At 40.9% G+C, this 60948-nt stretch overlaps 2 protein-coding genes and 1 pseudogene across 3 annotated transcripts; 2 read left to right on the forward strand and 1 right to left on the reverse strand.

Moving 5' to 3' along the window:
* Positions 1–5032: 5032 nt before the first annotated feature.
* Positions 5033–20818, forward strand: IER3IP1 (immediate early response 3 interacting protein 1). Its single transcript, XM_045790021.2, has 3 exons — positions 5033–5251; positions 18254–18355; positions 19625–20818. Exons 1-3 carry the CDS (start codon positions 5161–5163, stop codon positions 19678–19680), a joined length of 249 nt encoding a protein of 82 aa, XP_045645977.1. The 5' UTR covers positions 5033–5160; the 3' UTR covers positions 19681–20818.
* Positions 20819–24561: 3743 nt separating this feature from the next.
* On the forward strand, positions 24562–58761 carry HDHD2 (haloacid dehalogenase like hydrolase domain containing 2). Of its 2 annotated transcripts, XM_087869839.1 has the most exons (7): positions 24562–24717; positions 30886–30996; positions 34603–34811; positions 39933–40017; positions 51523–51739; positions 53962–54025; positions 57916–58761. In XM_087869839.1, the coding sequence occupies exons 2-7, from the start codon at positions 30896–30898 to the stop codon at positions 58017–58019; spliced, it is 780 nt and encodes a 259-aa protein (XP_087725965.1). In that variant the 5' UTR covers positions 24562–24717; positions 30886–30895; the 3' UTR covers positions 58020–58761. The 2 variants fall into 2 exon arrangements, with proteins under 2 accessions (XP_087725965.1, XP_045645976.1); XM_045790020.2 differs by lacking the exon at positions 24562–24717 and having other exon boundaries at positions 30899–31033.
* Positions 31741–32537, reverse strand: LOC123787509 (GTP-binding nuclear protein Ran pseudogene; annotated as a pseudogene).
* Positions 58762–60948: the final 2187 nt, after the last annotated feature.

Here is a 60948-nt window from a genome sequence, read left to right on the forward strand (position 1 = left end):
GAGATTTAAAAATAAGAATGGAAAGAGAGCAGCCAGCACAATTATTGTAGACTTATTCTAAGATCTGACTTGCAAGCATTTTTTTCTTTACCACATACCTGATATCTTCCATTGAGTGAGTGAAAAGTCTTAGTTCGTTTCAATAGTGACTATTGTCTTCAATCAAATGTTTTCATTTTGTTACAGATGATTCAGGTATTGTGCATAATATCTAAGTCCAGTCAGGACCATGTGAATACAATCAGCAAAATTCAGAATGTGGGAAGTTCTATGGGACAAATGACCCAGTTCTCTTAACAAATAAATTACTTTCCTTACTTAACTTTGAAAGAGTACTTGGGCTGCTCTGGGGAGAATAAACTGAGGGCAAGCAAAAACCATGGAGACTGGTTAGGAGCTACTGTGTTAGTCTATGCAAGAGATGATGGTGGCCAAAACCAGGTTTTTGGTGGTAGAGAAGATGAGAAGTAGTCAGATTTGGATATATATTGAAGTTAAAGTCAAAAGAATTTGCTGATAGGTTGTATATAGGGTGTGAGACAAAGAGACAGAGTGAAGGACAACCCAAGGATTTTTCCTTGAACCACTGGAAGGATGGCGTTGCCATGAACTGAAATGGACGACTGTAAGAGAAGTGGGTTTCAGAGGGAAATTAGGAATTCAGTTTAGGGCAAGGTAAGTTTGAGATGTCTATCGGACCCTCAAGTGATTGTCAGCTGGAAATATCAGCCAGGAGTCCATGAGAGAGTTCTGGGTAGGAGATATAAATTTAGAAGTCTTCAGAGTATACAAGTGTTGTCAAGCTGTTGGAATAACCAAGGGAGTGACTGTGAGTAGAAATCTGTTGCTTCAAAAATATTGTGGAGCAGACCATCCCAAAATTTAGTGACTTAAAAACAATAATCATCTGTTCTCATGGATCTGTACTTGGATAAGAGTTTGCTGACCTAGGTTGGGCTTGAGTGGGGTTATTTGGTTCTGCTTCAAGTATCTCTCATCCTTCTAGAACCAGTGGACTGGTTCAGGCATGGTTGTTGTTTGTGTCCCGTTCTCCGCGGCCCCCTCCCCCCGCCCCACTCCCCATGGCGATGTCAGAGGCACAAGAAAGAAACATATAAGGCCTTTTGAGGTCTAGGCTCAGAGCTGGCCCAGCCTTACTTCCTTCTTATTCTATTGGCCAGAGCAAGTCATATAACTGAACCCAAAGTCAAGGATCAGCCAAACTAAAAGGCAAAGGCGCTGGTACATGGAAGGGTAAAAATTGAGTTCAATAATGCAATTTCTCCTAAGTCCAAGGACGGAGTCCAACCTGGAGCACTTACCTTTAAAAGGTAACTTTGAATTCTATATCTACCCTGCCCTCCACAACTAATCAGGGGCCAAACATAAAGATTACCCTGGACATCATCTTAACCATTGCTCCCCCTTGCCTAAAGGAACTTTCCTGAAGGCATTCATTCTTTGATTTTTGTCAAAGAAAACATTCATTTTGTCAATGAAAACATTCACTCCATAGTACCAGTTACAAAGAAAGTCTGTGGCAAGATGGTCCAAGATGCCAAAGTGTGCCATCTAACAGTCTGAAGACAAAACCCAAAACTTGAAGCAAATGATAAGGAGGCATTTGTATGTAAAATTGAAAAGTGCTCAACAGTAGCATCTGATAAGATATCTAACAGGAATGCATGAAAACGTACCACACAGACATCAGAAGCTTAGCACCATGTAGCAAGTTCTTTTTTTTTTTTTTTTTTTTTTAAGATTTTATTTATTTATTTGACAGAGAGAGAGACAGCCAGCGAGAGAGGGAACACAAGCAGGGGGAGTGGGAGAGGAAGAAGCAGGCTCCCAGGGGAGCAGGGAGCCAGATTCGGGGCTCGATCACAGACCACGCCCTGAGCCGAAGGTAGATGCTTAAGGACTGAGCCACCCAGGCCCCCCAGCAAGTTCTAATTTTAAATAGGCTATACCCAGTTGGGTTTTTGTGGTTTTTTTCTAGCTACTAAGATGCAGAATATGCATTTTACCCATTTCTTTGTTTGGGGAAAGATTTTTTTTCTAAACTGAGACAACGGTTTAATAAATACATTTTTAAAATTCTAGGCTTTTAAATGTCTTAAAAGTAAGGACATCCGAGGAACAATTCTTTTAAAAAATATAATCTGCTTTTATCAGCTTAGTCTACAAGCCTGGATTTTTGAAAAATAGTGGATCTGATAATGTGGTACTAGTACTCGTACATTATCTTATATTTTAAGCTGCTTTTGCTAGATCTAGAGATTTTGGGGGCTGAAGGAGCCTTAGAGATCATAATCACCTAATTTTATAGATGAAGTTACAGAGGCCCAGAGAGGTTAACCTGATTCTTTTGAAAATAAAAGAACTGAATCATGTGAGTTGTGACCCAGGGGCGAGTGACACAAAGAAGTAACTGTGAGAAGCTTAACCTCACTTTCTCTGCATCTATCCCCAGAATCTCCAGGCACCCCCTCCACTACCCCCCTCTTCAGTAAATATACAAGCTAGTAAAAACTGTGATTCACTGGCTCAACCAAAGCTTCCAGACAAGGCCCCCTGGGTACCCTCTCGCCTCTCCCAGCCCAGGATAGAAATCCTGGATTGATCACCGTCCACTTACAGGAACAACCTTCCTTCTCTACCACCAGTGTCTAGGGTTTTGTGGACCTTGAGACCTTGAGATTTGTTGGTATCTTGTTGTTTCTTTTATTTCCTTTACTTTCTCTTCCTGTGTCTCTCCCTACCTAATTTGCATTTAGGGCCGATTTTGGAGGTAGTGTTTATGTGTGTCTGTGGGAAATAATACATCTCTTCTTCCCTGTAGATACTAACTAGTTGGCCTATTTAAGCTTAATTTCTTCCTGGGAGATTAACTAATTATTCTTTCTTTTTCTTTTTCTTTCTTTTCTTTTTCTTTTTTTCTTTTTGGCTAGTGTCTCTTCCAGTAGCAGCAACAGCAGCAAACACATGGGCCTCCAAAGTCTTTTTTGGGACTAATGTACTGCTTTTCTATTTTCTATTTTAGGGGATCATGAGAAGTTCAGAAGGTGATTAATTTGCATAATTGGCCTCAAACAGTATCTAAAATTCAACATAATCAGGCTCAACTTCTTACTGCTGTTGTCAAAGATAAACAAAGCTAATTACCAGTTACAATGGTAAGGAAAGATTTTAATGTAATATACTATTGCAATAGGCAAGAAGGTCAAATGCAAACTGACCTCGATTTCAATTTGTACAGAGGTGACTGGGCATTTTAAAAGGAAAAGAAAGGGAGGTGAACAGGGGCTCAGTAGAGATAGAGAGGTGAAAAATTACAGATGGGTGGTCAGTGTAGATGTTGACTGGCCAGTTGTGACTGTTAGCTGACAATTATCAAAGTTAGGTTTTTACCCTCCCACAGACACTGGGAAACAGAGGCCCTATTCTTCCTGATGATTACATTTTGAAGGAATGTCTTTCAGGTCAGAAAGACACTCCTGAATTATAGGAGATACATATACATCTCAAAAGGACAGGGGAAGGATTCACAATTGCAGGCCCTTTTTAATAAATGTTCTAAGAAAGGGTGGTCAGGGGCCTATTTTCAGGTTGGCTAGAACAAACAGTAAATTCTTTTGGCGGCATTGAGCTTTCTCAGGCAGACACTTTAAGGGGGCCTGGGGTCATCCTAGGGATGCGGCCTTGAGCTGTTAGAAACTACTTTACTCTTTGTTTAAGTTATTTAACGCAGGGCTAGGAGAGTGGATGAAATCATTTGTGTTGAGAATCTGTAGTTTGTTTTTTTTTTTAAGATTTTATTTGTGTATTCGACAGAGATAGAGACAGCCAGCGAGAGAGGGAACACAAGCAGGGGGAGTGGGATAGGAAGAAGCAGGCTCACAGCAGAGGAGCCTGATGTGGGGCTCTATCCCACAACGCCGGGATCACGCCCTGAGCCAAAGGCAGACGCTTAACCGCTGTGCCACCCAGGCGCCCCGAGAATCTGTAGTTTTTATGTGCTGAGGTTGAGGTCTAGTCCATAAGTGGGCTTAGAGGGGCCTGGCTAGTTTGATCAAGGAGAGAATGTTTTTCACTGAGTAATTTTAGTACATGTCATTTTACTTTAGTTTTTTAAAAAACTTATTTGCCAAAGCCTCTGTTTCTTTATCTGTAAAATAGGAATATTAACATCACATGCAGGCTCTCAGGAGCATTTAGTACAGTGCTGTCCAATAGAAATACTATACAAGCCTCACATGTCATTATCTATGTCCTCGTAGCCACAGTTAAAAAGAAAAGTAGAAGTAAACAGTAAAAGTTAAATTTATTTTTTTTTAAAGATTTTATTTATTTATTCGACAGAGATAGAGACAGCCAGCGAGAGAGGGAACACAGCAGGGGGAGTGGGAGAGGAAGAAGCAGGCTCCTAGCGGAGGAGCCTGATGTGGGGCTCGATCCCAGAACGCTGGGATCACGCCCTGAGCCGAAGGCAGACGCTTAACCGCTGTGCCACCCAGGCGCCCCAAAAGTTAAATTTAAAAAAAATTTTTTATTATGAGAGAGTGAGAGAGCACAAATAGGGGGAGCAGCAGAGGGAGAGGGAGAAGCAGGCTCCCCGCTGAGCAGGGAGCCAGACTCCGGGCTGATCTCAGGACCCGGGGATCACGACCCCAGCTGGAGGCAGACGCTTAACAGACTGAGCCACCCAGGTGCCCCTACAGTAAAAGTTATGTTAAGAATTCATTTGTTTACCTAATATATTTTGAATATATCTCAACATGTAATCAACATTCCAACATCTAATCAAAATTTAAAAATTAATGGGAGAGTCTACGTTTTTTTCGTCCTAAGTCTTTGAAATCCGGTGGGTACAGTGTTTCACACTTTACAGCACCTCACCTGCGATCACCCACATTTCCGGCTCTCAGCAGCCACACGCGCCTGGTTACTACCCTGGAGGACACAGGTCGAGACAGCTGATCACACGCGCCTAGTGACGTAAGCGCGGGGCGGGTCCTGGCCAGATAGGGGCGGAGTTTCTGGGAGAGCGCGTTTGGAGCCTCCCCGGCTCCCGTAGGAGAGCGCCGGCCTTGGCGGCGCCACGTCCCCTGCGGCGGCGGGAGAAAGATCAGTTGGGCCTCGGGGCGGCTCCGGGCGGCCATGGCCTTTACGTTGTATTCGCTGCTCCAGGCGGCCTTGCTCTGCGTCAATGCCATCGCCGTGCTACACGAAGAGCGCTTCCTCAAGAATAGTGAGTGGGACCGCGGGGCCGGGCTGAGGGGGCGGTGGCGGAGTCCCCGGGGTGCGGAGCCGAGGCGGGCCGCGGGAGGGGACACCCTGGGTCGCGACCGACGGGAGGCCGAAGGTTCGACTCCTGCGGCCCTTCCTTGGAGGGAGGAAGCCGAGACACTTCCCGTCTCACCGAGTTTGAGCTTAACAGCGGGGCGAAGATTGTATAACAGATGTCTGCTGTGTGCCGGACCCCGGGAGTTGGGATGGGAAGGGGTACAGAGAAGAGCCAGGGACGCCTCTGCCTGCGATTAGTTTAGGTTTAGTAATTTAATTTACTCCCCTGGGATCGCTTTTAATGGTCGGAAACCTGGGGTCCGAGGTTTTAGTTACGGAGGGAGGGGCGTGGCTCATTTTGGAGCCTGGGTGATTAGAAGAATGAACTGATGGAGGGCCATAGAGGTTCCTGGTCTTTGAGGCTAGGAGGAAAGGGAAGGTGTTCGGATTATCATGGCATCCAGACACCCTCGTTCTAAGAAAAGTTTATTCAGCACAGTTTATTGGATGTCTACAGTGTGCCAGGCCAGAATCTAAGAATACCAAGATGAAGACACAATTATGCTTGTCATACCACACAATACGGCGATTTCCATGCCATCCTGGGCGGGCCACTTCTTGCTGTATGAGGCAAAAGTGAGACAGGATACTGCACGATGTGCATCATTTGTGGGCAAGTATACCTAGTGCACAAAATATATCATCACTGGTCTGTAAGTACACCAGGTATGTCTGTGTGAGTCACTGAAGCCCAAACCCACGAGCAAGATTGATTCATTTCATTTATTCCTTCAGATATATTGAGCACAAATTATGAGCCTAGCCCATATAATTAGGAGCTGAGGTTACAGCAGTCACTTGCCCTTCTAATGGAAGTTAAGTAAAAAATGAACAAGTAACAATGACAAGTATGCAGAATATTATGAAAGAGAAGCTCAGGGAAACACTAACTTGTGAATCTTTGAAAGCTTTGTGGAGGAAGTGTGTCGAACCCAAAATCTAATAAGTGAATTAGGTGAAGGGTTGGGAGGGTGAGGAGTAAGAGCTCTTGTGAAAACTGGGGCAGGTGAAAACGAGGTTTTAAGGTTTTAAGCAGAGCCCTGACATGACCAGATTTGTATTATTTGCAAGAGCCTTACTGCAGTGTGGAGAACAAATTGGAAGGGCAGAGTAGTGGGTGTGGGAAGCGCCATTCCGAACAGGGCAAGTAGAAATGGTGGGTAGCACATCAGTTGAGTGGGTACAATAATAACAACAACTAACACTTAACACCACGTACCAGGATCTGTATCAAGTGTTTTACATATATAACTTGTATGACCCTCACAACAACCCTATGAGGTAAGTATTGTTTTCATCCCCACTTTACAGATGGGAAACCAGAAGTGCAAAAGAGGGTAGGTAACTTTTCTGTGATCACACAGCTAGGAGTGGCAGAGCTAGGATTCACCTTAGGCATTCTGTCTTAAAAGTCCATCTCCTCACGACTAAACTATACGGAAAAGTAGGAGATATGTGGGGGTTGAATTGTGCCCTCCCCAAAAGATACACTGAAGTCCTAACCCTTGGTGCCTGTGTAGGTGACCTTATTTGGAAATAGGGTCTTTTCAGGTATAATCAAGTCAAGATAAGGTCACACTGGATTAGGATGGCCCTAGATCCAATGAGGTGTCCATATAAGGGGAGAGAGATTCAGAAACATGGGGGAAGAAGGCCAAATGACAACAGAGGCAGAGATTGGTGTGATGCAGCAAGAAGCCAAAGAATGCCAGGGATTGCCAGTAACTACCAGAAGCATCGAGAGGCATGGATGAGATCTTCAGAGCCCCCAAAAGGAACCAACCCTGTTAACACTTTGATTTTGGACTTCTGGTCTCCGGAACCATGAGAAAATAAATTTCTGCTAAGCCATCCAGTTTGTGGCATTTTGTTAAGGTATAGTCCTAGGAGACTAATACAATCAGAAGATATTTTAAAGATAGAAGGCAGAATTTTACTGTTTGGACATTGAGAATGAGGGCGAGGAAAAAGTCAGAGATCTCTAGGTTTTCTGGCTTAGCAACTGAGTGAAGCATAGTACCTTTACCAAGTTAGTACTGGAGGAAAAATGAGGGCAGCGGTGGTGTGTAAGAAGGTGAAGAGATAGTGAAATAAGTTTTGGACATGGTGAGTTTGAGATTTCTGTGAGATATGCAAGTGGAGGTGTGGGATAGTCAGTTCGAGTTAAGTCCATAGAACAGAAGCAAGAGCCACAGTGGAGATTGAATTTGAGTTTGTCAACCACAGACGATAAATGAAGCCATGTAAAGAGATGAAATTGCTCAGAGAAAGAATACAGTACAAAGAGAATTGGTGACCAGGATAGTCCCAGAATCTCTTCCAATATGTAATGTTTAGGTAGAGCTGGAAGAACTGACAGGAGAAATTGATGAGTGAGCAAAACGAGAAATGGGAAAATCTAGACAGTGGAGTCTCACAGAAGTCAAGGAGTGTGTGAAGAAGGAGACATGGTACAACAGGGGAATGTTCAGGAAAATCAGATAAGGACAGAAAAATGGCCTAAGGATTCAGGGTAATAGAAGTCACTGGTGATTTTACACAAGCAGTTACAACTGTGGATGAAATCCAAATTGGAATGTGTTGAGAAGTGAGGGGAAAGTGATAAAACGGAGACCACCGTAACAAATACAGTGATAATGAAAAGTCTGCAATACCGTGAGAATTAACAAAATGTGACAGACACACAAGGTGAGCTGCTGGAAAAATGGCACCAATAGACTTGCTTGACACAGGATTGCCATAAACCTTCAGTTTGTGAGGAACACACTATCTTGCAAGTAGCAATAAAGGGGAGCAATTTAACAAGGTATGCCTGTATAACATTGTGTCATTGTGTAACTTTGAAGTGTACAATAATCATTCAATACACGTATATACTGCAAAATGCTTACCACAGTTAGTGTTCTTCACCTCACATAATTATAATTTGGTTGTGGTTGTGGTGATAAGAACATTTAAAATTTACTCTCAATGCAACTTCCAGGTATACAGTACAGTATTGTTAACTATAGTCACCATGCTGTACATTAGATCCCTGGAACTTACTCATTTTCTAACTGAAAGGTAGTACCTTTTGACCAGGAATTTCCCATTTCCCTCACCACTCAAACCCTGGCAACGTCCATACTATCTGTTTCCAAGAGTTCGATGTTTTCAGATTCCACATATAAGGGAGATAATATATTTGTCTGGCTTATTTCACTTACTGTAATACCCTCAAGATTTACTCATGTTGTCACAAATGGCAGGTTTCTCTTCTTTTTTATGGCTGAATAATATTCCATTTAATATATACACATTTTCTTTTTCCATCCATCTGTCAGTGCATACTAAGACTGTTTTCATGTCTTGGCTATTGTGAATAATGCTGCAATGAACATAGGAGTGCAAATATCTCTTCAAGATAGTGATTTCATCTCTTGGAGAAATACTCAGAAGTGGGATTCCTGGATCATACGGTAGTGCTATTTTTAATATATTTTTATTTAATTTTTTTTAAAAGATTTTATTTATTTATTTGACAGAGAGAGAGACAGCCAGTGAAAGAGGGAACACAAGCAGAGGGAGTGGGAGAGGAAGAAGCAGGCTCCCAGCAGAAGAGCCTGATGTGGGGCTCGATACCAGAACGCTGGGATCACGCCCTGAGCCGAAGGCAGACACCTAATGACTGAGCCACCCAGGCGCCCCGTATATTTTTATTTTTAAAAGATTTATGTATTTGAGAGAAAGAGAATACCTATGAGTGGGGGGAGGGGTAGAGGAAGAGGGAGAAAGAGAATCTCAAGCAGACTCCCCACTGAGCAGGGAGCCAGTATGGGGTGTGATTTCACGACCCTGAGATCACAACCTGAGCCAAAACCAAGAGTTGGATGTTAACCAACCGAGCCACCAAGGATCCCTGATAGTTCTATTTGTAATTTTTTGAGGAACCTCCATACTGTTCTTCATAGTGGCTGTACCAATTTACATTTTCATCAACCATGCACAAGGGGTCCCTTTTTCCACATACTTTTATTTATTACTGCAGCTTTATATATAGTTTGAAATCAGGGAGCATGGTGCCTCCAGCTTTCCTCCTCTTTCTCTAGATTGCTTTGGCTACTTGAAATCTATTGTGGTAACACACAGTTGCTGCCACTTCTGTTTAGCGTTGTGCTGGATATTCTAGCCAGGGCAGTTAGATGAAAAAAAAAGAAGTAGGAGACATCCAGATAGTGAGGTTGAAAAAGTAAAACTATCCCTTGCTTGCAGATGACATAATCCTGTGTACAGAAAATCCTGTGGGGTCACTAAAAACTATTAGAATGAATAAATGAGTTCAGTAATGTTGCAGTATACAGTGTCAGGAGCAGAAGTCAGTTTTTTTCTATACATGAACAATGAACAATTGAAAATGAATATAAATAATAAAATAGGGATAAATTTAACAGAAGAGGTGCAAGTCTTGTACTATGAAAAATATAAGGCATTGTTGAGTGGAATTAAAGAATAAAGATATTCTTAAAGATAATTAAAATAAAGACATCATGTTCATGAATCAGAAGACTTAATATCATTAGGATGACAGTACTTAATATTACTGATTTACAGATTTAATTCAGTCTATCAAAATCCCACTTGGCTTTTTACAGAAACTGACAAGTTGCTCCTAAAGGAAATGGGCTCAGATTTGGCAAAACGGTCTTGAAAGAGAATACAATGCCCAAACCTTACTCCAGACCTGCATTTAAATTTTCCAGAAGTGAAGTTCAGCAGTGTCTTCTTCAAAATTTCTGCAGGTGACTTAGTTTTGTGCCCCTAAATGAAAATCACTACTACAAATTGTTGGAATGGCCCAGAAATGTTAATACTTTCCCCCTTAGAACTTTGTCTTCATTTCTTTTTCCAGAAGTAGTACAGATATTTTATTTGAACATGTGTTTTGAATATGGTCGCAGAACTAAGGGAAAATACCACATTGGCTTGTCTAAGTGGATAAGCTGTTGTTTTAAAATATCTAAGGGGCACCTGGCTGGCTCAGTTGGGAGAACATGCCACTCTTGATTTCAGGGTCCTGAGTTCAAGCCCCACATTGGGCATGGAGCCAACTTAAAAAAAAAATCTCCCTTTATTCAGGGCCGTCTGGTTGACTCAGTCAGAGAACTATGCGACTCTTGATCTTGAGTTCAGGCCCCATGTTGGGTTTAGCAATTACTACAAAAAATAAAAAGTGAAATATCTAACTATGTTTTAAAATAGAATTTTAAAATATTTTAAGTATTTTTTAAATATTGTTTATGTAAGCTCTTAACTCTTGCCTAGATTTTTCTAGTAACCTCCTCACTGGTCACCCTCCCTCCAGTTTTGTTTCTTTTTGTTTTACCTTCCATTAGAAGCTGAACATGTTCTTCAGTGATTTGAAATTCTCGAGTTCTTTAATATTCATAGCCTCCAATATAAAAGTCAGACTCCCTCGTGTGACTTTCAAGCTCGCCATAGTGTATCCCTTCTTCTCTGTCCTTCACTTTCTTTAACCCTTCCCCAGTATTTACCCTGTACGCCATTCTTACCATGGTGCTCTTCTTCGCTACTGAGCCTTTACGCATACTTTCTCTGCCTTCAGTGACCTTGACTTACCTCAAACTCTTCTTTAAGGCCTACCTCTGCCATATGCCTTTCCCAGAAACCATCACTGGCCTATTCCATGGGTTGTGACACCACTGCAGTTTCCTTTTTGGTTTTCTCCAGTAGACTGATGACAAGAATTCTCTCATTTTTATCATTCCATCAGTCAATGAGTATTTTCTAAATAACTGAATAATGTTATCATTATCATATTCTTGCAATTCCTGATTTGAGAACTGTATGTTTATACAAATAGTTTAGCCAGTATTTTGACTGTAATGCAGAGAAGGTGTTTCTTCTAGTGTTCCACAATGATGCAAATTCTTTTTTGTACAAGAAACACACACATGGTGAATTTTAATACCTGCCAAAGTTATTCTTACTAGTTTTTGTTTATGATGCCCGGTATGGATCCATTTGACAAGTAGTATGTCCAGTAGCATTTATGAGTGTTACAAAAGAAACATTTCATACCTGAAACAGTGTATGAACCAGCTCTGGCTGCCATAACAAAATATTATAGACTGGGTAGCTTAAACAACATAAATTGATTTTTCTCTCAGTTCTGGAGGCTGGAAGTCTAAGATCTGGTCAAGTTCTGGTGAGGGCTATCTTCCTGGCTTGCAGATGGCTGTCTTCTCACTGTGTCCTCACATGGCTAGGTGGAAGGAGGCGGGGAGGGAATCAAGATCTCTCTCTTCCTCTTTTTTGTAAGGCCACAGTCCTATCAGTCCCCTTCCCTTAAGACCCATTTAACTGTAATTACCTCCTTAAGACCCCGTCTCCACATGGGCTTCAACATAGGAATTTGGGGGAACACAATTCAATCCATAGCAAATAGTTAAAATATTACAAGGTAATACTGATCCAGGGTTTAAATGACTGCTCCAGAGCCAATGCAACATTAGAGTTTAGAGTAGTAAGAGCTGTATGAGCCCAAGTAATGGAGGGAGAATTCCTAATGGAGGTAGATGTTAAACAGTAAATCAGGTGTGCATAAATATAGAGAAATGAGCAAGGCATTCTACAGGCCTTGTATGATAGTCATGGTATGAGCATGGCAGTTTATAAAACATTGAGAAAACCTTATAGACACGTAAGTTTCTCTGTAAATATATATTCCTAAAAAGCGTTTGTTGAATTTCATCCCAGATTAAATAGAAACTGTTACGTTGAGCTGGAAATTAATTACATTGATCCAAGAGAGATTAGTCCAAGTATACCAGATCACTTACTTCATTGATCTTTCTGATCAAAGTAATTTTTTAAAACTTATGTTAGCAGAATTCTTTATCCTAGAGTTTATTGGATGCTTTCACATCTGTGATAGCATTTGCTTCTTGTGCAAACTTGGTGATACTGACAAAGTGAAGCACATTTGTCTCTTTTGCACATATGGAAACAGGGTCAGCCAGCCCTCAAAACTCTACTTTTAATATTAATACTAATGCTAACTGTACTAATACTTTTCTAATAGTTTTCTTCAGAATGTGTCTGGCTGAGGGCTGTTGGCTGGATGGATTGCCATTTTGTGTATGACTTTTTGAAGTCTGGGCAGCAGAAGAACATTTTTGGCGTTTGCAATAAGTAACTTTTTATATTTAACTCTCTTCCTGAAATTATGGCAGCAACCAGTGCTGGCTGGTCTTACCATTTTTTCTTTTCTAGGCCCTCTAGCTATGGAAGTGTCAAGAGAGCTGCAGAATTAAATCTTTCTCCTTTCAAAAAAAAAAAAAAAAAAGCAAAGCTCTAAATCTTTGGCCAGTTTCCTTAGAAAAACAACGGAGACTTCCTAAGTAGCAGTTGGAGGGAAAACTATTTGTTATAGTAAAAGATAATCCATGGCATCTGGTCCTTTACTTGTCACCTTTGTGTTTGTCCATGGAATATCTAAACAAATGATTTACTCTCTCTGCCCAGAATTTAGTTTTCTTTTCATTCTGGTGGCATGAGAATAGAGACTAGGCTAAAATTAACTGACGACTTAATATTTTTTAAAATAACTTCAGTGCTGGTGCTTAAAATGTGGTACTCCCAATATTGTAGAGTTTTATTCTGTTTTGTCGAAGAGCAGTTATTCTTAAGTATTGGAAAATACATTTTTTTTTTTCTGGCAGTCACTCTTACTATGTAAAAATGTACATTCAAACATTTTTGAAACAGGTCTAAAAGAAAAAAAGATTGTTGGAAATTATGCTTTTTTCACAGAAATTGAGTACATGATCTATAACATACTGAAAACAGGTCCTTTTTACCATCTAAGAGATTGTGGCTGTGGGTGGGAAAACTGGATAATTTTAGCAATGATAAATTCTAAAAAAGCAAGTAAACGAAATGAAACCAACAATACCATTTAAAGCTGGTTTTAAAACAGAATTTTAATTATTGAAAGTGATTCATGGATGAAGCTTTCACTTGTAGACCTGTCCCTGCCCTCAGGGTGTTCATGCCCTGGAGAGGAAAGCCTAATTGCAGAAGAGTTTCTCCAGTGGGTGAGCATCTTTACAGGCTTTCTTTTTAAGTTTCATTTTTCTTTTAATCAAAGCAGTGTAAATGTGCGTGTGGTTGTTAAAGTGAAAAAGCTCTTCTGTTTATAAAGAAAGATAGAAGCTTCCTGCCCCATCCCTCTTCAATCTGAGCCCCATTTCTCCAAAGCAATTACTTTCAACTCTTCCAAGTTTTGAGTCACTGACTTACCGCTGTGGAAGGGTTTAGTATAATTATACCATCAGTAGCGTATTTGTGCTTGTGGGAGCACAAGTATACACACATTTCCCCTCCCCCAGTCTGTCCCATCTCCAACCAATTATTGGCGATATTGGTATTCCATATTTATATACTATTCACTGAGTATTGCTCACAGCTGAACAATAAAAAAATAATGATGCCATTCTTCTACTTGATTTGTGGTTTGGGTATAGAATTCTAGATTGGAACTAATTTTTCTTCAGAGTTTTGAAGACATTGTTCCACTTAATTTTCTCATTTCCAGTATTGACATAAAGAAGTCTGATGCCATTCTGTTTCTGATTCTTTGTACAACCTGAGTTGTCTCTCTGAAAGCCTTTAGGGTGTTCTCTTTGTCTTCAGAGGGCTGAGATTTTTAAAAAATGTGGCAACATGTGGGCCTTTTTTTTTTTTTTTATTGGACTGTTCTTTCAGTGGGTCCTTTTGGCTTAAAGGCTCATGTCCTTTAGTTCTGCAATATTCTCTTAATAATTCTCTTAATATTTCTTTGATATTTCTTCCTGTTTGTTCCTTCTTCTCTCTGAAACTCCAGTTATTTTGACAGATTGATACTCTTCTTTTTCCTTGAGCCTTGTCTGGTAGGTTTCCTCAACTTAATCTGTCAACCACTTGAACGTCTTCTGCTAATATAGCAAGAACAAGAGCTCTGTCTTGATTCCTTAGTGTTCCTTTTGTATGGCATCCTGTTCTTGTTTCATAGGTTCAGTAGCTTTACTCTCTATGGATGTTCATTTTTAAAAATGTTTTCTTCTGGGGTGCTTGGGTGGTTCAGTTGGTAGAGGAGGCAACTCTTGATCTTGAGGTCGTGAGTTTGAGCACCATGTTGGGCATAGAGATTACTTTAAAAAATAAAGAATAAACGAGTCACTTAAAAAAATAGTAAAAATGTTTTCTTCTGCTTCTTGCATTGTCTCTTCCTCAAAGTCTCCTTTTTCTGTTTTTGCTGTGTTTTTCCATGTTAAGGATCGTTTCTTCTTGAGAGTTCATTTTTAAGTATAGGGCACAGAGAGGCTCATTGGAAGCTGTGTGGTTGGGCCTTGTTTACTGGTGGGCCTCACTGGTGCTTAAAGAAGTTTTCTTGTTGAGCGCCCCCAACCAGTGTCAGTTTCTGAAGTCTTTCTTCCTGGGCAGCTGGCCAATTTCCAACTAATTTTCTAACTTCCTGCTTGCAGAATATAAGCATTCTATGATCAAACTTAGAGACAAGCAGAGGATATGGGCAAGAGTCTGACACTTTGGTATGCAGACTTTCATACCCTCCACTCAAAACAGATGACCCCAGGTTCAGAGCTTCTGTGGTTCTCTGCTGAGAGTAAACCTCTTGTCTTTGATATGTGAGAGACACACTCTTCCATCAGTCAAGTCTAGGAAAGGAGATGGGAGGGCAGTGGGGAGCTAACTGCTCTTAATGTAGACCTTCAGTGAGTCTTCCTGTTTTTCATCCCTGTTGCCCACATTGGCACTTTGAGGTTTCTCTCACCTTCCCAGGATTCTCAGTGTCCAAATTTCGATTGACTTCTTTTGCCTAGAGACTTCTCTTTTGTTAACCTATATCCTTTATTGTCATTTTTAGTAGGGTTTCAGGAGAAAGCGAAGATAAAAATGTATCCATTGATGAGGTTCAAGGTTCAGGGCATGCTACCCCAAAATATGACTGACACCTTAGCAGTATTGAGTATCTTAAGCTGAAGGAGTTTGAGAAAATGGCAGAAGCAGGAAGGTCACTCTCACCGTCTACTCCCTTCTCCCCTTGCCCTCTTTTCTTAAAACCAGCGCTTAATATCCCATGTGAAAGGTACTGTCCTTGTATCAGGAGGATGGGAGACATCCTTATCACCAGAGAGGAAGGCTGTAGAAACAAACTTTGTTACTTTCCCACAATTTATTACCCCCCACTCCCAGCTCAAACTCCTTTGTCTTATCAGTTCTTCACAAATGTCTCAAAAGCTTCCTGCTCTAGTCACTTCTTCAGGTCTTCATTCTCTTTTGAAGACTCCCATGTACATGTAAAAAGTTAATAGAATTTGTATGCTTTTTCCTGTTTATCTGTTTTTATCAGTGTAATTTCCTTTTTTTTTTAAGATTTTATTTATTTATTTTGAAAGAGGCAGAGGGAAAGAGATGTGGGGCTCAATCCCACGATCCTGAGATCATGAACTGAACCAAAACCAAGAGTCAGACGCTCAGCCGACTGAGCCCCCCAGGCGCCCCTTATAGTGTAATTTTCAGACCTAGTCAGAGACCCCAGGAGGGTCAGGGTTAACTTTTTCCTCCCTGACCCCATCATGTTGAACCAGAACCACACTGCTTTTCTGTTGTACAGAGCTGTTAAAGAGGTTTCTGTAAGTTTCTTTCCCATAGAAATCTAATGTAGCAGGTTGGAAACTGACACAGCTGATGGTGGGTTGTCATTTTGTGTGTCCTAGATGTCTAGAGATGAGTATGAAATAGTTTTTACCACACTGTAAGTAGGTGAAGGCTGGTGCTACAGTTTGAACTTAGATTACAAAAAGAGGACTGCCATTTGGTGGACAATGCTGATTGAGCTATTGAACAGTGAGACAGATATTTGGAGGAAAGACATGGGGGTAAAACTCGTAATGGAGTAAAAGCAAATGTTGGAGAAGTGGCAGAAGTTTATCTGCTTGCTGGAGAGAGTAGATCCTGAAGTAGGAGGGTGATGTTGCCCAGGCAAGATGCAGGTATATTTTCTAAGTTACTTTTAGCTTGGATAGATGTGTACATTTAATATTGGAGGATTTCTGTTCCCTTCCCCTAAAGCTACAGTGGAATGATCTGTTCATGTTATAACTTCCTGTGTCGTAAAAATTAAGAAATAGGTTCTTTGGAACTGTGATCCTAGAATTTACCTTATTTCACCTTATCCCAGATTAACTCAGTCTACTATTATTCACTTCAACTCCACAAACACCTACTAAGTACTTGCTGTGGGGTGGGGTGTAGGAGAGTGGGAAGGTGAAGCACGACTAAATTTAGTCCCATCTTCCAGGATTTTATAGTCTAATGAGAGAGACTTGAAAACAGCTAACCAAGAGGGAGAACAAAGTCACTACAATCAGGAGGTTATTTGGGGAGCAAAGAGAAGGAAGGTTATGATATGAGAGGCAAGTAGGAAAGGCCCTGACACTGAAGTCAGACCTAGATTCAGAGGCTGCCTTTAACGTGCACTGCAGTTAGTGGGCATTGAGTGTGAATAGGAATACGTGGAAGGGAGTGGTGGGATATAGGGCTGGAATGTCAGTTTCAGGAGTTTGAACTATATTCAGGAGGCGGTGGGAATCATCACATGATTAGTTGGTAGAGAGATCTGGCCCTGTAAGGGAGAAAACTCAAGGGATTAAGACAGCCAGATTCCAGAGGCATCTGTTGAGAAAGTCTTCCGAGACAACAGAGAGGCTGATCATAACCATTGTGATGGTGGCTGTAGTGTGGGAGCACAAAAATGAGTGACACCAGTCAACTGGGATGGCTTGTCAGCACAACCTGAGCTAGGCCTCAAAGGGAGAACGTGAGCCCAAACCCATCAGCTCTTTTGTGAACTTGAGTTTTAGAGTAGTTTTATCCCGCAACAAATCTCGGTGTTGATATGACCAAAAAAGCAAGCCAACCCTTTCTTAACTTTTATTTAAAAGTTGATTAAATGAAGTGTAATCTTGTTTCCTGAGACTTGGTTCTTTCATGTATAAAATAAAGACCATCTTTAAGTTTAAGGGCCAGCACAGCAGGAACTAAGCCCTGTAGTCATCGGAGGTACAAAACAATGTTATATAAGATATGAAAAGTGGGCCTGAAATGCGGACCAGAGAAGGACAGGTTGCAGAAATGAGGACTTGTAGGCCTTCAGCAGAATGTATGGCAGTAAAGAAAGAACTAACAGATAAAGATAAATAATGATGTATAACATCAGGAAAGTGACACAGAAGGTAAAAGACTCTTCCACAGAGAATGAGTAGAGTAGTGGACTAAATTCTGCAGCTAGAATTGAGAAACTAAGAGAGTGATGAAAGGGGAAATGTGCCGCTGCTGGCAGGATAGAGCACTCTCTGAAAGCCTAAGCAAGCCAGGAGCACGTTTGCATTCAAATTTCCCCAAGTAATGTAGATAGTGCATCTCAGCCACATTTTTATACCGCTAATTGTGTTGGATTTTATAAATTCTGAACTGAGCTAATTATCAAGTTTGATAACATGCCTTGGTTTTCAGTTCCGACCTGAAAAAATGTTTTGTTTGAAAAAAAGGAAAAAACCAATCAGGATGTCACAACAATCATCTTCACTGAATTAAATGCCATGGGAATAATTTAGACCATACTTTATTTTATAAAATCAATGTGGAAATGAAATAAGATTGTTGCTGCTATCAAAAGTAAAAAATATACTGTACGATATTTAATCAGTATGGTAACTTTTAAGTCAGATGACCATATTTTATGTCTAACAAAGACTCAAGCTAATCTTTTAGACGATGACGAATGAGGGAGCAAGGCGAGTGCATAATACATTTTAACACAGCTAATCATTTTTATATTATGCAGTTGGCTGGGGAGCAGACCAGGGAATTGGTGGATTCGGAGAGGAGCCAGGAATTAAATCTCAGCTAATGAATCTTATTCGATCTGTAAGAACTGTGATGAGAGGTAAGAAGAAAAACTAGTGAAACACTCTTTTAAGTTTTAATTTTGTGGTTTTTAAGTAGCAGAGCTTCTGTGTGTGAATACTATCGCAACATTTTTGTAGTGAAGTTTTTTCTCTTTAACCTGGCTTTACTGTTTAGAAGTTACTGCTTTTCTTTCTTAGTTTGCCTCTTACTTCCGTCTAAACCACTTGATGCGAACAGAATGCTCAGTGGTATAATCTGTTCACATGTTGCCTCTCAGACTTGAAAGCAGTGTTCTTACTTTTTGGAAATTATGTTGCTTCAAGTAGTAAAGGCATCTAGAGTCCTAGAAGGCTTTGAGAGAAAAATAAAGGTCCCATATCTGCCAGTCTATTGGGTATTATTTTAAAGATTTTATTTGTTAGAGAGAGAGAGCAAAAGCAGGGGAAGTGGCAGGCAGAGGGAGAAGCAGGCTTCTTGCTGAGCAAGGAGCCCGATGCGGAACTCAATCCCAGGACTCTGGGATCATGACCTGAGTCAAAGGCAGACACTTAACCACCTGAGCCACCCAGGCACCCCTTTTGGATATTATTTTAGAGCAACTGGAGAAAGAAGGGTTCAAAAGTTTTTATTTGAAACCCTTAAAATTAGGGTCTCTGTCTTCCTCTTTATATATTAGGATTTTTGATCCCAACTTTGGATAGAATGGTAAATAACTTCACTCTTAATTTAGTAGTGAAACTGTGGAAACTTCTTTGCTCTTTATTTCTACTGTCAAGTGTCGCAGACAGCCGTGTGGGTCTACTTCTGCCGGGCCTGGTGTGCTTTATGTTCCCGGCCCTGCCCTAGCACCATTCACAGATGTCTTGTATTGATCTAGTTGTACCAGTGTGACCCTTACCCCATCACATAAGCCCTCTTTTTTTTTTTTTTTTAAAGATTTTATTTATTTATTTAACAGAGACAGCCAGCGAGAGAGGGAACACAGGCAGGGGAAGTGGGAGAGGAAGAAGCAGGCTCCCAGCGGAGGAGCCTGATGTGGGGCTTGATCCCAGGACTCTGGGATCACGCCCTGAGCCGAAGGCAGACGCTTAACGACTGAGCCACCCAGGCGCCCCCATAAGCCCTCTTTAAAATAAATTTTGGATTTTATGATCCAGTGCATGTTCCTTTGTAACAATGATTTGCAACATGATTATGAATGACATATTGTTTGATATTTTCATCCTTCCTGAATGTTAGTAATTATTACTTAATTTTTTCCTGCTATTTTCTTTATAGTAACAAACTTTTTTTTTTTTCTTTACAGTGCCATTGATAATAATAAACTCAGTTGCCATTGTATTACTTTTATTATTTGGGTGAAGAACAGTGGGGGAAATGGAGACTCAGAAGAAGAGATGCCAGCAGAAGTTATTACTTCGGTCATTATTGGAATATACATGTCTTAGCTGGTCGTCCTTGCACTTGACAAAAATGTAAACCTGACAATAAAACCAGAATCCCTATTTATCTGATTTTTAAAAAAATGTTGCACTTACAGTTTCATTACAAAAAGATTAGGTCATCAGAGGCAGTAACTATGCAGGATCGGAATACATATGATTGCTAATTGTTAATAAAAGTTCATGCCATGGTAAAGATTGTTAAAAGGGTACAGAACTGTCACTTGCGTGTTTTTAGAGATTTTTCTCTCACTTCTCAGGGATAAATTTTTTTTTCAAAGTTTTGAAGTTCCTTGTGACTTAGCTATGATGTGAGAGTGATTATCTTCCTCGATAAAATTTAAAGGGTTTTTTAAAAGTACTACATATAAAATGATAAATCGGTAATTTGGATAATTTTACTTTGAACTCTTTATTTTGTCTATATATCGCTTCGGCTATGACAAATTCAAATTTATAGCAACTATTGAGCAATACTGTCTGACTTCAGGGAGAATTCTAATTTTGTAAGTCAGATAGTCACATGATGATTGTGTTTTTACGTTCTTTTCATGTGTTTTTTATTTTATTAATAGGCCTGAATGATGAGAGCAGACCACTATCTACATATTCCCATTGGTAGAAAAATCTGTGTAGAAAAGTCTATGCCCTTTTTACAATAATGACTTATTTTTTAAAATCAGCCTAATATTAGCCTGCAAGAGCAGTCCGAAACAGTCAAAATTAAACTATGCTATGTAGGAAGACTATTGTGAAACATTTACCTCTCCCCCAGATTATCACGTTTCCATTTTCTGGAGTAGCACATTAAGGGGTATAATTCTTAATTCTTCATTCTGTCTGTCAATAGAGATTTGTGTTAGATAGGTTTTTTGTTTTGTTTTTATATTCTTAGACCATTCCATATTTGCTCATCGCATAATACAGTTTTATGCAGGAAGATTAAAATTATGTAAATAATTTTCCTGGAAATTATCAGTTATAATAGTCTAAAGGGATACAGTGGCATCTTTGTTTATAGGAGAACATTTGTAAATAAAGTTAAATTTCCAAGTCAAGCACTTGTTTTTGTACCTTACCTGTCAGTGTTAACTATTAATCTCATTCCGTGTGTGACACTGGTTATATACTTTCTTTGCTGTAAAATCACTGAGCATAGATTTAATGAAAGTAAACATTACAGTCACTTTTTTTTCTTCAGTGAGTTAACTGAACTGATTACGTCAAGGAGACTCATGAGCAGCTTTTATTCCATGACTTAGGTTATTTCTAAAACTTTGGAGCAGGTACTGAATGCCTATTGGCCATGCCTGAATTAGAGACCACTTGCAGCTGAACCAAAGAGATGTATCAGGGATTCTTAGTTGATTATCTGGCTCATGTGAGTAACTAACATATTTGGCACTTAGAAGCAGTGTTCTTTTGGCCTTAAAAAGATCCGATGCATGAGTCCAAGTTTAAGCCACTGAACAGATTCAATAGATGCAGTTAATTGAGAGCGCTTCCATTTCTCCACAGGCCATACAGAATTTTAAAAGGAAAGAAAAGAGAGACCTTGGCCTTTTGCCATTTTCTTATAAACCTTGACAGCACACCTTCATGCTCATTTAGTGGCAGGATACTATCTGAGGTTGATATTCATATCAAAATATTTCATCTCTGGAGGCCACTTAACACAGTTCTATCTTAAGTGTGCCTGAAGGGAGGTCTGTAAGCTTTCACAGGTTAGCCCTGATTTCCCCAGAGCAGTTGAGATTCAGTAACCATAGTATCTTACTTAGTTGACCGTAACTTCAATGTTTGCTTGCCTGCCCACATCCTCTCCCTTAGCCATTTTCAGTGTTAACAGTTGGTGATCATTCTAGATTGCAAATATCCATGATGTTTATGGTCCTAATGTATGCTGACCCTGTGTCTATATGCCTCTGACCTATCTCAGGAAGGATCTTGGCTCAAGTGTAGATGTTAACCAAATTCATACCCTGATCCTTAGTTAAGAACAGTGGTTTTCAAGTTTTGATTGTTAATGGTAAACCAGATTCCAAAAGGGATAACACAGAACTGTAATGCTCCACTATTTAAAAATCATCTAAGATGAGGGCAGTCCACTTATTTATTTCTAGTTGAAGCAGGGATGGGGCCCAAAGGCCCACTCTTCAACCTCCACCCCACTCTTGTCATCCTTCCTAAGGAGCTTCCACAAAACTCTTAAGTTTTCAAAAACATAGTTAAGAAGTATTTTTAATCCCTACATTAGATACAGTAGGCAATGTGATCTGTGGTCTACCGGTATATACTATCACTTGAGTGTGAATGTACTCATGAAGTGACTTGAGAGAAAGCAATATATTTGAGTAGTAAAAAGAGTGGGGGATAGGATATTTCTAATATGCCAAGCAAAACCTTTTATCATGACTTGAGACAAACTTCCTAAGACCTCAGTTGTTTTCAGTTTCTTCATCTGTAAAACTGGTCAAGAACTATTTCAGAACAGAAATCTGCTCCAGGTGATTTATATATGTATACCTTTTCCAGGTCACTAATCTTTGATTCTAGATGTACCTCAACCAAAGAGATGTTCTCCCAAAGTAAATGTTTTTAGTGAAATAAATTACTTTTTCATTGCCTCATAGTTTCAAAGTTATTACTAATAAATAAAATTTTGATACTAAGTAAAATGGAATTATTTTTTGCTGAAATTTTTCTTGGCCCTGATTGGTCATTAGATGCCAGATTGTGAAAACATTCTGTGCAGGGACTTTAGACACATAGTGGGCACTGTCCAAGGGTATTGATCAAGGTGAGTTTTGCAATCCTGCTGTTTTTGTTTCAGTTCTGATACTCTTTCTTTACTCCTGCTTTGTGTTTTTGTACCATCTTATTCTTTTCCAAATTCAGTCCCTCCTTTTTTCATCAATAACTGAAAAAATTTTTTCATTATTGAAGTATAGTTGACGTACAATGTTGTTACTTTCAGGTGTACAACATAGTGATTTGACGGTTCTATACATTATGCAGTGCTCACCTCCATAAGTATGGTCACCATCTGCTTAGATATCCTTTTCCTTTACTCATCTTGCCTTTGGCAAGCAAAATCATTTGAGGAATGATTAGAGGAGGAAGTCATTAGTTCTGTTCAGTCGTGCCACATAGTGAGTAACACTATCACACTACCAAGCTGCCCAAGCCTAAAACTTAGTAATTATCTTGATGCCTTCCTTTCCCTTACCAATGTAATCTGTCAACAATTTCTCACTGTTTTACCTCCTAAGATCTCTTGAATTTGTCTCGTTTCCCCCACAATTTAGTGCAAGCATCTCTCTTGTAGCCCTGCAGTAGCTTACCCGGTCTTACGTACAATTTGGCCCCTCCCCGATCCATTCTCCATACTGCAGCCAGAGTAAGCATTTAGAAAAATGCAAGTTTCACATTACCCACTTGCTTAAAATCATTCAGTGCTTTTTAGTCTGGTTGCAGCTCTTAGTTCTGACGGGGAAACTAGGAGCAGATTCCTTTTCGTTCAACCAAGTATCCCTCACATAGAAAACAGACTTAACAAATATGAATAAAACAAAAACAACCTCCAGACCGAGTGGGGAGGAAAAGTAGAGGGGTCACTAGTCCAGAGGAAAGTTCTAGCTCACAACATGGCAGACTGCAGCACTGGGCCGAGGGGATATTGGATGGGTTCTGGCAGCACGAGTCCCCAGGCTAGGAGTTTCGTATGTGCAAACCTGAGTGTGTATCCTATTATGTCAGACTGCTCCAGAAAGTTTTTCAATTAGTCGTTTTCATAGAGAATGCAGAGGATGGCCACCTCTGCACTCAAGGAGTTTAACTTACTTGGATTAAAGGTAGCCAATGTAGATCAAAGTAGAGAGTCCCAGTAGGTGCGTGGGAGGGGAGCAGTGAGGGAGATGGTTCCACGTACCTCAAGATAATGCTCCCCTAGGGACGATAGGCAAGGCCTGTGGTTGCTGTCTAAGGAGGCAGGATGGGAGAGTTGACAACCTAACGTTTTGGAATAGCTGATGTAGGAAAAGGGGGACCTCGTTGCCTGAGGTAGTGGTTAACACAGACAGCTACAAGTGCCAGATGTTATTCAAGTAGCAAAGCAGAAAATGACTTCAGAGATCGGTTATTTCACGGAAAGTATCGAGGAGATGACTTCCGAGTTACGCCTCAAGAATGGGCATGAAGTGCAGCAAGGGAGGGTGGCAGCAAAGAAAAGTACTCAATACTTGGTTCACCAATGATGCTGTAGAAGGGGAAATAGCTGCTGAGCAAAGGCAGAGGTTTCGTTTATCCTCCTTCATCTGGGGCTAAGCAGGCCGCGCCCTTGAGGGAGCGGGTCTCAAGAACAACTTTTCCACGTCGAAGGCGCTAAGAAGCAAGACTAGAGGGTATCCGAAACCCGGAGGTAGCCGTGGGCGGATGGGGCGGAGTTGGATGGGGAGAGGCGGGACTTCCGGTGCGGCCGTCGGCCCAGTTTCCGGGGTTCTAGCGGACGCTTGCCTGGCGACCTGGGCTGGCCTCGAGGACGTTGCAGACGGCGGGGCTGTGCTGACTTTCCTGGTTGCGGGGCTTTTGCTGAGGACGGCGTGCGGAGCACGGGTGAGGAGCCGTTCTCGGACGGGCGACCTCCCACCCGTGCGGAGGCTGCATTTCTTTGTGAGAGGGCCCGGTGACACTGGTTGCGTCTCTAGGCCAGCCCCTTCTGGGCCGCGGACCAATCCGCGCGCGCGCTCCGAAAGGACGGTCCCACCCCTCCGGGTGGGGGTGGGTTCCCGCGGCCGCCAGGCCAGCACGCCTGCGCGGACCGGGGCGCCAGCCACTTCTGCCGGGTCCCCGGGGGCGGGGGCCTGTAGGTCTTCCCGGGGCACATCGCGATTCTCGCGTGGTAGACGTTTCTCGGGATCTGCCCTTGGACTCTGTTTCGAAGCTGGTTCCCCTTCCGGTCAGTCTGGCCGGGTCCTGGATTTTGCACTGAGGTAGAGTGCATTGACTAGTCCTGAGGCCCTTTCCAGTCCAGGAGATGGAGGAGATCGCAGTTGTTAGTGCTGAAAGGCCTTTGTTCTTGGAATTCTACCAGTTACTGAGACCGGGATTCATGAATTCAGTTAACTCACAAGCCTATACTGCGCGATCAGTAGTGCAGTGGAAAAGGCAACAACAGCTCCTTTCCTCATAGAGCTTAACAGTTTGGACCGAGTGATAGTAGGGATAATAGGAGCAAGTTAGGAGCTCCTGGCCCAGCCCTGGGCGAAAAGGAGTTGGACTTAGGAATGCCAGAGGAAAAGGATGCTAATGTGAGACCTCTGAACTGCAGGAGTTGGCCAGGGAGAGGGAGGATGGTAGGGGACCGGTGGTAGAAGTCAGGGTACAGAAGTGGTTCCAGACAAAAGTCCAGCGATGAGGAAGGTAGAGTATAGGGGTGGTAGCCTACTGCAGTGCGTGGAACTTTGGTGTGGGAGGAGAGAGTTGGAGAGGTAAACCAGGGCTCTGCACACCATTGTTCATTGTTCAGACTTTATCTTGAGGGCAGTGCAGAGCAACTGGAAGATATTTAATTGGATAGTGACTGAATAATAATGTTATTCATTGAGTGCATACAGTGCTTCCAGACTTTTCTACTGCAAGTACATAGGGAGGAAAAGACAATTGTATTCCCCAGGAGGTCTAGGAGGCATCTTCTGAAAAGCCCCAGCCTCCCAGGAGAAAATTGTTGAAATCTCTCGTTTTAAGTATTTATACAAGATTTGAATGATGTATCAAAGTATATACTTGGTTTGGTATAAGATATTTTCTCAGATCCTCAAGTTATTCTGATGGCTTTAGGACTTCGCATCATGTATATCCTGTGATTTCTGTAGCCCTTGACACATGCATCCCCACATACACAACCCAGCCTTTCTACTTGCAGAACAGTGTTCACAGTACCTGTGTTATTTTCTTTAACTGTCCTGTCAACCATTGGAGGTGGGTGTAATTCTTTCTACTTTAGTAATGAAGAACCTGAGGCTGAGAGGTTAAGAAAATTGCCCATGTTCACACAGCTAGTGAGCTGACCTTCAAACCCAGACACGTGCAACCCCTTAGTTCTTGGGACTTCACTGCACTACTTAGCTTTGGGGAATGGATTTGGGCTGGAAATAAGAAGACTTGAAGCAGAGAAGACATTTAGGGAGTTGTTGAAATAGGCAGGATGAGAGGTGATTTCAAAACCAAGATAGTTTTAGTAATGATGGAGAGAAGCGGGTGGATTCAAAGGAGGTAGAGCTGACATGATTCGGCATTTGACTGCATGGGAGGAAGGAGTGGGAGTGCCTGGTGGCTACCTCTGGATTGCTGGGGCAGCCATTCCCTCAACAGGATTGTAAGGAAAAGAGCAGCTTTGAGGGTAAAGAGGGCTTGTTGGCCTGAGGTGCACTGCAGTATTCAAGGGGAGATGTGCCTCTGAAGCATCTCGAAGAGTTCCTTTTGGCATGAGGGAGAATTTACTTTTCTTCTTTGCACTGAATATGTGCCGTTCATTATCAGTTGTTGATGACTTTCTGAGGTATATCCCCTATAACCTGTGCAAACAATGGGAGATGGGGGGGCATGGACCCAAGATAAACAAAAGACATGGACTACTTCTGAAGCCTTTGCCTGTTTTTTGGAGGTGACACATATATTTTACCTTTATACTTTATCACATATTAACCTATAGTTCAACTAACAAGTATTGCAAACGTACAGACAAGATCTTGGCAGAAGCGGTCAAGGCCAATACTGGGACTAATTGAGGAAGTATGTTTTGAGGTTTGAGTGGGGCATCTCAGTTTTTTTCTTCTAGGCTCAGTCAGTCACTCTCGGATATGTAATGCTCCAGAGAGCATTTTAGAATTGAAAAGGTATGTTCTGTGGAACTGGTGAAAGCAAAAATATAGCCTTTTAAAATGCTTTGGTAACATTAAGCCTATGTGGATGCCTCAATAAGTATTAATATTATCACTATTTATTATGACCGTTTGCTGGCTCTAGTTGTACAGGGTTTTTTTTCTTTTTAACTACAATTCTTTTGTTGTTTATCCAGTCTTGTTTAGATTTTGTTCTTTAATTACCTGCAGAGTTAACATTTTGTATTGAGTACAGATGTCGCCCAAACTTCACTGACGTTTTTAAACTTTGACGTAAAAATGGTGACCTCTCTTATTAGACTTTTTCTGGTGACTTTATATTTTATGATACTATTGCAAGTAATATTTTAAAATTAATTTTCTAATTATTTTTAGTGACATAGAAGTGATAGTGATTTTTAATATTAGTTGCTATACTTTCCTGCTAGTTTAGAATCTTGAATTTTTGTATATACAATCATTACATGTATGAATAACAGTAGTTTTCCCTTTTCCAATCCTTCTAGCTTGTTTTTCTTGCCTGATTGCACTAGCTAGGGTATTTACACTGTTAAATGGACGTGATGATAGTTGCATCCTTGTGTTATTCCTATCTCAAAGGAGATGTTTCCAGTGTATTACTGATAAGTCTGATGTTGGCTATAGGCTTTTGGTAGATAGTCTTTTTTTTTTTTTTTAAGATTTATTTATTTGACAGAGAGACAGCCAACGAGAGAGGGAACACAAGCAGGGGGAGTGGGAGAGGAAGAAGCAGGCTCCCAGAGGAGGAGCCCGAGGTGGGGCTCGATCCGAGAACGCCGGGATCACGCCCTGAGCCGAAGGCAGACGCCCAACGACTGAGCCACCCAGGCGCCCCTGGTAGATAGTCTTTATCAGCTTATGGAAGTTCCCCTCCATTTTTATGTTGCTTAGAGTATTTTGTGTGTATAGATGCTGAATTTTATCAAATGCTTCTTCTGCATGAACTGACATGATCAGATATTATTTTACTTCTTTCATCTGTTAATGTGGTAAATAACAGTGATTGGTTTTCTAATTTAAGCCAACTTGGTATTAGTAGGATAATCCCAATTTGGTCACGATGTTTTTTTATCTATTACCAGATAGGCAGTTATTTTCTTTCAGCACATTGAAAATATTATTCTAATGTGTTTTGGCTGTCATTGTTACTAGTGTGAAGTCAGCTATCAGTCTTTCGTGTCTTTGAAAGTAATGTGTCTTTTCCCTTGGCTGCCTTCAGGATCTTTGGTTTGCTTTCAGTATACAGCGATTTAGATATGGACTTCTTTTTATCTTGCTTGGAATGCATTGGGCTTTCTGAATCTGTACGTTGATAGTTCTTCATGGTTTTTTTACACAGATTTTCAGTCTTGTCTTTTATCTGTTAAACATGTAGTCCTATCCAGTGGATCTGTCTGATAACCACATTATCACAGGAGCCCTTACAGGCCTGCTTTATGCACACTTGTTTCTGTAGGTTCTTCTCCCTTATGGACCTTGTTTCTTTAGGTTACTTGCTCATTATGCTTAGAATTTTATTTGATTTTATTTATGGGATTTCTTCGTTGTTTGGGCTGAAAGTAATATCTTGGGGAAGGTTTGCATTCACTTCAGCTGGGCACCTGCTAGTCAAGGTCATTCTAATTAAAATCTTGAAGGTTCTCTGAGGACTTATCTTCGATAATGTGGGTTTAGTCTGCAGACTGGGTCCAGGGCTGGTTTACGGTTCCACATTCTCTGTGGCACTTTCTTCCTTTTCACTCTTTGGGCCAAGTTTCATAGCAGTTGTTTTTCTTGTAGTCGACTGAGACAGGGTGGCATGGGAGTGCCAGTGATGGTTTATTTCTGGCTCATCCTTACAGTGAAGGCTCTGCTTTTACATTGGGAGGATCTGTCTCCCCAGGTGGGCTCTGAATTTTACTTTTTATTCCCTGAAGTGGCCAAAGAGGTGGGGGACTCAAGGTAACCAGTGTGGGCAGATGCTCTTAGGGCCAAAACAGACTTCAGAATTCCGCTTCTCTCCTGGTTTGTTGCTTTATTCAGATCTAAGAAATCCTTATTTTCTTCCTTGCTCCTTGAAGCTTTATACACACACACACACACACACACACACACATATACACACACCATATACATACATGTACACCCTTGAACAACACGGGTTTGAACTGCACTGGTCCACTTACATGGCGATTTTTTTTTCAATAAATACAGTATAATACTGTAAATGTGTTTTCTCTTCCTTAGGATTTTCTTAATATTTCCTTTCTTTAGCTTACTTTATTATAAAAATACAGCATACAATATGTACAGATACAAAATACATGTTAATCTGCTTATGTTATTGGCAAGACTTCTAGTCAGCAGGTTATTAGTAGTTAAGTTTTGGTGGAGTCAAAAATTATACTTGCATTTCCAGCTGTGCAGAGGTCAGCATTGCTAACCCCTGTGTTGTTCAAGGGTCGTGTGTGTGTGTGTGTGTGTGTGTGTGTGTGTGTATTTTAATTTAGTATTGTTAGGGTTTATTTGGAGAGTTAATTTGGTTACTTAGCCAGCTATATTATTGGATGCCCAAGTCCAAGAATGATTTTTTTTAAAAAGAAGCATACCAGAGTTTATACATTCACAAATATGTATTTACTTTTCAAAGGGGTCGGTATGGGAGATTACAAATTTCTGCCATTGCTCAAGATATGTTTGGAACTCTTTTTTTGGAATTGGTTTCAGAGCTAGTAGCATATTCTTTTAAATTTCTTTATTGGCTACATTTTTCATCCTTTAAAGATGAAACTTGGGCTTACCAAAGGATCCAGCAGTCACACTCCTAGGTATTTACCCAAATAAATTGAAAACATCTGTTAATGCAAAAACCTGTGTATGAATGTTTATAACTGCTTTACTTATGATCACTGAAAACCAGCAGTACCAAGGTAAAATTCAACAGGAGAATGGATAAACTGTGGTATAGCCACATTGTGGGATACTATTCAGTAACAAGAGGAATGAGCTTTCTTGATTCTGGCAAAAACATGGATGGATCTTAAATGCATTTTGCTACGTATTCTATGATTTTATTCATAATGACATTCTGAAAAAGAATTAGGGACAGATTATCAGTGGTTGCTGGGAGTTGGTGGAGGGGAGAGCAGTTGACTACAGAGAAGGTACACAGGGGAATTTATAGGGTGATATCTTTGATACTTGTTTGTATGTCTGGAATATTTTATTATGAAAACAAGAAATAGAAGAAAAAAGTGAATAAGCTTAAAAAAACTAAAAATGGAGTCCCAGCCTCTTCTCTTTAGCTTCCGTACTGTTCTTACCCGCTCTGTTATTTTTAAACCGTACATATGCCTTATACTTCACTGTATAGATGAGGTAGCTCATAATAAGCAAATTTTAAAGGGGAAAATATGCAAAAGGAAAGTTGGAAGTGGTTAAGGTAAGGAGAACAACTCCTAACTAAAATTACTTTATAGCTTGAAATTTCCTTCTCGTTGACTGTAAACACTGGTAGCTCTTTGACCACATATACCATATCAGGCTATCGTGGTGGAGATGGGCAATTAGAACATTTCCTTTTTTTTTTTTTTTAAGATTTAAAAAATTCATTTTATATATTAGAGAGAGAGCACAAGCACAGATGCATGTAAGTGGGGGGAGGGGCAAAGGAAGAGGGGTAGAGAGAGACAATCTCAGGCAGATTCCTCCCTGAGCCTGATGAAGCTCTGGCTCAGGACCCTGAGATCATGACCTGAGCTGAAGTCAAGAGTTGGACACTGAACCGACTGAGCCACCCAGACGCCCCTGAACACTTTCATCATATATAGCAAAAGATGAAAAAGATTTTGCTGGTGATTGAAGGCTTCCATCCACCCATTCTTCAGATACATTTGCTCATATTTAAAATAAATGAATGAATTGTTCCACCAAAGAATTATTTTAAGAAATCTGAAAGTAAATAGTAACTTCTCTTTTAGTACTCCCCTTCCATGGTTTTAATTCAATATATATATTTTTTAAACCCAAATATTATATAAGTTTTATGGGTAAAATTTTGGATTTTGGATTTTTAAAAACACATTTTTTTTTCTCTAAAAGAGAAGCAGCTTAACACTAAGCAGTATTTTTCTGGATCTGAATGATATTTTTGAAGACTTACCAGTTTTTAATTGTCCATTGTTTCCTAAACTGTATTTTTAATTTCATTTGCTCTCTCCTAGGGAATGAAGGATGGCAGCACGCCGTGCATTAAAAGCTGTTTTGGTGGATCTCAGTGGCACACTTCACATTGAAGATGCAGCTGTGCCAGGCGCACAGGAAGCTCTTAAAAGGCAAGCTATTCTCCAGGTTCAGCTGACAAATATGTTTGTAAGTGCCATTTTACCAAGGCAGAGCATTAGCTAAATGGATGGCCCTAAGATGGCATTTTACCAGCTTACCATATATGCAGGAACTGCCTTGGCTTGAGCTAGAAGATGTATGCACTGTGATATCCTCCAGACACTGTTTCCTCAACCTTTATTAGGTTTGGCCTTTCGATCTAGTCTTTTTGTTCTTTGTGTGTGTGTGTGTATCTTTATATACGTCAGTAATGTAAATTTAGGAATGAAGACTTAAAATTCTAAGGTATGGAATAAATAGCATTGGAAAATCACAAATGAATCCTGGAATCATAAAATGAAACACACACATTCACAAAAGCATAGTTTTGCCCACTCCCCCTTCACCCAAAATCTAGCACTGAGTATGCAACTGCTCAAGTAAAGTTTAGTAAGATACTTGAAATTTTATATTTGTTTCTATCAACTAAATTTAATGCTTTTGAAGGTTAGAGACTGTCTTATATATTTTTTTTAATTTGAAATACCACTTTATTCTGATTCTAAATGAAAAGGAATGGGAATGACAGTGACAGACGAGATTTCACCACTGGATATTGTGATGGGATTATAGCAGTCTCCTATCTGAAACTCAGGAGGGCAACAGTCGCATTCCAACACAGCTAAATATGCAGGTCCAAAAAACAAAGGTACTTTTTAAACTACCACATTCACTCCACAGCCCGCTCATCTCCTTCAGCGTCCCAAAGATGAAGCATGTGTTCTGCTCAGCAGTATCGTCAAGTAGCAGACACGCTGCACCATTGACATCACAGGGCAGTTGCCTCTAGAGCTAGACTTCTGATGCTGGGCTCCAGCTGCACCTTCTCTTGGGTCGTCGTCCTCCTCCGGGAGAGCAGTTGTCTGAGCTGCATCTAGGTTGTGCTCATACTGTGCTGCCAGAGCTGGCCCCATGGCAGCCTCTCGTGGGACGGGAGCAGGCATGGTGCCACCCCAACTTAGGGTCTGCAGTTAGTTTCCTAGCAAGCCACGGGAAGGGCTTTTCAAAGTGGTAGTTACTTTTGTCAGAAATGTTGTAGTACTGAAGGTTCCTTCTCTTGGTGGAAAACAATAGATTTTACCTTAATTGTCCTGTCCTCAGCGTCCACTTGGTTGCCACACAGCACAGTGGGGATGTTTTCACACACTCGTACCAGATCTCTGTGCCAGTTAGGCACATCCTTTTGAGTAACCCTTGATGTTACATCAAACATTATGATGGCACCCTGGGCTTAGATGTCACAGCCATCTATCAGCCCACCAAATGTCTCCTGACGAGCCATCCCATACATTGAACTTAATAGGTCCTCTCTTGGTATGGAACACCCAAGGTGATGGACCTCAACACCCAAGGTGGTTACATACTTCTCAGGTTCACCAGGCAGATGACGTTTCACAAATATAGTTTTTCCAGTACTACCTTCACCCGCCAATACAAGTTTGAGCTGGACTTGGGGTTCTCCTTGGGCAGCCATCGTGCTGGTGCTTCCAGAAGCATCTCCTGCCATCTGACTGACCTCTTCTATTTCTGATGTATCAATCACAGTATTTAACGCAAGTCTACATACAAACTGGGGATATGGGGAAAGTTTATTGATTATTCATTAAAGTTTTTTAAAGTGAACTGAATGTGAGTGTTTGCTTCTGAGTTCTGAAAAAAATACTCCTCAATATGACAGAACTAATAATGTTACTTAGTACTTTCATCCTAAAATAATTTAGGAAAGGTTTCAAAAATCAGCAATACTGAGCATGTGGTGCTTATCATTTTCCAACTTTAAACTATTCATAGTATGCTGTTATTCAGAAAATGTAGTGACCAGTGTCACAGATCCAGGTAGTAGAGCAAAAGATTGACACAGACTTCGTACTCTCAAGGAGCTTATTTCCCGTTTGGGGAATCAATAAACATGAGGAGGCTTATATATCTGGTAGGCTTCAGTTGGAATCTATCAGTTTCGTTAGAGTTACGATATTCATTATAGGTGGACAACATGTTTAAAGCCAAAAGAAAATCCGTTGCAGGGTTGGACTTTCTCTTGACACAGTTTCTCTCCTAGGTAGGCATTCTAGGGAAAAGGATGCCTATTGATCAGTCTGTTCTCCTATTGGATAAGAGCTTTTACTGTTTTAACGGTGAGCTTTCTAATCTGGGTCGAAAGAAAGTTCTTTTTATTTCTGGTGAACAGTGGACGACATCTCTAAGTTGGTCAGTAAACTGTGAGCCTGCCAGTCTGGGGAGGCAAGAGTCTACACACTATTCTCTTACTGGCACTGGGGGCTTTCCATCCCAAAGAAATCACTACTCTGTCAATGCTGGTTTGGGTTTTTATGGAAACAAAAGAAACTAAGGGAAGTTGAAGGACTAGTCAGAAGAAAAGTTTTTTTAAAAAATGCTCATTAAAAGTGATGTGGTAATTTCTGTACTTGTTCATTTTTAATTATTTTGATGGTAGTTATGTTAAAGTAATCAGTTTCTTTTGAGAGATAAATCACCAAATTTAATGTGTTTTTCAGAAAAGCTATCACATAGATATTACACAGATAATCATGATTACAGTGAACCATTTAATCATGCAAATGTATTTAATGTTCTTTGGGTGAATACGTAAAAATATTTTTTCTGATTTATTTGCTTGCTTGCTTTAAATTGTGGTTAGTGCTGTTATGTTTTGTGTCCATTCAACACAGGCATAAAATAAAAAGCAACAGGGTATTGATATAAAATTTTAAATTGTGGTTAAATTAAAATTATTTGTAGATTTCGGGTTAAAATACTGTAGGTCTAAGAAAATAATTTCCATATTTAAAGAAAGCTAGACTATCACGAATTCTCTGTCTGGTACCTGATTGCCAGTGTAGGTTCCAGCAGCAGATCACGGAATCAAAACAATCCTGTATGTAGGTGTTCAAGGAGAAAACACGTTAGGTCTGTACAACTGGAATGTTTCTTTGAGCATTCCAGGTAGGTTCTGTTTATTAACATAGTAACGTATGAGGGTTTAGCCAGTCTCTGACTGCGAAGAGGGAATAAACATCCCGAAGTGTCCTCTGTTCTCTTAATGTAGCAGATCAGAGGCTGTACCAGAACATAGATCCGAGTGAGTTCCCATCTGGGCCCTACTGCCCCCAGCTGTGCAAAGCTGAGCAGTCGCTTAACTCCTCCTGGCTTCTGTTGTCCCATCTTTAAGAGAAGCTTGCACTAGTAGACAATCTCTAAGATAACTTTCTCATCATCTGTGAGTACAGTGGTTACTAAGCTTGGTTTTTCAATTCTTTACTAAAACCCTGGGGTAAAACTTATAGAAGGCCCTCAAAAAGGTAGGCATACATGGCTTTAACAATTAGATGTTGCAGCCTTTGGAGATGAAGTGGTCCGCAGGGTGTGGATGATTTGTAAAAATCTGGGTAGGTTACAAAATAAGCTTATTGGCCATAAAAGCATTTACTTGGTGACTTACTCTTCGTTTTCTGACCTTTGGCAAGTGCTAGCAAATTAGGCTGTCTGGGACTGGAGTGTAAAAGCTGCCTATTGACATCTGACTTTGACTTTCCTAGGTTACGCAGTGCTTCTGTCATGGTTAGGTTTGTGACCAATACAACCAAAGAGAGCAAGCAAGACCTGTTGGATAGGTTGAAAAAACTGGAGTTTGATATCTCTGAAGATGAAATATTCACGTCACTGACTGCAGCCAGAAATTTAGTAGAGCAGAAACAGGTTCGACCCATGCTGCTAGTGGACGATCGGGCGCTCCCTGATTTCAAAGGTAGGGGACATTTGGAAAGATACAGAAATTGGTTCTTCATGTTTGCTTATAATCATTCTTAAAACTGGACGCTTACGAGTGTTTTTGTCAGATTTCCTCTTATTATTATTGACGTGGTCAACAGATAGTTTTAATCTAAATTCATGTTTCTCAAACCTGTTTTGACTATACTCCACAATATGCACACATAAGTATAGTAACCCAGTAGATACGTATTTGTGTGTATGTATGTTAAACAATACTTAGTATATGAGATGTATTCTATTTTCTATTTGGTTTACTTTATTGTTTGTTTGAATTTGATGCTGCTTGGAGCCTGCCAGATTAGCTTCACAATCTGCTCATGGATCATGGCCCACAGTTTGCAAAAACACAGGTCAAAATCACTTTGTATATTATAATCTTCAATCCGGGAGCCACTGTATTAACTGATTAAATGAAATAAATTAAGATCTACTTACTTAAAAATAGGTGTTGGAATCTTATATTTTATTTCAGTTTCTGTTAATAGAATTGATCTGATCCCACTTATAAATGATTGATTATGAGGAGTTTATATTTATGATGGGTTTGGCTTTCAAGACTGATAAATAAATCTTAATAATACTGTGAAAAAAAATAGATATCATTCTGTGTATCGTGTGAAGTTTTTGCAATGACCATAAAGTATTTTTAATCAAAATGAAATAAAACTGTTTCTCTTTGGAAAAATTAACAGACTCTGGGAAAATATCCTGGTTTTATGAAGCTTTGCCACATTACCTCTTTTTATAAATGACATTCAGGGTGAAATGACACAATATAGAAAAATGGGTGTAAGTACCTCATTATAAAACCATATGATGGCTTTACAAATAATGATTAGGGAAATTCAGCATGAATATATCGTCAGGCAGAACTTCAAAACTTGTCCCATCAGGAAATAGAACAGTGTATCAAGCAGAATTATTACTTGTAAGAAACAGAAGCCAACTTTGGCTGAATGAAACAGAAAATACATTTATTAAAACCATCTCAGTGCTGACAGGAATATAAAATGGTACACCTCCTATGGAGAGGAATTTGGCAATAGCTAGCAAAATTGCATAGGAAGCAGAACTGCCACTTGTAGGAATCTATCCCTAAGAGATAGTTACAAAAATACACAATGGCATGCAATCAAAGTTGTTCATTATAGCCTTATTTGAAATAACAAAAGATTGGAAACAGCCCGAATGTTCATTGGAAGGCACCGATTGTTTAAACTGTGATATGTCCACAAAACGGAATGCCTTGTAGCTGAACAGTAAGTAAGGGCAAATTCTATCTCCTGATAAGGAGTGGTCTTCATAGGATATATTAAATGAAAAAGGAGGGTGTAGAAAAACTTACATATTTTCTTTGTAAGAAAATGAGAGAGAAATGGATATGTGTTTGTCTTATATTTGCGAAAGGAAGCTAAAGAAGAATAAATGGGAAGCTGGGAAAGTGGTTATCTAAAGGGCGGGGAAGGAAGAAAGGGATTAGGAGACAAGACTTCTCTACGAGTACCTTGTTATATAGGTTCCCTTTGGAACCGTGTAAATATTTTGCATATTTAAAAGATAATTAAAAAGTAAAAAACAAGCTATTCCCTGAAAACCAAAAGAAACAAATAAATTTAATTCTATATCAAGTTGGTGACGTATCCACTCAGAGAAAAGAGTTACTTCAAATGACTTTAAAATACAGTATTGTGATGGTTCATTCATAGTGGGATAAATTCTTAGAATAAAAGCACTGCAGAGGGATGATATGATACTCTATGTGGAAAACTGAAAAGACGCCACCTCAAAATTGCTGGAACTCATACAGGAATTCAGCCAAGTGTCAGAATATTAAATCATTGCTCAGAAATCAGTTGCATTTCTATACACTAACAATGAGACAGAAGAAAGAGAAACTAAGGAGTTGATCCCATTTACAGTTGCACTCAAAACCATAAGATACCTCGGAATAAACCTAACCAAAGAGGCAAAGGATCTGTACTCTGAAAACTATAGAACACTCAGGAAAGGAATTGAGGAAGACACAAAGAAGTGGAAAAATATTCCATGCTTATGGATTGGAAGAACAAATATTGTTAAAATGTCTATGCTACCTAGAGCAATCTACACTTTCAATTCAGTCTCTATCAAATGCCATCAACTTTTTTCACAGAGCTGGAACAAATCCTAAAATTTGTATGGAACTGGAAAAGACCCTGAATAGCCAAAGGAATGTTGAAAAAGAAAGGCAAAGCTGGTGGCATCACAATGCTGGACTTTAAGCTCAATTACAAAGCTGTAATCGTCAGAATGGTAGGCCACTGGCACAAAAACAAACACATAGGTCAATGGAACAGAATAAAGAACCCATAAATGGACTCTCAACTCTGTGGTCAACTGATCTTCGACAAAGCAGGAGAGAATATCCAATGGAAAAAAGTCTCTTCAACAAATGATATTTGTTGGGGGAAAATTGGGCAGCCATATGCAGAAGAATGAAACTAGACCATTTCCTTACACCATACACAAAAATAGACTTGAAATGGATGGAAGACCTAAATGGGAGACAGGAATCCATCCAAATCCTAGAGGAGAACACAGGCAGCAACCTCTGAGATCTTGACCACAGCAACTTCTTGCTAGACACGTCTCCAAAGGCAAGAGAAACAAAGGCAAAAATGAACTATTGGGACTTCATCAAGATAAAAAGCTTTTGCACAGCAAAGGAAACAGTCGACAAAACCAAAAGACAACTGATAGAATGGGAGAAGATACTTACAAATGACCTATCAGATAAAGGGCTAGTATCCAAAATCTATAAAGAATTTACCAAACTCAACACCCAAAGAACAAATAATCCAATCAAGAAATGGACAGAAGACATGAACAGACATTTCTGCAAAGAAGACATCCAAATGGCCAACAGACACATGAAAAAATGCTCAACATCACTCAGCATCTGGGAAATACAAATCAAAACCACGTGAGATACTACCTCACTCCACTCAGAATGGCTAATATTAACAAGTCAGGAAATGACAGATGTTGGCAAGGATGTGGAGAAAGGGGAACCCTCTTAAACTGTTGGTGGGAATGTAAGCTGGTGCAGCCACTCTGGAAAACAGTATGGAGGTTCCTCAAAAAGTTGAAAATAGAGCTACCCTATGACCCAGGAATTGCACTTCTGGGTATTTACCCCAAAGATACAAATGTAGTGATCTGAAGGGGCACCTGCATCCCAATGTTTTTAGCAGCCAATATCCACAATAGCCAAACTATGGAAAGAGCCTAGATGTCCATCAGCAGATGGATGGATAAAGAAGATGTGGTGTGTACACACACACACACACACACACACACACACACACACACAATGGAATATTAGCCATCAAAAAGTGAAATCTTGCCATTTGCAACAATGTGAATGAAACCAGAGGGTATTATGCTAAGCGAAATAAGTCAATCAGAGAAAGACAATTATCCTATGATCTCACTGATATGTGGAATTTAAGAAACAGAACAGAGGATCATAGGGGAGGAGAGGAAAAAATAAAACAAGATGAAACCAGAGAGGGAGACAAACCGTAAGAGACTCTTAATCATAGGAAACAAACCGAGGGTTGCTGGAGGGGAGGGGGGTGGAGGGATGGGGTAACTGGGTGATGGGCATTAAGGAGGGCATGTGATGTAATGAGCACTGGGTATTATATAAGACTGATGAATCATAGACCTGTACCCCTGAAACCAATAATATGTTATGTGTTAATTTAAAAAAAGGAACTGCAAAGAAGTCTTAAACTGCATTCAGTAGTCTTAGTGTTATTAGTAATGTAGTAATTAGTTATTATTTTATATTTATAGGATAAAGCAAAGCAGTAATTACGCTAGTATTGGTAGTACCCACGATTTTATGTGTAAGTGAAAAGAGATACAAGTATAAAAATCAAATAAGCTGTGTATTACTAATTTTGAATTTAAAATGTCATTATCAACTCCCTTGTTCTCTTAAAAAGATACATATTATCTAGATTTTCTACTGCAGAGGCCTAGAAGCAGTGACAACCAATGCTCAATGGTGTACTACCATTTCTGAACTACTCAATACTTGTGGCTACTAGTAAGGAAGAAATTGGAAATCTGGGTATCTGCTTTTTCTATTTCTTCCCCTCGCATTTTGGTGGAATCTATGATGAGAATGCTTCAAGGCAGTCAGTGAGAGAGGCAAATAGAAATTGTTATACAGATAATCTACAGAACCTTTAATTGGACCTTTAATAACTGCAATGTTGAATGTACTTGTTTGGTTATCATATCTGAATTTCTATTATCGGATACCAAAGCCTTAAAATATGCTTTAATTATAGAATAATATTTGCGGAACTGAAAGTGGATTAGGCATTAAGTAGAAGACTCTAGAATCTACAGTGCATTCCTTATTTATCATGAATGTGTTAACCTCAGTCATGTCAATTAGAAAGTCTAATTTCCCTTGCCTCTTAGACTTTTAGTCCCTCATCAGTTGCTATTGATCTGATAGCTCATAGAGAATTCGGGGCTGTTCTTGTTGATTGTAATCAGTAAAGCTTTTAAAAGTTAGAAATTGTCACTTGTTTGAGAACATCCAGTTGCAAGTTTCCGTTGAGATCTTCTAGTTACTAAGTAGTTGTAACACCATGCAAAAGGAATATGCAAAAATCCTAGAAAAATAAAAGTATGAAAAAATACTATTAGGGGCGCCTGGGTGGCTCGGTCGGTTAAGTGTCTCCGTTCAGCCCAGGTCATGATCCCGGGGTCCTGGGATCCAGTCCCACATTGGGCTCCCTGCTCGGTGGGGAGCCTCCTCCTCCCTCTCCCTCTGCCACTTTCCCTGCTTGTGCTTGTGTGTGCTCTCACTCCCTCTCTGTCAAATAAATAAATAAAATCTTAAAAAAAGAAATACTGTTTTCTTTAAGTATTGCTTATACCTCCAAAGTACATTAGGCAGAATAATCTCTTAAATTTCAGATTATGGCTACAGCAAAAATTTGCATTTGATTGACTAAAGCTATTTTATTATAAAATGTATCATTACTATTAATTGCATCTTTCAACAATTACATATTTTTTCCGTTCCCAGGAATACAAACAAGTGATCCTAATGCTGTGGTCATAGGATTGGCACCAGAACATTTTCATTATCAAATTCTGAATCAAGCATTCCGGTAAGTCTACAGCTATTTATTTTTCACCTGATCATATGCTCCTCTCTTCTTCCTGAGTCTCTGTCATGTAGGGTTATAGATACATTTTACTTTCTGGCCACCCGAATTGTACATGAGGATAGATGTCTTCAAGATCACTTCAAGAGCAACATTAAATCATATTTATTACTATCTTGCTTAGTTTTTAAAAAATAATCAATATGTTAAAATGTGATGATCATTGGGGTTTTTCTGGTTTGTAGAATCAATATCCTGGGGCAGAAATTCTTAATAAAGTTGCAGCTCTGAAGCTAGCAATTTTGTAATGGAATCCAAGTCCACCTGCCCAGTGGGCAGCAAAGCCAGTCACGGAGACATCAGGTTTGCAGCAAGGAAAGAGTTTATTCGAGAGGCAGCCAAAGGAAGAGACTGGAGGACAAGCCTCAACATCTGCCGCCTCAACATCTGCCTCCTCAAAGGGAGAGAGAACAAGTGTTTTATAATCAGAGGGGTTGAGATTATGTACATATTAATGAAAAGGGCAGGGAAGCTTATATGACTATTCATGAGAAAAGACGAAGTGTGGTCATTGAGCAAACATAGATGTAACATCCCCTGTTCAATTTGGAGTGGAGATTTAACACCAGAATGAGGCACAGTTCAGCCCCTGACGTCAGAAGGTTATCTTGTGACAAAGAGGTCATGCTCTGAGAGCTGGTATAAATGGAATGGGGTCTGGGACTGGTTATCTCAGGGAAGGAATGCTGGACTTTGCTTGTTCATGGTCTGGAACCGTATCAGATGACCTTGAGTCAGGCTTCTGCAGAGACAGCTGGTGGATATGTTAGTGGGGTCTGAAAAGATGTAATAGCTGATGAGGGGGCAACAGTTCTCTGAAAAACAAGCTTTAAACTTTCTGCTCGTTTTAACTTCATTAATCCCGTGGAGCATTGTTTCAGTTTTATCTTTTATTATCATTCCTGTGGTTCTCCATTGACTGTGCTGTTCTCTGAAGGAAGGTGTATCATCCTGGTTAACACTCCAAAAGCAATAAATGTGATTTCTTCCTCCAGTGATAATCTCGGGAATCGAGAAAGGTTGACATATTCGACCACACTTTCAAAGAAATTATTTGATAAGTGGTAATGGTGGTCTGAACTGGGATGGTAGCCGTAGGGATGAAGGAGCAGATTCAGGCAGTGCTGACATGACTTGATGGATGGTTGGCTTTAGGGGATGAGGAAGACCGGTGAGTGGAGGCGGATGTCCAGATTTCTAACCTGAGCACATGTGACAGAGAACACTCCCTGTTTGGGGTTCAGGAGGTGGTAAGTTTAGGTTGGGGCTGTTCGGCCTTTGGGGTATCTAACTGGAGATGTTCCAGTGGCTGCTGGTACAAATGTGGGGAAATAGAATACAGAAAATATTCTCAATCTTCGCTTGTGTGTCCATTTTGGTTACATGAACTTTTCACTGGCTGCTTCAAAGGGAAGACAGCATCCTGGTTCTCATACTTAAGATAAATTGGATCAGAATTTACCCGCAAATATGCTCTAGAGTGAGATTGATTTTTTCCCTTGGATTTTTCATTTTTCATAGATTTTTTCATTCTTCATCTTGTCTTTTATTTCTTATCAAACCATTAAACACTGTAATTTGCCTTTCAATTTATGACAAGTTAAGTAGTTCTAAATATTACATCAGGATACATTGAACTTGTTAAAAAAATTTTTTTTAATGGCTTGGTAAGTTTTTGGTATTTAGTTACACAAAGAATGCCATAAAAACATCATTTTCTCGCCAGTAGGAATATCTACAAGAATCATTCTAACATATACTTGATGTAGATTTTATTTCTTGATATAGATGTCCAAAAATCAGAATGTTTGTAGGAAAGTTTAAAACTCACTACAGGGTTCACACATCTGGGCACATTATTTGCTGTTGATCTTGGAAATCTTTGTGGCCAAAAATAGCACTTTGGGAACAGCCTCCTTCTTTCTTTGTATGAACATTTATTTTAGGTCCTTCGTTCATGGAAACTATGGCTACTTAATGCACTTTTATTTGTGACTCTCCGTGAGTCACCGTGATAGTCAAGCCTTTGTTTAAAAGGAATGAACTCACTTTTTATAGTTGTTCAGTATCCATTTACTGTTCTTATTTCCTGAAGACCCATTGCTATGCCATATTGCTTGAAGATACACTTTGGAGTATATGGTATTAAAATTCCTTTTGCTTCACCTACTTCAGTTACCCTACTTTAGCTTCTTGGGTTGGGGGTTGGGGGGTGGGTTGGGGAATAGATTATCTAACTGCTTCTTAAGTAAGGTTTACCGCTATGCCAAAATCAGTTTTCACGTGAAATGGAGAACCTGCTATGAACTCTTACTTCTGAACTTAACCCACTACTTTTTATCCATTTCTTTAACCACGGAATTCAAGGAGAGGGTATTGATTGATTTTAGCTGGTAATTTGGGAAGGACATATTTAATAGGAAGTTGGGAGGTCTCTGTCTTAGATGAATACTAGACTCAGGGTAATAAAAATGTATGTTGACATAATACTGACTTTGTAATTGCTCGGATGCTGTCTAATTAGTACACTTCCCTAACCATATTGATTTTTTTAAACACTACATTTTGAAGCATTACAGTGCACTTATAGGTCAACTCTAATTTCACAAGTGCACTTAACAGCTGGGGGGAGAATTAACAGAAGGATTTTAGGTCTTGCCCTTCTTTGCATATTGATGTCTCCACAGAGACTATGCCTTCCAACCAATGACTACAGCTGTTTGGATTGTGTGTGGCAAATATAGACATCTCAAATGAACCAACGATTAGTTAAATTACTATTCAGGTTGATAATGAGAATAAGCTTTGGATTTTAAACCCCGTTGCATAGCTGCCTTGAGTAACAGCTTCAGGGGCATATTGCCCTCAGGCAGATGCATCAACCTTCCACATTACACTGCCTCTTATTTACTGTGTTTTGAATGGGTAACCCCCCTCCCCCATGCACACGCACAAATGCATAGTACAGTCTGTCTACCAACGTGTCTTAAATGTCTGAATGAAATTGAGAAAGCTGAATTTAAAGAATTGATTTTGGGAAAGGATAAGAACCAGCTATAGGGAACAGATATGATTTGGGTTTGGATTTTAGAAGACATTCAAATCCTAAGAGCCATGGGTAGCTTTTTCCCTTTTATCTAATACTAAAAGTTACAAAGTGTAAGATAATGAACACTTATATGCCTATCAACCAGTTTAAGAAATACAGATTATCAGCACATTTGATATCCCCTGCATAGCCCTCCCCGATTTTATGACCCAAGACCCAAAAGTAATCATAGTTATGAATTCTGTGCTTTTCATTGTCATGTATTTCTTTATCCTTATCACATACGGTAGGAATCCCTAAACAATATGTAGTATTATTTTGTGTGTTCTGTACTTTATGTATTTATCAGTTTGCTTGATCCCCGGTAGTAGTGTTTGATTCATCACCGCGAATATCCATAGCTCCAGTTCATTCATTTTCCCAGCTGTACTTGCTTGTAGCAAAGTCTCTTTTCATCTGCTGACCTAAGTTAGAAACCCAAATGCTTGAGCACTTTAGTAATGGACCAATTGCAATTAATTTTGATGATCTCTATTAAGGAGAAAGGCTGCTGGACAAGCAGATCATTTAATAACCCAACGTGAACTTAGTCACAAGACTAAAAAAAAAAATCGGTCCAAAAGTAATATGTCTTCATTGTGGAAAAGTTTAAATGCTCAAAAACAAAAAGAATAAATAAAATTACCTGTAATCCTGCCACCTAGAGAGAGCCCCAGTTAACATGCTAGCATATAGCTCATTTGTTTCCATGCACATAAAATACTAGATAAAAATGAGAATGTATATATACTATGTGGTCACTTGCTTTTTAAAAACCCTGTAATATGTTGTGTATGGTTTTCCATATTCTTAAATAGTCTCTTCCGAAACATGTTTGATTCCCACGGCATATCCCACTTTAAAAAGTGCAATACACATGTAGCCATCTGCTTCCTATCGTTGGTTATTGCCAGGAGTTTGAAGTTGGTTTTTGAAAAATGAAAGCATGTTTCTTTAAACAGTATTTATGTTTATTCCTTAAGATTGTTTTCAGAAGTGTGCTGGGTCAAAATAATTGGGGGGGAAACTACAGAGAATCGCTTAACCTAGGAAAAATTAAAGTTTTTTTGTTTTGTTTTGTTTCTAAATTAAGAGCAGCTGCCCTGCAGCTTCTAGAAGAGTTTCTTAAAATGTCATTATAACCGAAGGTAAATGACACCACAACTTCCACAATTAAATGCAGAGATGAAGGCTGCTAATAATGTTTTGAAACTTTCTTAATGACTTTTTTTTTTGTAGATTTTTATTTATTTATTTGACAGAGACAGCCAGCAAGAGAGGGACACAAGCAGGGGGAGTGGGAGAGGAAGAGGTAGGCTCCTAGCGGAGGAGCCTGATGTGGGGCTCAATCCCAGGACCCCGGGATCACGCCCTGAGCCGGAGGCAGATGCTTAACGACTGCGCCACCCAGGCACCCCTGAAACTTTCTTAATGACTTCTTTTCTATAATTGTTGCCAGGTATAGGAATCCTCCCAAAGTCTTAGAGGTGTGCAAAAATTAGGGGGTTTTTTGGTTTTGGGGAGGAGATCCTTATCACCATAAATGGTTTCTGTTCAGTGTTGAATTGTTTTCTTTCCCTGTCTCCTTAAGAAAAAATAAAATGTTTTGATTACTCCAGTATATTCAGTTCCTTAGAAAGGGAAGAAAAAATCCACAGTAATGGCCTCAGTTATTAGTGCATTTGGACAGGAACTCCTGAATTTTTCCTACGTGTTTAGAGCCCTGGGCATGAGGAATTCCAGAACAATGTGCAGGGCTTAAAGTAGAAATAATTTCTGGGGTTTTTTTCTATTTTGAAAGGTCTGACTACTAAGCAGTTTTTTAAATTAAAATCCAGACTATAAAAATAAGACACTTCTGAAGTAAATTGTTGAAGGCTTATGAACTTGAGTTATATAAAGCATTCCATTAGTACATTCAGGAGAACAACTTACTATGCCAATCTGAAAATCAGAATACAGAATTGAGTTGATTATCAGTCACTAATGATTCTTTCTTTTTAATCAATTGGGAAGATTCTTTTATGGTCAAGGCAGCTCTTCCTACTCCAAATAAAAGCTTCTGGTGAATAAATCACATAAATACATTATTGCTGATTTTTTTGATTTGAAGTATAACGTGCACAGTAAGGTGTACAAATTGTCAGTATACGACTCAGTAAGATATTACACATAGATATACCTGTGTAACCCCGACTCTGATCAAAAGCCAGAACGTTCCAGCACCCTAGAAGGCTCCCTATCCCAGTCAACACTACCCCTTCCTTACGGTCACCGCTATGATTGCTGCCAGTATTGCCAGTTCTTGATCTTCATATGAATGAAATCATAAAATTGTAGCATATTTGTCTGTTTTTGAGATTACTCAAGTTGTTCCTTGTAGCAATACTTTGTTTTTGTTTTGTTTCTTCCTTTTTTATTGTTGTTGTCATTGTTGTGCAGTAGTCCCTTCCACAATTTATTTATTTATTCTACCACTAATGGGCATTTAGATTGTTTCCAGTTTGGGCTGTTATGAATAAAGCTGCTACGAATATTCCTCTACATGTCTTTGGGTGGCATATACACTCCTTTCTCTCGGGTCTGTATCTAGGAATGAAATTACTGGGTAATAGGGTAAGTACTTCTTTAGATTTAGTAAATATTGCCAAACAGTTTTTCCAAAGTGATTGTACTAAGTCGTATGTTCCCACTGGCTGTATTAGTGAGAGTTCCACTTGCTCCCCATTCTTACCACTCTCTTGCCAGTCTGTGTAATTGTAGCTGTTCTGTTTGGTGTGTATAGTGTATCTTACTGAGTTTCAGTTAGTATTTCCCATATGAGTAATGTTGTTTTCATATACTTATTGGCCATTGGATAACTTTTGTGATGTGTCCATTCAAATCTTTTCTCTTTTCTGATTGGGGCGAGTTTTTCTTATTGATCTGTAGGAGCTCTTTATTTGTTATGTATACAAGTCTTTGGTTGGATGTATGTACTGCAGTTACCTTATCCCTGTCTGTGGTTCTCCTCTGTTAGTAGTAGGAGAATACCCGTAGAACATAGAGAATACTAGTCGTATGAGAACATGAAGTTCTTAATTTCGATGGAGTCCAACTTCTGTCAATATTTTCTTCTGTTCTGCTTAAGAAATCTTTGCCTACCCCACAGTCATGAAGATATTTTCTTGTTTTTTTTTCTACCACCTTTATTATTCAACCTTTAATCAATAGGTGTAAGGTCTATTTTGAATTAACTTTTGTGAATTATGTGAGGTAAAAGTTCATTTTCCCCCCATACAGATATCCAGTTGTTTCAGCAACATTTATGGCAAAGACCCATTCTTTCTATTATAGAATTGCTGCTTTTGACATAAATCAAGTGACTTTAGATGTGAGGCTGGATTCTTTATCTATATTTGTGGTGTTCTATACTGTAGGTTTATAATAAGTCTTATTATCCAGTAGTGCACATTCTTCAACTTTAACCTTTTTTAAGATTGTCCTGGCCATTCTACGTCTTTTGTGTAGAGGCAGAATTGAATTGGGGTAGAATTTACATCTGAACAACGATGTCTCTTCCAGTCTATGAAAATGGAATTTATCTCCACTTAGGTTTGATCTTTACATTCTTTGGCGGTGTTTTGCAGTTTTTAAAGTATGGGTCTTAGATTTTTTTGTTACATTAATCTTTGTATTTCATGCTGTTTGATGTTTTATAAATGGTATTTTATTAAATTTCATTTTTAAGTGGTGTTGCTAATACATAGGAGTATAATTGAGTTTTTATATGTTAACCTCATATTTACTGATCTTACATTTACTTGCTGTTTCTAATAAATTATTTGTAGTCTTTTGGATTAAATTTTCTACATAGACAGTTGTGTCACTTACAAATAATGACAGTTTTACTTCTCCCCTGCCAATCTTTATATTTTCATTTCTTTTTCTTGCTTTATTATACTGTCTGGGACCCCAACGCAGTACTAAATGGAAGTGGTGATAGTAGATAGCTGGCTATTGATGAGAAAGTCATTGTGTCAGTGTGACATTGGAGATGTTTTGAAGGTTCCAGTTCGTTGTTAGTGAGAGTTTCCTTTGATATATGTCATGATTTCCTATCGTTTTAATTTGAGCTTTTGGTAATTTGTGTCTCTTAGGTTGATTGGTATTAGTTTTAAATGTATTGAGTGTCAAGGCTTTGGCAATCGTCTAGTTTAATGGTTCTTTTTTTTTTTTTTAAAGATTTTATTTATTTATTTGACAGAGATAGAGACAGCCAGCGAGAGAGGGAACACAAGCAGGGGGAGTGGGAGAGGAAGAAGCAGGCTCATAGCGGAGGAGCCTGATGTGGGGCTCGATCCCATAACGCCGGGATCATGCCCTGAGCCGAAAGCAGACGCCCAACTGCTGTGCCACCCAGGCGCCCCTAGTTTAATGGTTCTTAACCAGGGACACTTTGGCTTCCCAGGGGACATCTGGCAATGTCTGGAGACATTTTTGGTTGTCACAACTGGGGAAGAGGGTGTTACTGTCATCCAGTGGGGAGAAACCAGGGGTGCTGCTAAACATCTCACTGCATATAGGACAGGGACCACACCAATGCATTTTCCAGTCCAAAATATCAGCCGTGCTGAGATTGAAAAGCCCTGATCTGTTTCAGCCTCTTCATTTGGTAAGAAACCAGGGCCCACAAGTATGAAGTGATTTTCTGTTACCTATTTTAAGTAGCATAGATCCCATGCTTCCTATATTTATGAAGAATACTAATTGCCGTTATCGTCAGACAGATACTGTGAAAAGGTTTGCATATATTCTCTCTATTCCCCGGGAAGGTAAGCATCACTCCTTGTGTCATAGATCAGGACCCCGAGACAGAGCTTCATCCATTACTTCAGTAAACATTTAGTGAGAAGAGCCAGGGTTTTTTTGTTTGTGTTTCGGAAGTAAGAGATACAGTGATGAGTAAATGGGCATAGTGGAAATTATATTCTAGTGAGGAAGACAGACCAATCACAGTTGAGTAAGGATGACAAACTGTGGGAAGTGATACAAAGGAGAAAGGGTGATGAGAGAAGAGATCAGAGGTGAGGAGGAAGTCCACTCTACGTGTGGAGGTTGGAAATGCTTCTTTGTTGTGCTGATGTTGAAGCTGAGACCCGACGGAGGAGCAGAAGATAGCTGTGTGAAAAGCATGAGGAGCTGTGTCGGGAGGTGTGAGCTGAAGCGCAAGAGAGTGACGTGGTTTTTAAGAAGTTGGAAGAGGGGGGCACCTGGGTAGCGCAGTCCTTAAGCGTCTGCCTTCGGCTCAGGGCGTGATCCTGGCGTTCCAGGATCGAGTCCCACATCAGGCTTCTCTGGTGGGAGCCTGCTTCTTCCTCTCCCACTCCCCTGCTGTGTTCCCTCTCTCGCTGGCTATCTCTCTGTCAAATAAATAAATAAATAATCTTAAATTAAAAAAAAAAAAGTTGGAAGAGACTGTTGCATCTGGCGCATGACCATCAATAGGGAAGGTGACTTAAGACTGGAGATGTAGGCTGCAGTGAGGACTTCAGGTTTTATACTATTTGCAGTGAGAAGTTGTCGAGGGCCTCTGAGTGGGGGAGGGATGTGATCCTATCTGTACTTCCAAAACTCCCACTATTGCCTGTACAGTGGCTTGGAAGAATGGAGCAAGAGTAGAAAGCGGGAAGGCTGGTTAGGAGACCGTGGCAGAAGTTCAGGAGAGGAGGAAGACGGTTCTGAGATATTTTTATTTTTGTTTTTGAATTGGAAATTACTGGATATGTTAATGAGTAGGGGTGAGGAGGGATGGGCGAAAGGGAGAAGCTAAGGATGGCTACTAAGTGTCTGGTTTGAGGACCCAGGTGAATATATCGAGATGGGAAACATGGGGGGGGTGATTATTTTTGGGGGGGCAGAAAGAAAGGGACTCAGTAGTTTGATGTTGAACATATGGGAGATGTCTGACAATTATTTAAGCTGCCAAGTGATTTCATTTCCTATACTCCGTCTTCCGTGGAAATGATGAAAAGTTTATTTTTTTCCTGAAAAAGTTATTTAGAAAGACAGTATAGTGTATTTGGAAGAGGACTAGGTTGGTTTTGAGATGTTCTCTGGGTTACAGCTCTCCTTGGTCGTGCGACTGATTGTGGCCAACATCTCTGGATGATCTCTTCATCTAGTGACAGGGCATGTTGGACCTGATGTTCCTTAAAGTCCCTTTCAGCAGTGGTTTGTAGCCATGAATCTAAATTACCCCTTTAGATTTCCTCTCACTGCTCTGCCTAGGATTTCTGTATTGTGGCCCTGCTTGGCTAGGACTTGTTACAGGTTTTTTACTTTGCCTACATGGGACTTACAGCCAAAGATATTTGTATCAGGCCTTGTTTGTGCCTCCCCCACACCTTATTTCTTGAGCCTCAGTGGTTTTATAGTTAGATACAGACAGAAAATTGTTAGACTTCCTGCTGATGCATTCCTTGTAACAAAAGCGACCGACCTTTTGTTGTCCTGTCTAGGAAGTGTAAAAACACTCCAAGTGTTGGGGTGTCTATTTTTGATATTTTTAAAATGTTTAACTATAAAAGATCTTTTAATCTGTGTCCTAGAACACGTTTACCTTTCAGTCCATCCTGAATATGCCTTGGCTCTTCAAAGATTCAATAAAGCCCATGTTGTGCAGAGAAGGAGGGTAGAAGGCATCCCTGAGAGGTGCCTATCCTCTCCAGCCTAGTGTAGAACCAGTACCCATTTAGAGAAATGTGGAGGAACCCACAGTTTCAGCCCTTCCAGGGAAGGCACGAAAGTACTGCCTGGGAATTAAAGCACACACATCAATCAAGCTGATAAGTCTTATCCCCAGTTAATATATAATAAAATATTAACAAAGCTAAATCAAATGAGTTTTTAGTTTAGCTATATAAGTGGAAAGCAATTTTGAGGTCTGTTGCATAAAGAATTCCAGTTCCGTGGTAGAGGAGCAAATAAATGGGATTGGGGGCGGGTGACAAGAGGGGGTAGATAAATCACCCATTATTATCTCACTGCTATCAGCAGTGGTTCTTTAAGGCCAACATAGTGGCTTTATCAGGTTTCCTAACAGTTGGATTTCAAGATCTATAAGAAGTAAATTTGTATGAATATTAGCGAACACATTTGAAGGATCTATCCTGTGCTGTGAGCAATTCGTAGTAACTAACAGTAAGGCCCTATAATAGTCCAGTATTGGTTTTTACTTAATAAAATATTTAGTCGTAAATGTCTGAATTCTGCATCTCCCACAGGAAGGCATTTCTGTGCCCACTGACAAGAATAATTTAGCAGTTTCATAGTGGAGCGCTTAATTACTCATAATTGTGAAGAGTAAGATGTGATGAATTCCTCCTCGATGGACATACTAAATATTTTAACTAAGGAGATGACTTAAAGTAAGTTAAGCTAGTGAGATCATTTATTACATTTGTTAAACCAGTTTAAGAAATCTATCCTGTCCCGCATTCCATCAGATGAGAATACGTGCGTGGCTGTTTCTGCCGTGTGGCTGCAGGCTGCGCTGTTGGGGTGCATGGCAGGTGTTTGGGGACGAGGGTTGGGAGGTGAGCATGAAGAAGCTGGTGTGGTTTTTTGGATGTGGGTTGTTATGTTTTGCCCGAGTCACTCATGAGGATCCTTAGCTATATGTAGAGTGTGGTTCTCAAACTCTGGTTGCCTTTCTGGTTGGTCTGAGGGCATTTGTCCTACATCAGGACAAAGGAAGGGACTTGATAGCATGGGCTTTCTCTTAAACCTCATTGGTGTTTTCTTCAGGGAAGATGGCCTGAAGCAGTCAGAGGGAGAATGGAAAGGTAAAGGTACAAGAGAAAGTGTTTGCAGAATGCTCTCCTAAATTTCTGAATTAGGAAGAAACTTACGTTTTGGAGTAGAAAAAGAAGACTCCAGGTATTTCCGGAGTTAGCCAGATATGTCAGCCCAGCACAGTTGTGTCATGTTGGAAAAGGCTCTAGAGCCTCCTGCTTACCATTAGGGAAGGTTGAAACAACTTGTCTCATTAAGTTAAGCTTCTTCCCTTGAGTGTCTTATTTAGCTTTACTTCTCTTCATTCTCTTTCCCTGGTGATTTGGGTAAAGTGTCTGAAACCACTAAAGGTAAAAGGTTGAAGCAATCCCAAATTTAATAATCTATCACCTTTCTTTCGCGTATTTGAGCGTAATTCCCAGCAGTTCTTCGCTGAATTCATTAGAAGACAGCAAGTCATTAAAAGTTAATAAGAAACTATTTGTTTCTGTGAGTGTGAGTAAAACCACTTTGTGAGTCTGACATTGTTTTGCAGTTATAAAAGCCTTGCTTTTAGCCAATTTCCATTTTCTCTGTCTCCCTAGCTTACTCCTGGACGGGGCAGCTCTGATAGCAGTCCACAAAGCCAGGTATTACAAGAGGAAAGACGGCCTCGCCCTGGGGCCTGGACCATTCGTGACAGCTCTGGAGTATGCCACAGATACCAAAGCCACAGTCGTGGGGAAACCAGAGAAAACCTTCTTTTTAGAAGCATTGCGGGGCACTGGCTGTGAACCTGAGGAGGCCGTCATGATAGGAGATGTGAGTAGAAAAGCCCAGGAAATGCCCGCTTACCTGTCATGCGGGCAAGAGCCAACTTCGAGGCACTGCTTTGAAACAAGCAGACTCTCACTGTGGGTATCAGATGGTAGTAAGTGGGTACCTATCAGCAGGCTTGCCAGTAGATGGTTAGTGATACTCTTTAAAGAATTGAAATTTTGATGACTTCTGACATTGTTCATAGTGTGGTGAGATATGTGTACAATCAAAAGACCATTAAACGCAAGTCAATTAAATGCTTTATATGTCTTTTTGAAGAAAACCTCTATAGAAATTTAAGGGTTTTTTTTTTTTTTAATATTACGTATGCAGAGAACAATGTATACCTACAAAATTCTACAATTATTTTTTTCCTAGTATATGCTTTATGAAGAACTTCCCAGTCACCGTGCCACAAATAGCTACAGATATTGATTGCCTCGGCCCTCTGAGTGGTAGGGCTGGACGTGGATGATTAGAAGCTCTAGCCAGTGACCTCTGGCTGGGAGCACCTTGCCAGTTTTCCCCAGCGTCCTGGGAAAACGTCATTTTCTACAGGTGCCATGAGGGGGAAAGAGCTAGAAAGCACCCTGCCTTGTGCCAAAGGAGGCGTCAAGGATTATATTTCAATTTTAAGTAAGCATGTTAGGCTGGAAGGGACCACGGAGGTTGTCTGTTCCAAACCTCGTCATTTGATTGACTGGGATGCTGGAGCCCAGGAGGTAAAGCTCCATGCCTGAATTCCCACAGTGGGAGTGGCCCAGCTAGAAGCAGAACTCAAGGCTCCGGACTTCCTCTGAAACAAACTGTGGCTCCCTTGCTTGCCTCACTTGTGATGGTGTGGGTACAGCCCAGCGCTCCTCTTTCCCCATCCACTTCCTTCCTCACTCACCTGAACCTGAACAGGATAATCACTAAACTTGACGCTGCTTTGAGAAGCCATCTTTTTAGTCACATCTTTTCCTCTTGGCAAACCTTTAGCTGGCTTTCCTAGGCAAATGCATGTTTGAAGATGTGGGGACGTCAGTATTCTTTATCCCAGGAGTTACCCGTATGAGGACAGGGTGGGAGACGAGAAGGGCACGTGATGGCAGTGTTCAGCTGCGTGGAGGGTTGTTACCCCAGAGGTGGTGGGTTTTCCCTCCCTTCCCTTGTCCACTTTTTCCCACCTCTCTTCTTTCTTCTCTCCCTCTCCCCCATCTCTCTGCTTCACTAAGGCAAGTTTAGATGCAGTGGAAGATTTTAAGGTAGACCTTGAATGAAGATTTTGATACTCTAGAACTCACTTCCAAGGTCTGTTGTTGAACAATATTAATGATTGTTGAGGAAAAGACTTTCCTTCAGGCATGGTCTGAATGAGTCCTGTCCGTAAAGTCCTACAAAGACATAAGATGGCAGGATTGATTTTCTTTTTGGGGGGATGGGGAGGGGCAGAAGGAAAGGGAGAGAGAGAATCCTAAGCGGGCTCCACACCCAGCGCATAGCGCCACGCAGAGCTCGATCTCACAGCCCTGAGATCGTGACCTGAGCCAAAATCAAGAGTGGGACGCTTAACCAGCCGAGCCACCCAGGGGCCCCATGGATTGATTTTCTTGATATTTCTTCCAGTCCTTGGATTTTTATTACCTGCTGTTTATCATCACAGTCAACCAAGCATATTCCTCTCTATCTTGGGTAAGAATTGGAAAGAGGAGCTACCTTTTCTAACTGATCTGTTATCTCCAAGGGTGAAGTGAATCTCAGAGAATCTCAGTATTCTGATTTGGCTTGATTCCACCTTTGAGGGACAACTGGCTGGAAAGTAAGGATAGCGTGTTACGTGGGCAGCAGCAGAGCTGTCTTCCGAACGTAGTCCATTCATGGTCTGCATTTGGGTTGTTCACCTTCAGAGCTGCCGGATGAATAGAACGCTTTTCCCATGACCTGTTTTAAGAGGAGACATGTACATGTGGAAAACACGAGCTGTGGATGTGCTTTTTGTGTTTGATCGCTAGAATTACTACTCTGCTGTACACCTTCCACTTCTTCGACACTTCCCTTTCCAAGTGGCATGCTTCCCCAGTTGGTCCCATGTGGACTTAACCCCTTTTCCCCTCTTGTATTTTAAGAAAAAAGAATGCTATCGCACTTGGCCACCCCGTCCTATTCAGTCAGTCAGTTGGTAGGGTTCTGTTGACAAGCTAACTGAAGACAGTGAACTCAATGCTTTCTTTCTGCTTTTCTAGGATTGCAGGGATGATGTTGGCGGAGCTCAGAATGTCGGCATGCTGGGTATCTTAGTAAAAACTGGTATGTATCTTCTGCATAAGCCTTCTCTAAATCAGAATTGTAAAATACACAGTTGCTTGAAGAACAGTCTTTGGAGAAATGACAAAGCCCACTGGGCGCTTTAATTCTCTTTCTGTCACAAAGCAAAAATAAAATGGGCTCAGGATCTCAGGGAAAAAAGATATTGTGGGAGGGCCCATGCTGCATAAAACTGGAAAGATCAGAGAGAGTTCAGAGGTTATTTTGAAACTTATCAGAGATAACCATGCTGGTTGACAATTAGTATTTATATGTTTTTCTTGATCCACAAATCACCACATTGGAATGGACCAAAGGCGACTGATTTTGGATTGCTCTATAAAAGTATCTCCTTTTTTGGTGCCAGCTATGAGATGATAAAGTTGGTCTCCTTAGAAACTGGTGGGCTAAGTGATCTGATACTTTCCGTTAACGTTTCCATTTTTTAAAAATCACACAAAGAACTTTTATCTTTCACTATGTTAGGAATTATTTCCTATACCAAAATTAGGTATAGTCTTTGTGGCCCCTCAAAGTAAATTTAAGGAAGAGCGGGAACTTACTGGGGAGGACTCAGCTAATACAGTATTATGACTACAGAGGACCCATTAGTGTCATGGGTCCTGGCCTCAGTCCGCAGTGACTAACTATGCACGGGCATGTGCCTGGGTTCATATAATGCTAGCGAAACCATTTAAGAGGCTGTTCCTGAAAAGGAAGATTTAAACAAAGTTTCAGAAGAGCTGCAATATGGAAGTTTTTTAGAAAAAGTACATTTACTCCTGACTAACATTTATTCAAGAAAATGTGGTTGCATAAAAGCTATTTTAAATTTAAAAGTAGAAACAAGAAAGCATAGCTACAGCTACCATTGAATAAGAAGTATTTGGCAAGGCCTTGTGTGAACAGAGTGCAGACTGTGCCGGGGTCCTAGAGGGAATCATTGGAGCCTTGCAGACACTGACTCCAGTCTTTACAGAACGAACAGTGTGTTCACATTTCTCAGTCAAAATGATTAGCACCCTCCTGGGAACATTACTGCCCTTTGATGTAAGCAAAAGAGAGGCGCTATCAAGAAAAAGTCAAGAAAAGTCGTCACACTCATGATCCCTCCCTGTATCTTAAATTTTCAAATTCCTGCCATTCACTATTTTATTTTCTGGTCACTGAGGAAATCTCCGTATAACTATTTCTCCTCTTGTGTATCAGTCCTGTGAACACTTTCTCTCCTTAGTTCACATAATTAAGGATTTACTCCAAGTATCCAAACCGCCCTATCCAATGTCTTGTGGGCCTTGCTCCCCTCCCCCTTGGCTGGCCTCTGTGGGTTCTCCCTTCTTTTCTCCCTGGCAGCTGGTTGTGGTCAGCCTGTCACAGAGCCATCTGGTTAGTGTTAGAGAAACCAGCAGCATAACACAACCAAACTGAAAATATGTAACCAATAAAGTAGCGGAGTCCAGTGCAGGGAAACAGGCCCATTTGTACTGTTCATCTCTGGTCAGAGACAATCCCAAGTAAGCCCACTGTTCTAAAAGCACACAGGACGGCTGGCTGTGTGGATGCATTTGAACTGCATGCATTTGTACCAGTGCTAGGCTTCCCACTGTTGAAAATGATCACGAAGGTGTTCACCTGTCCCGTACTAAGTACTTCTTGTGGGTGGTCTTGAGCAATTTTGTTTCTCAGTGAGTAGCACATGATAGTTGCTCAGTATACGTTTGCCCAACGATTTGTTTTTAAAGATTTGTGACTAGTCCTACCCAGAATTTATTCGTTTAGCATGTAGAATAGTCACCTAGAAAAGATGGGGTCCGTCTTTATTTAATATCAAAATGGCTTCCTGTCTTCTCCCAGGAATTTATTCATCCAGGAGAGCACAGACTGCCACAGTGAGTGAGGCAGGCATGGGTGACGGTGGCGGTGGCCTGCTTCCTTCATTCAGCCCACGTTAGCGAGCACCTGCTGTGGGCCAGCCACAGTTTGAGGTGCCGGAACTGTCGCACCTCTGTAAGCCACTGTGTCAGTGTGGACTTTGTAGAAGCCCCCGCTTGCAGGGCCAGACAGCAAGAGCATTCTGCAAGCCCTTATCTCCACGGCTAGGAAACTTGACTTTCACATACGCGCCCTTAGGCCCCTGGATCTGGGAAGTAGGTGGTATGGTAGAGCAGTAGTTAGTAATTTCTGTATGAGACCAAGTAGAAATGTGGCAAGAGTTTGTACTAAATGGAATTTAAGCTTGAGAAAAAAATAGCAGCAGAGTTTTCTTTGTGGCCCATACTGCGGACAGGCGCCTTGAGGATGCTAAAGGCGAGTGAGACAGATACTCATTACCTTCGTACATTTGGTGCTGGCTCTGTTCCTGTAGGAATTCACAGTAAGACAAGGCAGGAAACATCTTCACCACAGTGCGGAGGTGTGGAACAGGGGCTTTTCAAGCTTTGCGCTCGCTGGGCAATGCCTTGTAAAGAGGTAGTTACTAGAGAATGGCAGGAACTCTAGGAAACGGTGGGTCTGTTGTTAGGGGAGCTGGATTTAGACAGAGAGTGCTGGAGAATGCAGAGGGATAGATGGCAGAGATCACAGAAAAAGGGGTGAGAGAGCAAAGAGAAGGGGGAAGTGCAGAGGTAGCCCAAGTGGCTAAAGGGCGCTTGGCCTTGTTCCCCAAGGCCTCAGATGAAGCAGTGTTCTGCCCTTCCTTCCTCCCTCACTCCATCCTTCCGTCCTCCCTCCCACCCTCCTTCCTTCCTTCCTCCCTCCCACCCTCCTTCCTTCCTCCCTCCCTTCCTTCTTTTCACTCTTAAAGAAAAAAATTGTGGAACGCTCACCACGTGTTAGTTGTTATGTTCAGTGCTGGGAATGAATACATTGGGGAAAATAACAGACACGGTCCCTACTCTCAGAGAACTCGCAGTCTTAGGCGTGAGACAGACATTAAACAGATAAACATATAATTGCAATGCGTTATAAATATTGTGGAGGCAAAGAATAGGGTGCTAAGAGAGAGGATAACAGGGAGGAGATGTAACTGGGATGGGAATGTGAAGTTTGACCCGCAGCGCGCAGGAGGTGATGGGGGTGAGAAGACTGTTGCCAGCAGAGGGGACGGCAGGTGTGAAGGTCCTCAAAGAGCCATCCAGTCTAGGACTGCAGTCTTGTGAAAGTAGCACAAGCTGAGGTTGGAGCGTTGCTGGCCAGATGACAAAGGGCAGCGGTAGGGATTTGGGTTCTTTCTGAAGGGCAGTGGGACCCATTGAGGGTGTTTAAATAGGGACCGTGCATCATCGGATTTACATTTGTAAGAGCTGCCTGTGACCACTGGGTGGAAGGGGTCCTCCTGCGCAGGGGTGTTCAGTTGTGTGTCCCACGTTCCAGAGCCCGGGGAGACTGAGGCGGTGCACCTGCTGGGCGGACCGTCCTGCCTGGCCCAGGCCTGTGTGCCTGCGTCACTCTCCGTCCCCACTCCCAGGCGGTCACAGGGTCCCTGCTTGGCAGCAGCACGTTCACCCTCGGGAGCTGAGAAGCCTCCGCGCTGTGGTGTCCTGGCTTCCACTGAAAAGCAATGATTCAGTCACCGTTCCTATCTTTAGGGCTGGTGGGGAAGAAAATGATTTCCCCGGCTGTGGAGATCTGAAGGAAACCGTAGCGGCCAGGTGCCCGGGGCTGCGACCGTCCGTTGTGAAGGACCAGAGTCCTGGGAAGATGCTGGATGTGATATTGCTTGGGATTGTCTCATTGCATCCTAAAGCTGCACTAAGAGATGCTGTGGGAGCTGGGGAGCCCCCGATTCTCCAGTACTCGCCAGGGTGGTTCGGTGGTGGCCCCGGTGCTCATGGACGTGATGAAGGTGGCATTTTAGCAGTAGCCTTTGTTCACTGGCTCTACTTTCATTCCAGGGAAATACCGAGCAGCAGATGAAGAAAAAATTAATCCGCCTCCTTACTTAACTTGCGAGAGCTTCCCTCATGCTGTGGACCACATTCTGCAGCATCTCCTGTGATCCTTTATGTGACTCAGAAGCAACCTGAGATGCAGCTTTTCATTGTCTGGAGTGACTCCCTCCCCGTCTCCACGCCAGCGTAGATAGACCCGGACCAGCACTCCTCTATTGTGCATGAATTAGAAAGAAAGGTATCGAATTGCAGCCAGCCACTATGCCTTGCTTATCCCTTTTGTTTTATTTTGTAAAAGAAGATGAGACCCAGAGAAAGGGAAAGCTGAGATTTTATGCCATTCCTTTAAAATATTCATCAGGTTCGGCAGGGCTGGGAGGGAGAACCTCCGGCGGGGAGTCGCGTTCTCTTCTGCCTCCTCACTGGTCCGTTGGGAGGGGGGAGTGTTCCAGTTGTGAATAAAACTGAATGGCATTTTTTAAATTATAAAATAATGTGTTGAAAAGGAGCATTTCGGCTGCAGTTTTAATATTGAGTTCAACTGTGAAATCCATCAGAAGTGCCAAGTGGAGTGCAAGTCAGAAGCAGCAAAATGAATTGTCCTTTGGCCCAAGTGATCAAGTGAATTTGCCTTAACGGATGTTGAAAACTAGATTATCTACCGTATTATTCCCAGCACGGGTGACTTCTTTTTCTCTTCATTAGCCAGAGATGACTAATTTAAATTTAGAACCTGATTTTAATTTAAAATAATATTTCCATTAATAACCTATTCATTGCAGATACCTATTATACTGTGTAACAGTTGTTTTGGAAATTTTATGTAAAATTAAAACTATCAGTATTTTACAGATGTTTTAATTAGACATTGTTATTAACAGGAACAGTGCAGAAACTAAAATCAAGCCTTTAATGTCTTACAGACCATGCATTTTTGAAGTTAGTGTCCACCGGGGTCCTATTAACTGTACATTTGCAAGATTTCATTATTTTTGCCTCTGACACTATGGGAGAAATCTTTTAGAAGCTATTGGGACAGATTCAAGCTTTTATGTACTTGGTTACTACAGCTGTAAAATGAAATCTCGTCTTGTAGCATGGATTATTCTTCTCATGCTAAACCCACCAAAATGAAGGGGCCTGAGGAGGTAATGATTTTCCTAGTGCATTTGCATACTGTGATCATCCTGGGCCTTCGCTGTTGTTTTACAGGGCTCTTGGGCATTGAGTTATTAGCATGTAATTGGACATCATTGTGGTGTTCACCTTACTGAGGCCCACGCTGATGTTAATGAGCTTCGGGCTTTGATGCTTGTTTAGAGATCAGCTTGGTCTTGGGTGGCAGGGAGCAAAGCTAAATAAATGGCAGCTCCCTCTCCTTTTGGTGGTTTGGTGATCACTCTGTTCTTGTTTTTGCAGATGCCCTGACTTAGTACTTACACAGCCTAGAGTGCAAAGGACAGCTGTGATAGGAGGGCGGCCGCCGATCAGAAGCACGAGTGGAATGGCCAGGAGCGTAGGTTTGGGGGCCTCGCCAGCACTTAACTAGCTCTGGACCCTTGGGCAAGTCACCTAGGCTCTCACGCCCCCTTTTCCTTGTCTGTAAAATGGAGACCGTGCCAGCACCCACCACATAGGCTTGTCGTGAGGGTTAAATGCGTGACCAGCATATTAAGTATTGAGAATAGAATCGGACAAATGCTGAGTGCTGTGTGTTTTTGGCACTAATGATGAGGCAGACATAGCAGCACTGCCCACACTGAATAATCTGATACATCTTGATAGAATTCATCTCAATAGTCAGTTCAGTGAGAGAAGTCTTCCTGAGGATTAAAAAAAGGAGACATTCTACTCCATTGAAACTCCCACACGCAGAGGCGCACGGAGCAGCTCTGCGTGCGGGTGGCGCTTGCAGCCTGGTGCCTGATGAATGTGCTCTGTTCAACTGGGGCCTGTTACCTGGCCGCCTGGGTCAGTGATGCCTTGGCTCAAGCACCACTGAGTGTTTGCTGGTTGCTACGTGCCAAGTGCCATGCTAGGAAACAATCCAGTGTATAAGAAGGGGATTTTGCCCTGAGGACCCTTACTAGTGGAGGAGCTAGGGAGAATGCACAAGATGTTACTAATACTCCCGTGGCCCTCCTCTGTGATGTCCGCCTGACTGCAGGTGGAATGAGGCGTTCCTCCTCGTGCCCTCCTCGCACTTGTTAGATTGTACTTCGATTCTCACACGTCCCTTCTCCTCCCCAAACAGGACTGTGGCTCGTTCTTTTTTATATCTCCTGCAACACAGGTGGTTGGATACTCAGATGGTTACTGAACCACTGCAAACTAGCTGTGAATACTATAGGAATTTAATGTCGGAACGTATAGCTATGATCAGGGAGGAGAAAATTACGTTTCATTTTAGACCCGTTGCCCATAGGGGAGGCCCCATTAGACACTCAGAAATAATGGATCTGATGCTTTAGAGACAGGTTGGAGCTAAAGCAAAGAGGTAGACATCACCGATGGGTCAGGAATCAAACAGAGTGACAGGAATGGGTAAGACCATGTGAACATAAGATCCCTGGCCTAGAGAAATGGCTTCTTTCCTCCGTTCTAGTTGGGCCGTCTTGGGCCATTGAAATCTTTGTTTCATGTTTTATTTATTTAACAAGTATTATATAGGGCTTGTTAACCAACCTGTCCACAGTGAGGTTCATGAGGATAAATAAAAATCTGATTTTAGATCCAGGTTACTATAAACATTCCCAGCATAGCCGGTTGGTCTGCCTTGGGCCTCACAGAGGAGATTTAATAACTGAAGTACCGAAAAAACTTCATTTTTCCAGCCATCCCATTTAAAGGGCTTCCCAGTGGTATGACCTCAAGGACAGTGTTTGCATCAGTTTTACTATAATCCTCTCCTAAGTCCATAAAAGGGACCAAGTACCATTTTGGGACTGGAAAGGCCCACTATTAGGAGCGAATTACTGAGCATCTGCCGTAAGCCAGGTGTGTGCTGGGTGTGGAAGAAGGCAGAGGGCCAGTCCA

The sequence above is a fragment of the Ursus americanus genome, chromosome 19 (assembly GCF_024610735.1).
Source record: "Ursus americanus isolate L20-20 chromosome 19, mUrsAme1.1.p, whole genome shotgun sequence".
Classification (NCBI taxonomy): domain Eukaryota; kingdom Metazoa; phylum Chordata; class Mammalia; order Carnivora; family Ursidae; genus Ursus; species Ursus americanus.

Bases quoted from the DNA above. Each gene is read 5' to 3' on its own strand.
- IER3IP1 (XM_045790021.2), top strand. From the start codon at position 5,161: ATGGCCTTTACGTTGTATTCGCTGCTCCAGGCGGCCTTGCTCTGCGTC. The intron at 5,252-18,253 runs GTGAGTGGGACC...TATATTATGCAG, and splicing joins AGAGCGCTTCCTCAAGAATA to TTGGCTGGGGAGCAGACCAG. The intron at 18,356-19,624 runs GTAAGAAGAAAA...TTTTCTTTACAG, and splicing joins TGTAAGAACTGTGATGAGAG to TGCCATTGATAATAATAAAC.
- HDHD2 (XM_087869839.1), top strand. From the start codon at position 30,896: ATGGCAGCACGCCGTGCATTAAAAGCTGTTTTGGTGGATCTCAGTGGC. The intron at 51,740-53,961 runs GTGAGTAGAAAA...CTGCTTTTCTAG, and splicing joins AGGCCGTCATGATAGGAGAT to GATTGCAGGGATGATGTTGG. The intron at 54,026-57,915 runs GTATGTATCTTC...CTTTCATTCCAG, and splicing joins GGGTATCTTAGTAAAAACTG to GGAAATACCGAGCAGCAGAT.